Source organism: Prinia subflava, chromosome 15, assembly GCF_021018805.1.
Source record: "Prinia subflava isolate CZ2003 ecotype Zambia chromosome 15, Cam_Psub_1.2, whole genome shotgun sequence".
Classification (NCBI taxonomy): domain Eukaryota; kingdom Metazoa; phylum Chordata; class Aves; order Passeriformes; family Cisticolidae; genus Prinia; species Prinia subflava.
In genome coordinates, this window is record NC_086261.1 from 12,975,339 (window position 1) to 13,036,286 (window position 60,948).

Genomic DNA, 60,948 nt, shown 5'->3' on the forward strand with positions numbered 1-60,948 from the left:
TGATAGTTAAGTGACAAAAGCTAGGATATCAAGTAACACCGAAGTATGTTTTAACCTATTAAAAGTAGGATACACTTTTGCTGCAGAGGATTTAAAACCAAATTGGATACATTATCTTTGCTGGTCTTCCTTTAAACCAAAGGAATAGAAGTCATTTTAACTGCAACTAAAAAACAACAACAAATATGCAAATGGTAGAAACAGATTTTTGTCCTATTGTCTTTTGTTCTACTGAGTCATACAATAGAAAATGTTATGAACCACTCACAGTGTCACAGTGACAGGCAAATGGAAAACTGTGTACAACACAGAATTAATAGAAAAAAATTATACTGGTCATGAGTCATTGCTATGACTAAGAGAAGTAAACACCTATTGGTATCCTGATAATCTCAATTTCTTTACTATCAAGGCAATGTCTTAGTAAAGAGACAAATGCAGAGATGTAGTTAAGAGCCCAAGACTTAACACTGTTGTTGGCTCTACTGTTAAATACAGGCTAGATCCTGGCATTTAACACTAGATTTCAAACACCATGACAACAAGCTGCAACAACTGATACAAACATGAAGGTTTAAATTTTGTAAGCAAGAAATTCAGTCTGGTAGTCACTCCAGGCTGGCAGCTGTCACTGCATTGCAACTGGGCTGCTGTTAGCTCACTCGCAGGTTTTCACCAGCCCCTTCCTGCTCTTTTTCATTCTCCGTTCTCCAAAGTCACAGGTTCTGTTTTCCTTAGCTTTTCTCCTTTCCCCTGAAAGCCGCATATCCTTGTTTGGATACGTGTGCTTTCTGTGTTGCCTGGAGCCAAGCCACCGCCTCCAGCAGTCTCAAACCCTGCAGCTCTACTTGCTCCTGCAGGATGACAGTGAGGTGTGACCATCACCCAGGGACAGAGCAGATGCAAACCACAAATTCTCTGCTCAAGTAGCTCCTTTATAGGGCAACCTGCAGACAAAATTTAACACTGCTCTCCAAGCGTGGGCCTGTGTTCCCCAGGCACCAACACCTGCCCTGAGCCAGCTCCCTTCTTCCCTGTCTCCCAGGAAAGATGCTAAACTCTCCAACTCTCACAGGGTAGAAGATATAAAAAATGTTTTTCCTCATTTTTGTGACTTGTGTAACAGTTTACAAGCAATTTCTTTTTGAAATATCTGTCTTGATGAGCAAACCTGCATAGTAAGAAGAGCAACTGTAGTGGAGGTGGAAAGTCACACTCATTTTGTGCATATGCATTTGAATGAAATGGTAAACACTTGTCTGAATCACCACCACTCAGATGTCATCTTTTTCTCTCTATTTTCAGTTTGAGGGGGAGGAGAGCTGCCAGAACAGAAACCCGGAGGTGATGAGTTCCAGTCAACTGCTGTCACACTGTTCCCAGATTAATTATCCACCAGTGATCCCATGTTTAACACACTAATTGTGGATATTTTTGCTAACAGCTCAACGCATCGCAGTGTTAGAGAAGTAAGAACTTTCCAGGGAATTACATATTTGGGCTTTTCTTCTTTAAATACCTTGAGATTATCCTTCTCCATATGTGTATGAAGTAGTATGTGCTATATGATCTTTGCCAGTGCCTAAAACATTGCTAAGAGCAGGAGAAGCTCTGTTCTGATGTGACGTGTGACTGAGCATCACTAATGCACTCCCACCTTCCCACATCTCAATTTCACACAAGATGCTCCTTCTTATAGTGTTCCTTTCTTATTAGGAAAATTGGAATAGTAAATAATTGCTGCTATTAGTTGGTTCGAATTACTTCTGAGGTATTTTTAATGTTCGAATACTTTTGAGTACACAGATTTTCAGTGTGTTTTCCTTGGTTCCTTGATTGGCTTCCTATAAAGTTTTGTCACTGGGAATTAATTACCAATAATGCCAAACTACACTTAATAGCACACCATCCAAGAAATGTCCACATATCTTCAGGTCTGGCTGGCATAGAAAGTAATCCCACAAGAAGGTACTCCTAAAAACCAGGCTGACTGACAAGAATGTAGGGCTTTGTGCATGCTGTAAAATGATATTTATTATTCATTAGAGTATTACCTCTGCCAAAAGCAAAAGGAGATGCAAATATCCTCCTATTATACAGCTGCTGTTTTTGATAAAAAGCTAACCTCAGATAATTCCTAAAGCACTGAAGTAATTTAAAGTCATGTGCAGCATAACAGGTCTCCACCAATTCCTTATTAGTAAGCACTGAGATCTCCTATTTTGCTTTTTCAGAGACAGCCATTTTAGGCCCCTGTGTTAGTTTTGCTGTCCACAACTAATCCTTGTCAGAGCAGATTTTATTTATACCACTGGTGCAAGAGCAGGACCTCTTGGAGAATTTTTTTCCAGTTAGAATTAATCATTGCTTATACTCGGCATTTTTAAACAACGCATTTCAAAATGCCTCTTCTTGTCTCAGAGCAAGGAGGATTTGGGCATGATCTCTCTGGGAAATGATTATCACAGCCCTTGGAACAAGTGTCCTTTTGAAGTACTGATACAGAGCAGGCAAACAGAACACTCAAGGGTATTCTTGATAGGGAAAGGACCAAGTCCTTATCAGTTAATTTATAATGTAGGATAAGTTACAGTGCTGTGTTTCCCCATCCATACTAGAAACAAAAAGAGAATATTTGCAAAAAGAGAGGCCAAAAGCTCTCTAAGGTAAGTATGTTGAGAAGTACCGATTTGAAGCAATAGGTAGGTTGGCTGCCTGAGGAAGGCTGCAGGGACAGCTTCTCTTGATTCCCACGAGCTACCTCCTCCACACAGTGCTTCAAAAACCTGAGGCTACAGATGGACTCAGCCCCAGCAGCAGTCAGGTAATGCCCTGTTCTGTTCAGTCATCACAAAAATCCACTACCAACAGGTTAATAAGTGAACATAAGGATATCAACCCCCAAAGAAATAAAAATGTATTTTCAGCTTCCTATGCATCTTCTTCCTACCTTTACCATGTATGAAGGCTTTAAAAGCACACTTAGCTTATTTGGTATATATTATACACACCTTTAGAAATAGTTCCATTAAAAAGTGGCCTCTTGTATGCACAGGCAGGCTAAAATAAAGCTCACAAGCTGCTGAGGCTCATTTCAGTAACTGGGCCATTTTTTCAAGTACAATTTTAACATTTGACTCAAAGCCCCCTACACAAACAGCAGCGTATGCTTTGGATCAGTACCATACTGCTAACATTACTTGAACCAGCAGCTTGAGATCTACTGAAAATTTTATTCTAATAGGCATCATCTAATTAGGTAGTGTGGATAGGCAAAGTTCCAATGATACATAACTTATCATAATCCATATAAAAGCAGTTTATTTAAAAGGAGGCTGACAGCAGAGAAAAGATGAGCCACAGGGACAAAAATGGACCCTTTTAATGATTTCAGAAGTGAGGTATTACCAGATATAGAAAATGGGTAGGCAGGCCCAGGAAGAACAGACTCAGGAGGAGGCACGACAAAGCCATTGGAGAATAGATATGCAAATGTTCCAACACATTTCAAGTATTTACATCACTAGTAGCATATTTCCTATATATCCAAAGCACATGGCAGAAATGTTATGACCTATCACAAACTATAATCATTCAATTATGTATTCTGCATTATATCAAGGTAGTCTTTTATTTGGGATATTTAAACACTAATCTTCAAGAAATGGCTGTCTTTTTAGCACTGAGTGCTTTCTAAACCATTTTTTCAATGTCCTCAGTTCACTTCTGACATAATTAATCTGGCTTTCCTGATTTTGTATTTCACCTCTTTCTCTTTTTTTAACAAGTTGGGTAGGAAAAGCAAAAGAAACTGAAAGATTTGCAATTTCATCAGGTAATACTAATTATGCACTAGAAGGTGTTGGTTTGTTACAGTAGCGGTAACAAAGGCACTCAGATCCTGTGAAGTAATACTTAAAATCCATTTGCTGGAGTGAGCACTACAAAGAGAGGGCAGTAGAGAGAGTCTTACATCCGTTCAGATCCCTCAACTGTGCAGCACAGAATGGGCCTCCAATCTACACACACATCTTGTCCATAGGAAACAGCCTTATTTGAGCTATTATAGGATTTTCCTACCAGAAAACAACTCTCACTACTTCAAAGGTCAAGCAGAAAGGATGTTCACATGAGAACCTGTAGCTGCACTCTCAGATAAAAGGCAAGGACACACAAGTGCATCATTGCCAGCACTGAGTGGGAGCTGCCTGCAGGCTCCTCTGTTATGGCTGCCTGGCCAAGGTTTCCCTGCAGCCAGAGGACAAACACAGCACAGAGACACCATAGCCCAGGCCTGGGCACACTCAGGTTAATTGTTCACTATTTTGTGGATTCCCAGCTTAGAAAATTCTTAAGGATACAGTCAGGTGTGTGGTCCTCCCCTGAGTCTGGAATAACTTCCTGATGTTGCTCCAATTTGTAAGCCTCACTATGTGTCAAGCCACACTAACACCATCTTGTAAGAGTGCCTTACAAATATGGGAAAGCAAAACCAGGCAGGCACCAACACAGTGGATGGCAACACCAGCTATGGGATGTCACATATCACAACAGCAAGAGCTACCACCCAGGCATGAAACCAACTCTTGGACTAAGACTGACCAAGGCACCCCAGTGAGGAAGATTCACCTTCGCACTCAGCTTTACTGGGCTCAGCAATGGCAGCAAGGCTCAACTGGGCAGCTGTCATCTGTCACCACACAAAGTTCTGTATTTAGGTCAGCCCTAAAGCACATTTTCCACATAAAGAAAAAAAACTCCAGAAATAATTTTAATATAAAATGTTTTTATTGTTTTTGAAAACATTTAAAAAACAAGTTTTGAGCACTTTCAATAAAAAAAATAACTGAAATGCTACTGCAATATTCAACTACTGTAGTTTCAGCAGTACAACAGACAACAAAACACTGGGGAAGAGGGGAGAAACTGGATTTCCTGCACTAAATGAAAATGTGGAACAGGGATTTTTCTTTCCTTACGGTGCAGTAAATAAAGCACAGTATAGTACAAGACTATTATATGATCCTCAGATGCACTGCACAAGAAACGCTTTCCTTCTTTTCAGTTCAGAAGTCAGTGCTTATTGCAATTATTTGCAAATTATTTACTTCATGAATTCTTATCATGATAAAATGATGCAAAAATGTTTTTCAACACCAGAACAATAAAAAATAATCCAAGAAAGGAACATATTCAACAATAACTAAGCTGAATTAGTTAACATAAAAAAGTAAATAACTTGTGAATAACTATGCTCACCTGGTTAACACTGAACCAGCTTCAATACAGCAAAATAATAAAAAAAATAAAAGTGGTTACAGGAATATATCTAGTACTGTACAAGATTAAGTCATTAACACTCATGCACATTTTGTGATCATGTATTAACATGGTGAAGCCAACTAAACTTAATTTTTCCTGCTGCAATATTCTCATGTAAGAGAATCAAAAATAGAAATATCTCATTGAGATCAATGCACATTGCTACATAAGACAATTTCACCTGTCACTTTTAATGACATTTTGCCTTTTAATAATGAAACACATTAAAAAGGTTTTTTTTTTTCATTTTGCCTTTTCTTTAAATCTGTGGGCCGTATTTGTTGCATTTATCCTAAGGAATGTGCCTGCCACAGGTTCAACAGAATTTTAGTGCAATATATGAACCCAGAAAGTTTGCTGGACTAACCAAGCAATCAAATTTAAAGTGTTTGCTGCAATACTGTACACAGGGTACAAATTCACTAGTTTGTATACTTTAGCAAAAACTGCTATCAAAATAATTTATTTCTTATGTTAGTAGGAAGCCAATAATGTAAACAAGGGGTCAGAACTGTCTCAAATTCATAGTTTTGGAGTATCTGACAAAGACAGGCTTCCATTTGTTAGGATCACAGAATTTTCCTTTGGGTATTGCATACTTTGGTGTGCAGTAGTGCTCTGTCTCAATGTATCATAAAGAACTAACTAGCACTAAGTACAGGGACCTAACATTAATTAGAACACCAACACACAAACATCTCTAAAATGATACATACCAATGTACAAAGCTGTGCCTGTGCCTTGGATTTTACTTGAAACAATTCTTATTGAATTTAATACTTTTAAAATTAAACATATATTTGCTTTAAACCCACTGATTATAGAATATTTCTGCTAATTAATCACATGTTAGGCCCAATGTAATGCTTGCATTTAAAGATAATTTTAAATGCACTTTTAAAAACCTTTGGTGATGGCTGCATAATTTAGAATGCACCAACTTTAAACCTACTCTTGCTTTTGTGAGAAATCTTTAAAAACCTAGCAGTTAGGCTAAACCTTCTTTCCTCACACCCCCCTCAGTGTCAGTGCCCGCGGCCCGAGGTGCGGCCGGCCTGCCCTGGAACACGCTGCAGGACCGGGCAGCTCCTCCCGCAGCCGGCACTGAGTCAGTCACACAACGGCTGAGCTGGAAGGGACCCTCCCCCTTCGTCCAAGCAGGTTTCACCTATTCACAGTAGTGCTGGCACTTCACACAGGTCAGGAAACAGAAACAAAAAGGTGCTGAGTGTCTCTCAGACCCATCCTCACAACAGGCTGAGAGGATGCTCAGCACATCTCTGTCAAAAGGCCATGGGCAAGTACAGGATTCAAGCCGTGCCTTCAGCAACTTTAGTCTACAAGAAAAACGCTTCAAGTCTTACTGACAGACACCTGGCAGGACAACAAGCAGGTTACTATGCAGCTTTTAGTCTTCTCCCCATAGCCTCGAAAGAGTCACTTGGTCTTAAAGAAAACCACATTATCACAACATCCTTGTGCTTCAAGGAGGGATCAGAACTCTCCAGGTTTGTTCCTGATGAAGTGGCAAAATTTCTGATGCAAGCACAGTGAAATCAGGCCCCCATAAGGTGCTATAGCTTGGCACAACTGTTTGTCCCTGCAGAAGAGGCCATAAACTGGTAATGAACTGGGGCAAGGGCAAGAGAAGCCATGATATACCAGCACCTCCAGTGCCAATGCAGCAGCACAAGTTGAATCAGCACTGCCAAAAAAAATTGACCAGTACTGGGATCTCCAGTAATTTTCAAAAACTGAAGAAATAGAAGATCACCAAGACACTTAAAGAAAAACACTAATCACATGAAAAATCTGAGCATCTTCCCTTTAGAGAAATCTAGGAGGGGTTTACTGAACCTTCCGCTTCATAAATTCATGCCATTCATCAAAAAAAATGCAAATGAAAAAAAAATTTCCTGCTCTATTTTCTGCTTTGTGTCAGGTCACAGGAAAAGTAATCTATTTTATACTAGGCTTAAGGGATGGTATTGTAGGATACTCAGTGTACCTCTTCTTTTGTAAAAAACTGCTTCTGCAAGTCCTCTTTCTAGCATCAAGGCCATAGCTGGGTAAATACCTCTCTTTTGACCATAAGAGATTCATGTATGCTATGCTGATAAAATAAAAAGGTCTTTTTCGTTTGAGTGAACCAGTGAGACAGAAGTCTAATTCTCATTTTCCAGAGGAGCAGCATTTTTTTCCTTTAAAAAAAAATTAGATTCATCAACCCTGTCAAAATCACTTTTGAAAACAGAATTTGGGCTTCTAAAACAGTAAGTACTTTTAAAAGAAATTTTAGCAAAAGAATGATCACGTGTCTTACTGTGTATCTGTAAAGTGCCTGGCAGTATTATGGCTCAATATGAAATATTTTTAGATTAACCACATTTTCTAATATTTTAATAATCTTTTGTTTGAGAGAAAGAGACTGAGCAAGAAAGACAGAAAGGCTCAACCTACTGAAATAGAGAAAAGATAACATCTTCCTACACCCTCCACTAGGTTAGAAAAGAGCAAACTTTAAAAAAAGGAACCTTTAGAAACAGTATTTTAATGAGCTCCAGCAGCACTCTATTAAAAAAAAAAAAAAAAGGAAAAAAAGAGGGAAAATATCATGTTCCTTCTCTAGCATTGATAAACAGTACCTATCACTTTAAAATAGGGGGTTATGCCTAGATTAAATCTCAGTGCTCAAAATCTTTTTGCATTAATTTTACCTAATATAAAAACATTGACATGAGAACGAAAATATCAAGTATGTCATGAATATTAATGGTAAAATAACTACATAGATTTATTTCTCTTAAATAAAAAAAAAATTAGTGCATCGTTTTCCTTGATCATTCCTGTTAGCTTTTCCCATCCCTGTGTTTTACTGGAGATGCCAATGGCACCACAGCTACAGAGATTTCCTGAAGTTCACCATAGAGCAGTGCTCCAGACAGCTACACAATGATCAGGCATCTGCATGTCACCTGGTCCTCCTGTACCCACTCCCCACCACCTTACCTACCTGTAGGCACCCTGCATTTCAAACCTCGATGACAAAGGTCAGTAAAGATCACCTACTAAGAAGTAACAACCAATACAAAGTATGGAAAGCCTACTAACAAGCTTGAGTTAGAACCCTCCCAAAGCATCAACCATAGCTGTCATCACTGGCTGCCATTAACCACTTCTTTATTTGCTAAAACAAGAAATGTCGAATGGGAAACACTCCAAAATTCAAATTTTAATACTGGCTCTTTGATAGCCCATCACCTTCAGAGATTTGCTTGAAATTGCTAAGACTGCCTTTTCCTTACTGAAGAATGAGCAACAGGTACAGCAAACTTTTTTTAAAAATGCCACAATACATAGCAAGTGTTTCTGCTGCGGGAGGCACTTCCATTAAGACAAATACAATACGTCTGTCTTTTAGATACAGTGTGCTACATACATACTATAAAACAAGATTAACCCAACATTTCAACAGCAGGATGATCCTTACTCTCCATCCACTCAAAACCTGATGCAGTCATTGAGTTAATGGATTCATTGCAGATTTGTTGAAACAAGGGGTCATTTTTTAATTCCTCCAGTGTAGCATCATCGTCTTGTCCCTGCTGACGACCTGGATCAAACAGTAGATTTGTGTCTAAAGTGTTCAGATCGTTAATGCTGCCTGAGAGCTCGGAAGACAACCTGATGTCGCTGGGAAAGACAGATGCAACGTTATTGAGATCTGATGCCACCTGATTCACCAGCTGCTGGTTTGTTGGCAGACTGTCCTCCCCTAAAAGGTCTTTTACAGTGCTGCTAAAATCTAATTGCTGCTCTCCGATGTCTGATTGTGCTTGGTTATCTCCAGAAGAAAAACTGATCTGATCGGTGCTGCTATTTTTTGTGAGGTAATTTGGTGTTTGGAATTCATAAACTGAAGTGCTGGAATTGATCATACTTTGTGGGTTGGCACTAGGAAAAGCGGTGGATGTCTCCAAAATCTGAGTGAGATTCATCCTGGCTGTGTAATTTGAGGGCATGTTGTTCATTCCCAAACCTCTCACTGCATCATCACTATCAGAATCAAGTTTGTTTAACAACACATTGGTTATTTTTTTAGTGTTTGTTTGTTTCTGAAGAGACGGGAAGGCCGTCTGCATCATCACAGTCAACGGGACCGACTGGCTTCTCTGTGCTATGTTATTGGCACTGGTGTCTGCATGGATATTAGCAAATACATTGTGAACTTCGGGGGTCACTGGACTTCCAAAAGGTGTCGGATTAGAGCGTGGTATATTTGACACAGGGTAAACAGTGCTTCCACTGAGATTACGCTGGCGATGGACAGCAGGGCTCACACTCCGGCACCTCAGACTGTTGTTGAGAGATGAACCAGTTCCTTTGTTGTCCAAGGGAGCAGGAACAGCAAAGCCCTCCTGCTTGGTAGTGCTACTGGCTGGGGCTGCCTGGTGCTGCACAGGTGAAACAGGAGTCACGCGACCGAAGTGCGTGTCGTGGTGGCGCGGCTGAGACTGGTATGACTGGCCGGGAACTGCAAAAGCGTGAGGTTTCCTGAAGCGGTCTTCCACCAGCTCCTGGTAGCTTGTAAGGATGCCGTGGTTTGCAACTGAAGAATTACTAACCCCACTGTAGCCGTTATTCATCCACTCGAGCTTGGTTTTGTCAGGATGGGTAGCCATAGGCCGCTGCATTGGCTTTACCGGGCTACTCGATATGATGCTGGCATCGTGGTAAGCCATACTAGAGCTGATGGGAGTAAATGCAAATGGGTTTCGGCATTCCACAGGACTTGGAGGGACACTGCTGCTGCAGTTGGAATGGGGTGTGCCAATGGGCGTGTGCCGGCTGCTTCCTAGGGCACTGTCTACGGGAGTCGTCTGAGCCAGCCTTGAACAAGGGCTCTCTCGAGACATGTTCTGAGATGCAGCAATCATTTCGGAGGTGGGTGTTGGAGTCGGGGTGGGGGTGGGAGTTGGGGTGGGCGTGGGAGTAGGAGTGTGAATTGGAGTACTGTTGTTATGGATCGAATGGTAAAAGTGTGTGCTGCCTGGATGAGATGACACGGGAGCTCCTTGAGCTGCAGCCTGACTCTGAAGTGCCATTCCTAGACAACCGCCATAAGGATGGGAATTATTCATGGACATTTGCTCCTCCATGAGCACCAGCTCCTCCACAATGCTGTCCTGGGTAAGGTCGTCATCAAATGAAAAGAAGTTTTCATTTGACTGAGGGACTGTATGCTCAAACTCTTTCAGCTCAGACTGCAGAGGTAACTGATTTGAAGACTGTGCTTGTATTTGATCCAAGGAGTCCTGGATCTGGCTCTGTAACTGCTGGCTGTACACATCCTGCTGTATACCTTCGCAGTGCACCGGCTCCCACGCAGATTCCTGTAAGTCACCAGAGCCAGAGTGCCCAGCAATAGTCATAACACTGATATCTTGCTGCTGATCACAATTCACAGATGCAAAGTCAGAGGTTTTGGTGATATGGTGCCATGTATTTGGGTTAAAGCTGCCATCAGATTTTGAATCATTTTCTATGATAAACAAGTTGCCTTCCAATTTTACTTTTATATCTGGAGATGATGCTGATGCAAGCTGCTGTTCTAAAGCAGGATCACAGGTATTTAAATTGGTGCTCAAAGAAAGGTCTGTTGCTAAGTTTGCAGCAGCTGTAGAAGGTACAGGTACCGTCACGGGTACCTTGCTGGGAAGTTGAGCAAGTGTTGCTGTATTGTCACTGTTAGCTAATGATCCAACCTTCAGAGCCTTCTTAACATTGTTAGCTTTTTGACCCTCTACAGCATTACCAGCTGCAAACTGCTCCACTAGTGGTTTCTTTACAGGTGGTAACTGGGAATCCTGAAGTGTGGAAGGCTGTCGCTTTCTTGGACTTTTAGTGCATGTTTTGTCTTTAATCATAGACTCACCAGTAGGAGGTGAATTGATGCTGGTGCTGGACAAGTTTTGACTGGCAACTGCGAGCTTAAGAGTGCTTTGATTATTGCCTGCTGAAGAAACTGGTGTGATTTCATCAGACTGTGTCTTATATTTGGTCCCTGCTTCTTCAGCTTCCTGATCACAGCCCTTACCCGGTTTTAGCTCCATGACATCATCTGCTGAAGCCTTCAAGGCTGCAACCTCAAAATTAATTAGCTGTGCAGGAGGCAGGTCAGGGGTTGCCTTTATAGATTTAGACACGTCAGAGCTCTCTTGGCCCTGTGCAGAGTTCTCATCCAGCAATGCTTCTGGTTCCGTTTTGATCTTGACTGCAGGCGTAGCTGCAACAGTGCTAGGCTTGGATCCTGGAGACTGAAGTGAAACGACAGATCCATTTTTGATCTGTGGACCAGTCCTCCCTTCTTCCGCTGCTCCTGCAGTCGTGCTCACTGAAGGCGTCTGTTTGACGGGCACACTACTGCTGCTCGGGGCAAGAGATATTGCTGTCATTTTTACCACATTTAAGGAATTCACATGTGGAGCTGGCACAACAGTCTTGATTGGGCTACTGGTGAATAGCACCGTCGTGGGAGAGCGGATGGTGAGAGCACTGGTGTTTGCTGGCTTGGGTAAGATCTGCGGGTAGCGATGCCGGGCAGAGCGGTCACCAACGGGGCTAGCGGGAACGTTCTGGGGAGTCTTTGGTGGCTGCTTGACTGATTGCATGTGCTGAGTGACCACCTGAACGTTGAGTGGCAGGACCTTGCTATCAGATGATCCCATGGGACTTGGAGATGTCACCAACTGCCTGGTTCTTGGCACCTGTAAAGAGAGAAAAATAAAAGGTGTGGCAACAAAGCAAGAAGTCTCCAAAGCCCACGCATGACATCAGCCCCAAGCATTTCAAAGGTGAAAGACAACATAGCTCAGTACACCAAGGCTAGGGAACGTCAGTTTAAAACAAAATAAACTCTTCTACTTGTCCAAGACAATTTCTATTTCTCTGCCTAAGGATTGGTAGGCAGATATATGTCTTCTGTTTTTAAGGCATGAGGCACTGGTGTACATACTAGTCTGCTCTGCTGCTAATGAAATGGTCATTCTCATACAATCCTTCACCATCTGGGACAAAAAGACAGATGTACAAAGGCTAAAGAGGAGAGGATGTCTCCAAAATACTGCTCATTGTTAGGGTTTCAAAAGTGAGTTAAATACAAACTTACTATCAGGCAGAAAAACTGGCTTACCTATCAAAATGAACAGCCCAGTGAACATCTTAAAACCAAATAACCTTCCTGTACTTCCTAGCCCAATTTTATATGGTTGAAAGACAAAAATGTTCTGTACTACAGACATTCATTCAAAATAAAATTGTACCTGTCACTAAATGCACTAGGCCAATGAAAGGCAATTTAGATTCCATATTAGGGCCTCAGTGACCCACACAACTGGTGTCAGCTCTCTCATCTGGTTAAACTTTACGTCTGGCTCACTTTAATGACTTCACAGATGAACGTGGCCTACATTACATGATCAGAATTCTGCTGCCTCTGTATCAACCCTGTAACTAATGTGGTGTAACACAGCCCAGACAGAAGGCATCAAGGTACCAAGCCTTTGAATGGAAATGGTTCTAATCCACTGACACCACTGCTTAGTTACTGGCAATGTACAACCTTTCCATAGGGTGGATTCTCTAGAGAATTGCTGGAGAGCATTACCGGTATGGGGCTGGGGACAGCAGCCACAACAATGCCAATAGGTGGAGGGGACAGAATTGCAGGACTTCCATTAGATATACTGGTCACACCGTTGGTTGCAGCGCCTTCTGTTTTCTTTACTGGAGACTCTCCTGGCAGAGGAGACTGCAGCTTCTGTTCTTGCTGCTTCTTCTGGATCTTACGCTGCAGCTGCTGCTTAGCATCAACAGGAGATGGCAGAGTTTTCACTTGTGGTTGAAAAGAATTACTTTCAGCAGTAGGTATAAAAGCTGAGGGCTGGGGGATCCCTTTTATTCCTGAAAACAAAAGAAGGAGAATGAATTACAAACATACCCTGTCTAGTATGGTGCTACTTCTTTATCTAACAGAGAATACATGGCAGGCATCTCCAAAACCATTCTGGGAACACCTCCTCCATGAGGTTCTCCCATCCACTTCATACTTAAATCTACTCAGCTTCAGTTTGTTTCCACATTTGTGACAAATCTCGGTCTTAGACAAGCTGGACATTGGCCGCTAAAATGCTCTGTATGAGCCTCTTGTTTCCAGTGACGCCAAATGGCAACTTGCGTGTCAGCACAATCTCAGCCCAGTGCACTTCACTGAACTGGCAGCAGAGGGCGGCGGGCACGTTTCAGAGGAGCCTTTAAAAGCCAGCACCTGCCGTGGTTTTGTTTTGTTACCTGTTCTAGGGAGCTTTAAATGAAAAGTGTTTCCAGAAAGCTGTGGGCCTGTGTCACAGAGGAGCAGCTCTGAGCAGATGACGTTATCTAATGGCCATGGCATTAAATATAGCGCATCTAATATCAGAATGGATCAAAACCCCTGTGTGATCAGGGATAATGGGGGGAAAATGGCAAAAAGAAAAGTGTTCAGGAAAAAAAAGAAAAAAAGAAGAAAAAGTTGATAAAAGAATGGAAATTTGAATGGTAGAACTTCCTTTTCTGGAGAAATTACTTTGCTGATCACAAAGCACGCAAGTGCTGTTTTCAGGCAGAAAACAGAGTTAGCGTCCTCTGTGCAGCTAGTACTAATTTCCCTTATAAAATCACATCACATTTATGATCTTTTGTTTATTAACAGTCAAGAGGATTAGCATGCTCTTTAGAGACCAAATAACCTTGCTGAACTACCCCTTTAGAAATGCTTTAACATTGTTTCATTTACACTTTGAGGTTACAGAATTTTAAAATAACTGCTAATTATAAATTAATCAACATCATTTTACTACTTTACTAGTTTTACTGATAATAGTTTCACAACACTAAACCTCAAGTATTTGGTTTAGATGGCCAGCACATGGTTAGGAATTGGGAGCCCACTCTCTGAGCAGCAGTCTGCATGTATCATGAGAGGCTGAATTTCACATGTCTCCACTTTCACAATTTCTTCTTCACAGAGCAGTGAAATGCCCAAATATATTGCAACTACTGGCACACAATTCGTCTGTATGGGCAAGTAATATTGATAAGAAAAAAACCCTCAGACTTTTCTTTGAGGATGAAATTTGTTTTTTTCAGTTAATGCACAGAGACACAGTAGTTCCCTGCAAGAGGCATAGAAATACTTTTGTTTGTCATGCTAGGAAGAATTTCTACAGTGACTATCCAAGCCATAGAGGCATTCACTGGCAGTAGATGTCCATACACTCAATGTCCCTTCTAGCAGCACGGCAAGCAGAACCAATGTAGCCAAGCATTAGGTCACAATGGAGCATACAAGATGCAAAACCCACCGCTGCCACCTGTCAGGTCCAAGTTGGACTAAAGGAAAGAGTGCTGAAAGGAGAAAGAACATGATCCAGAAGGGGATCACCTGAACACCACTTTCCATTTAAAACTGTCTCAAGAGTTTGGCCTTGATCTGAAGACATTTTGCTTGACAGGTCTAGTCAGAACTTCTCAGAGCCAAGTCTGGGGGCATGTTGTGCACCTGTGTTTCCCTTCTCATCCTTCATTTTTGTAATTTACTTTACCCATGGTCACCAAAACACACTTTAAATGATTAAGTGACTGGTTTTGAGTATGCAGAAGGAAACAAACCACACAAAAAATCTGCTCTTGACAGAAATTTGTTTCCAAATTAGGGCAAGTTAGCAGATAGAAACACAGCTACCCAGCAGTCTATCTACAAACCAGCATTGTAGCAGCACCAAACTCCTGTTCTAGCCAAGTATGTAAGTTCAGCACAAGTACTCACACATCCTGAAGCTCACATGCCCTAAAGTGCTTTAGAAGACCAGAGTCCTCACCAGAGCAATGAGAGGATCACCATCTAAACCTGAGACCAGTGCTGATTTTCAGGTCTTTATCCAGACTAGCATCAAGAACAGTAATTTGCAGCAACGTGACTCAAATCACAGAAACAGATGCTCAATGCTCAGAGACAGTGTTAAAGTCTGCCCTGAAGAGAAGTGCTTCCTCAAACCAAGCTGTTACTACTCTCAGTAGGAAGATTCCCCATTTCAACATTCAGCATTATCTCATTACCTGCTGGTGCCCCTGCCATTACTGTTAAAGCTGCCATTGACTTGGTACCAATATAGTGACTTTTGACAAGGAAACGAGCCAATTCCAAGACCGTATCAAAAGGCTGGCTCAGTACTTTCTGGGCCCATTCACAAACAAGCCGGCAGGCTGCAGAGACGACTTCCTCATCAGCACTTTGCAGCTGCCCGGATGGCTCTGCTCCATCCAACTAAACCAAACAAACAAAGGAGGAAAGGTTACTTTAATTAATACGGGTCATTAAGGCATGAAAACAAAAATAGAAAGCAAATTATTATCAGAATCACACTGAAAGTTGGAGTAGTATGTTCACAGTTTTACATGAGGTTATGAGAATGAGATCACAACATCAGTATCTTTCAAAACTAAATGTCTTAACGATAATCAATGGGTTGTTTCCAAAGGCATTATATAGAATTGACATTTCTGGAAGAAAACCACAAGCAGAATCCTAACATTTGGAGCACCAACAATTGGTTTCCCCTGTATCCAGAGTCTGGTCAACTCAGCAGTCACTATTACCCAGGAACTGCTTCTTTCACTGAGGTATCACTTCCCTAGCACTGACTTAAAAAAATACAGTAAAAGCAAAACAGAATCAGAGTTAAAAACATGCATACGGTGGATAGGAATACTGTAGAAGTCTACTTCACCTCCTAAATTAGTTTAAGAGTATTGCAATTCGTCGTGAACTTTACAGAAAAAAAAATTAAACAATGATTCAGAATAAAAGAATCAAATAAAAATCTTAAAAGCTGCACAGATCCTCATTTTGAAAAATTCTGACAGGAAAAACAGCATAATAAATATTAACTTGCAGAAAAATATATATATATATAAAAAAGCAAATATATATCATACCCCATCTCCAGTTTTATGAAAGTCAAGGTTGGGTAGTGTTGGCATATGCACAAAAGCCTTCTTCCTCAGTCCACTGTAGCAATATGTGAACAACAATTAAGGTCTATATTGTTTGCTTGTTAGCTGGGGGATAGGAGAGAAGAGCAGTAATTCCTCTGATAACCCTCATGTGCCTCAACAGCAAACTCAACACAGAACTAAGAATTCCTGTCATTAGCATGAACTCAGAGCCAGCCAGAATCCAAAGTCTGTCAATGGCTGCATTCCTGGCCAGGCCACTGGGTTTCTCAATCTATGCAGAGATGCTGGCTATGATGAATTTCATTTGACGACTTAGAACAAGCACTAAACCATGCCAGGCAGCCTCAATTAGCTACTCAATATTCAAATCATTAACATAAATTTTGACTAAACTCTCTTTCTAAAACAAGATGGGAGAAAAAATTTTAAAAATAAAAAACATTAATCACTATTAAAAATGCATTCTCAAATTTAGGTTCTACTTTGTTTCCTTCTCCTGAAGGACTTCCTCAAACACAAGTTTCTCAGGACAAGATAAAGTGCCCGATGAGCGAGTGCATTTCTTCCTAAGATTTCACACCATTTTTGATGCACTCTCTCCTCATCCATGATAATTCTTCTGTAAAAATATAAAGACCCAGACTTTTTCTCACACTCATCTCATCAAATCAGTACACAAAAATATGCTCCCTTTATTACTTGTACTCACTTGTATATAGGTCTAAAAATCAAATCAGCCTTTTTTTCCCTCTCCATAGCATTAGTCTGTGAGTTCACACACAGTGTCTTTCCTCTATGACACACAAATCCTTTCCAGGATCACTAATTTTTCACATTCTGTGTGAAATTCTAGTTTTTCACATTCTGTAAATATGTCTGTATTCTTTCCTAGGCCATGGAGTTTGCAATTGTTTGCATTAACCTGGATGGAGCATAATTACAGTAAACAAAATCTAAGGAGCCTGGGAATTATGGTAGGTGTGAGACAAGGTCACATTTTGATCATTCTGAATTAGAAACACTGGAAATAGAACTTAAAGAGATCCCCTGGGTCAAGTTACAATTACATAGTTTGATTTCTTCCTTAACACTTCTCTAGCTCTATCCAAATGTGAGTACTGAGCTTCAGATTTCACTGCTAGATAATCCAACGCTGTATTTCATGAAACAGTTTAACTGACACATAACTTGTCCATTTACTACAACATGGAAGGGTTTTTTCCTCAGTGGAAGACAAGCAATTCTGGGCTGCCTGCTAGCATTTAATTCTCTATGTGCATGCTTCAAGTGATACCTGGCAAAGGCCAGTACCACAGCACACCCATATCACTACAGTTACTTCTTTTGAGTGGTTTTTAATTAGAGCCTTTTAGCCTTTTCATGCTCTCCCTTCCCTGCCTACTGCAGGGGCTTTGCCTACCCAGCACCTTGGGATGCAGCAAGAGCCAGCCCTGGGGAATGCAGCAGGCAGGACATTACTTCACCATGGTTTCTAAGGTTCTCATGGGGAGGTATAATTCTCAGCTCGGGAAAGAAAAAATTCTGACTGATGAAAAAACTGGTTTGAAAATCACTAACAGTTTTGGTTCCTTTATTTCAGTATCTCTCTTTGCACTAAATTTTAAGATTTTTTGATGCCTTGCTGCTTTGACAACTAAGTGTCAGAACCTAAATTTAAGTACTTGTTTCCAAAGTTATATCTTGCAACCTAACACTACTGCAACTAATAATTTTTAAAGAATGTTGGAAAAGTGTTGGCCTTTTTTATTCAACATTACTTCTACATTTAGCTGGTAGTTAAGCCACAACAACAGATGTTCTCCAGGCAAGCACAGAACAAGTTACTGAGAAGCGTTCTAGCAAAGGATATTTTGATTTGCCTCTTGTGCCTAGACGACGAGCCTTCATATTTGGAAAGACATTTTTCATGATCTTTCCAAAGTCAGCAGCACTTAATGGGTGGTAGCCAAGATTGTCACAATAGCTCCTGCAACAAAGAGAAAGAAAGCGTGAATGGAATCGTAGTTAATACCAGAGGCCAGCCTACATGCTAGACTCCAAAGGTTTTCAAAAGAAAACACTTATCCCCATCCATATTTAGAACCACATTTAACATTAATGAAGCTATCCACAACGAATTGAATGCATTAAAAATGTATAAACAGAGCTATTAATATCACAGTTTTTGCCTTGTTCTCTACTGAGTTCAAAGACAAGTCATGTGGAGACATAACAAGCAGTGGCACTATCTAGAGCACAGTTAAGATTTACTCCACAATTCAGTTTGAAGCATATGTTTCAATTCACTTATTTCAGGACATAATAAAGCAGAGACTCTGTTCCAGCCAGAACCACAGCTTTAGTGTGGTAAGGCCTGAAGTCCTGCAGGAATATTTGAAAAGCAGTAGGTAAGCAATGTGTCAGAGTCCAGAGAAAGATTTTGCATATACAACTTCTATTTAATAGACCTTACCAGAACTAAACTTAAAAGATGCCTTCCCAGGGAACAGCTTTACAGATGTAACATAAGCACATACTGAGGACCCAGGCCTCCTACCACTGTGGCTCTGCTGAACTATGAGAGCTGCTTGATTGTAAACAACCCTATTTAACAGTCCTCAATTAACAGAGATTCCAACGGCTGCTGCAAATTAAGATCATCATACTACTCAGTATATAACCTGATGATACAGGGGAACAAAGAAACAAGACATAATTGTTTTGCCATCTTTACTTGTTCTAGTAAAATGGGCACTGTTATCTGTCTTCAGTTCTCAAAAACAGCAAAAGGAATTCTGTTTCAGAACCTGAGACTTTTAAAAAATATGCTCTTGAGGCAGAGAACAAGAATTGTTGATTTTGCTGCAAAAGGTGAATGTTCTGGAAAATCAGAAACATAAGAAAAGGAGAAAACCAGGACCTGCTCTGGAAGTGTTTAAGGCTGCACGAAGACAGCAACTCCCTGTGCTGTTGCACAGACACTGATGTGCTGTGGCCTAAAATGCACCAGTATGAAACCTTCTCAGTGAGATTCCCAGAGCCACAGCATCAGCAAGAGATAGCAACGACCTCCTTTCCTGTGAGAAGTCCTATCAGCAATACACAAAAACAACCTGCCTCTGAAAAGGTGACTGTACATGATCGGTGTGGTTATCAGCAAGAGAGCAGAAAAACAATGACTTCACACCCCATAGTTGCCTGCTACTCTAATCAGGTACATACACACAAATAAACCTCTGGAAACTCAGGGAGATGTAAAGAAAAAGCAGCAGTCTGAAACAGATGCTTCACCCCCAGCATCACCTAGTGCCAATCTACATCCAAGGGGCCACTCAAAACATCTTCTCTTCAAATTGTAGCTCTGTAGAAAGCTGTATGTATTTCTTGAGATACTTCCACTGCTTTTACTTTCTCAGTAAAAATATTAGTTACTGCAGAGCAAGTATCTGCTGCTTTTACCCTGGCTGTATGTTGGTATGCTCCCCTTGGAAAGCACCACCACAGATGTAATGATTTGGATGATGACAAACAGCAGCATTTATGCTCTTTGGTTCTGACACCCCCCTGCAGAGCCTCCCCCCACGTCCAGGGCCACTCTGTCCAAACCAGGAGACGTTGCCTACAACTGGCACACAGCCAGGCATCAGTCTAGTTTCTGTGTGGAACATCAAGAAGCCTTATATCCAATTTATATACCAACACATTTCATTTCAACATACGTCATCACGGAAGCTGGTTTCTAGATATGTCTCTTTGAAGTTATTACAAAGGAATTCTTTCCTGCTTCACTGTACCCTCATTGGAATCAGACAGTGCTCTATATGTAATAAATAGATCTGTGTGGTTTTGTCCCTTGTATCTTGCCAGGCCTCCATGGATTCAAACTTTAGTCTGAAAATTCCTGAATGGAAGGTCTTTGTTGTTTACTGATGCTGATTACAAGACTTTAAGTCTCAAATACCATTCAAAGGAGGACTCTCTGAATTTCTCTGCCATAGTCAGCAGTATCTTTGATTGGAACCCAACAATGTCAGCAAATAAAGTAAAAAAAAACCCAAAAAACCAAGCTAGCTAAACACCAGGATTAGGGACCTACCAATCTATTAACTTCAAAGTTAAAATGATTTCTCCCTTAGGAGAAAATAAACAAATAAAAAGGGAACAAAATTATCCATTCCTCAAGTCTAGCACATTTGGTTTCAGACACTCACTTGCTAGCAGCAAAAACATACAGTCTAAATGGTCCCCTCCTATCCATAGCGGCAGCTCCTGCAAGCCTGTGATTTCTGAGCTATCAGTGTTATCACGGAATTTCAGTTTTCAGACAGATCATGCTACACGGCCCCTCCCCCTCGTGGCTTGGCCGAGAACCCTCCATGTCCATCTGTGGTCTCTCATTGACTTGACAGGACATTCCAGGAGTCTCTCCCCTGAAGCTCTTCTCTCTGCTACTCGCACTCTTGGCACATCGCTGAGCCCAGGAGCTGTTCTGCTCTGTGAGGGGTGGGAAGCAGATGGGGGAGGGAAGGTCTAAGCAGAGACGGGAATGACAACGGACACGCGGTCGCTTTGTTCTTTTGTACAGAGCTCCCCTACACGATAAGCAGAAGAGGCTTTTTTTTTTTTTTTAATCTTTGAATTGAATGTACTCCAGACATAAAATACACTGGCAGTGCACCTGAATTAAAACACACACACAAAACCAAAAAACCAACCAAAAAACCACACCCAAAAAAACCCCACCACCAAAAAGCTGATGAAGACAGGCTATGCAGCCCAGCTTACACAGTTTCCTGGGCAGAAAAAAACAGCATGAAGAGCAAATAATAAAGAATCTGTTGAATGAAACAAAACAGAGATCTTGGTTTACCCAATCCCTAAAACAACTGGTCTCCAAAAATGGGTTAGAGTCAAGAACCTCAGAAAGACATAGGCACTCATTAAGCTGACAAACAATGCTGGCACATAAATCAGTCCTTATAATCAGGTAGGATGGAAACCAGATGTCTGAAAACCACCAGAGAAATGAAATTGCAGGTCAGACTCCCAAGATCAGCAGCAGAGGTGAAAAAAACCAACTGCTTTAGATGGAGTTTGATTGGCTTTCAAAGGAATTATATAGGTAGTTGTTTATGACATGGGACTAGACTTTGCAGCACAATAGGTCCCATCCTACACCTATCAGAATTTTATATAAAAACCCTGGATAAGCACTACCCAACAAGATTAGTATGTACCTTGAGCCCTTTAAGTATTCAACAGACATGGTATACCTATATCTACTGCCCTCTTCTGTGTTGGCTTCTGAATATTCTTCTAACTTGTTGGTTAATATTCTTAACACTTAGTGCATATAATCTATGCATCAGGTGGCACCAAGTGGCCTAGCAGCCAGTAAAGCAAGGATTAATGATTTACAGACTAAAGGAAAGAGATACAGGATGACTCAAAGACCTCCTAATCCATATTAAGCGTATCAAGTGAATCTTCAGGACACCAAACTTAAATATGAATGACTTTTGTGCCTTGCGTAATGGCAGCAGAAGTAAGATAAGAGGACTCAAGTGTTTACTGAAGGTTCAACAAATCATTTTGTGGGCAAATAAGGATTTTGCCTGCATATGTACTGCAGGACTGCATTTAGATTTGAAATCCTAATTCTCTAAACTCAGTTAAATCTACACATGGCTGTGTGCATAAGGATGTTTTCTCACAGAGACAAGATATCCAAGTAAAATTGACTGAAAGAAAACATTGAGAGGATGTAATGGGAAGCAGCATCCATTCACCACAGGCTGGACAGCATGCTGGGCACTGCCCCTTGAGCTCCCATACTGTCTAGCCTGTATTCCCATAACTCCTAGAGGCAGCTGGCAGAACTGTGAGCACCCAACAGAAACCCAGCTTCCTACAGCCCAATGTATTCTGTCAGTACCAGCAGCATCACAGCACCAACAAGAGGTGAACCAGCTCTCATCTACCTCCTTTCTAAAATTCAGCTGCAAGCTCTCAGCCTTCCCAAGTGCTACTGCCTTATATTGTGATGCATTTTAAATTTATTTTATCCCTTTCATAAGAAAGATGAATCCATTCACTTATCCATTTAGAAACATGAATTCACACTTAAATTGAAGAGTAACAAAACAGAAAGAAGAATCACTGTATTGAATAAGCCCAGGGAGAAAGGGCTACTCAAATGTAGAGGAGCTGAAAACACTATCAGCACTTGCCAATGGTGAACTTGTATGGAGTGCAAGCCTCTGTCTTCCCCTCTTCATAGGAAAAAAAAAAAAAAAAAGGCAAGGTGATGCAGAAGGCCGGTACTTTTGCAAGATTCATTTTGACCATAATTTACATTTACAGCAGGAATGAAGATGCTGGTATGATGCAGCACTCTTCGGAAGCCTTGCTCTTTAGACATACACATGCAGAGTGCATAAGCTTGCTTACATGAGCAAGGTACATCTCTGCACATAGAAGAGAGAAATGGTAACTGGTTAATATAACAGAAATGAGTTGGAGAGGTCGTAGCACCCTTAGGTAAAGAAAAAGGACTTATCAAAACTAACATATTTATATGCCTGTTCCCCATGTCACACTCCAAGACTACTCCTTTGGTGTGCAAGAATAGCTCACGAAAATATTCAAAGAAACTGAATGTTTTAAAAAAGAACAGAAGCTTTCAAAGGAGAACAGATTCCAAACATTTGATATTTTCCTGAATATTTGCTTACCACCCTTATTTTGTTAGGGAAAAAAAATACAATACACAAATACTTGATGCAGCTACATACAAAGCCATCCAAATTTCACACTCCACAATCTGTAGATGATGATATTTCCGGGCATCTGCAGCTTGGCACAGCATGGAAGCCAAGCAGATTTGTTGCTGAAGCAGGCCATAAATTATTTAATAAGAAATATATTTAAGAATAACGCTCCCGTCTCTCTCCCGCACAGCAGCTGCCGCTGTTGCCGTGCCTGCGCGAGCGGCTGCTGCGCGGGGATTGGCCACCCCGGCACGCCCGTGCCATTGGCTGCGCTGCCAGGCTGCGTCAGCGCTCCCGGCCGGGCACCAGCTCACAAATAGGTGTGTGCATGTTGATCAACCCCAGGCAAGCCAGTGCATCGTGCCTCAGCTCAATCAGAGGAAAACACTTCAGCACAGAGAGTTAATTAAACGGAGGTATTTGCAGAAAGCAACCCTGCAATAGCAATTACTATGGGGTGAATCCTGTAGGCACTTAAGAGGTGAAGGGATTCAGCTCCCTGCAAATTACTGTAATCGTTCAGATTATGGAAATACTCATACTAGATCATAAATCTGTTATTCATCTTCAGGCAACTGGGCTGAGGATGATTATTTCTTTCCCCCTCCCCCATGGGGTATGTTCTGTAAATGAATTCAAATCCAACTTTCATCAGACAGCTCCCTCTCCCTTGCTTCTAATCGCTTTCTCATTACACAGTAGCTTTGAGACTTGACAACACAGACTCACAGTGGCCTTGGTTACTGGTCTCATACATATTCAGATATATTGTGCCTCTGTAGAAATCAGGTTTGCTGCAGGAAGGTCCAATAATTATGCACTATTCTGGAAAGAAAGGTGCGATTGGCAAGACTGTATGTGCAAAATAGCTGCATCTGTGGGGAACGATTCAACCCCTCACTCTTGTTAAGGCAGTCATACACGTATGTAAACAAGCAGACCAACACATATTGGAAGACAGTAACTGATGCTTTTTACCTGTGCCACGCTGCACAAAACAAACCCAATATTCATTCATTCACCCAATACTGATATTTACTTGTTAAGAAATACTTGTACCTTTCCTTCAGCAATTGTACATGTAATGCACAATTTCAACATCACAGTCTTGCCTCTGGAGGCAGTAGTAATGAATTTAGTTTGCCACAGAGGAGCTACTGCATTCTCAGGTACAGCAGCATGGTCCATCACATCCACACACCCCACTGGGGAGCCTGCAGAGTCAGTGTCACAGAACACTGCACTGGCCAAAGCCGTGCATGGCACTCACTTGTATTCATCATACACCTCCTGCTTGGGAAGGGATGTCTCGGGGTGCTCTTCCAGGGTGTTGCGAATCCACGAGAAGGCGTGCATCTGCTGGGCACGGCTGGATGACATGGAGAGCTGATCGCTGTGGAGAGAACGGGCAGTGCTGATGAAGACATGGCTCTACAGCTCCTCCTCACTTACAAGACTCAATCATTGTCTGCCTATACAGGTGGAAAGACACCAGAGACAAAGAGGGCCTGCACCGCATGGATTTACCTATTCCTTGAGCCATGGACAGCAATTTCTCCTTCTTCATCCACAATTTAACAAAGAGACTCCACAGTCCAGCTCTTTACTGATACACAGCTGCAAGTACACAGTGACTCTTAAATTTATTATTCCTTATTGGCCACCTCTAAGCTTTTGCTCACTTAGTTTGCCAGCTGTCCTTTGGGAACACCCAGTTTTCAGAGGAGATACTCAGTGTGCTTCCTATAGGCACCTGCCTGCCTATAACCATCCTACTGGGAACAGCTTTATTTTGTGACACTGATCTGCAGGTTGGTTTTCTAGAACTTCCTTTAGCCAAACAAGTGTTACCAGAAATACTATCCATTTTTTCTTTCACCCACCATCACATTGGTGTTGCTATTTTATGACTTCATACATAAACAGTGAAGAAACAATTACACGGACTGTGAAACACTTTCTCTGATGACTCTTTCATTTTAGGATATTTATAATCACAAGCTTTTCATGCAATAAAGGATTCTAAAGTTTAAAAAAAACCCCAACATCCGATCTTCAGGAAAACAAGAGTACTTAATGTTTCATAAAGATTGCTTCTGCTACCAACATCATGTGAATGATTCCTTGGCAGTTAAGTGCCACAGGAAGCAAAGCAAGTTTTCAGTACTAGCTGCTCACCTTTACACTCACACACATACCTTTTGTCTCCATTGTTGGGACCCGAAGGCAGCTGAAGGTAGAGGTAGAGTTTCTCTAGGTCTGTAAACTTCTCAACTTCTTGCTAGATAAGGTATTTTGGTTTGGAAAAGAAAGGTGGAGAGAGGCAAGGGGGGAAAAAGCAAATAAGAATGGTTGAGCTTGACAGCTAGAAACTGTCATTTGACAATATATTCCTAAATAATATGATTTCAAACAAGAATATATTTACTTATGTGAAAGAACATGTCTGTGAGTACCATGTGACTAGAAATGCGATCTATTTTATTTGCACATCGTCACCCACCAGAAAGCACTCGTTACAATTACAAGATTCACATGCAATAAAAGCATCTGGAATCTGGAAAAACGTTAACAACGGATCACTTCTGTAACCTGATATGTAACATGAAAACTTGGTCTTGTCAGAGTACACATGAAGCACCTCTGAGAATCCAGCATCACAATCAGCTATGCTGTAACTGCATGGAATGCCAGACCTGACCCCGCAATCCACTATATTTACTAATAGTTAAGTGTAATAGACTACAATGAAGTAATTTTAAAACCTATCTATGTACATATGTATTTTTTTGTTTCCTTTGGAAATCAGTTGTTGAAACTGTTTCTGCACACAAGCTCTTCAGTTAACAGCCAACTCAGTTATGCCAGACTCCTCCTCCAGAGGATACCAGCTGAGGGTCAGACACCAGGGAGAGTTTTACCTGGTGTATGCAGCCAGAGATTGCTACACAGAGATCAGCTTTTGATCATCTGAAACCAGCTACACACACTTAGAAATAGAAGGAAAATCAATTGTGGTAACATGCTCAGGTTCTGCTCAGCACCAATGCAAGGAAAACCATGCAGTACAGGGGGTTGCCTTCAGGAAGATGCTACAGAAGCACTGAGGTGTTGCATCATCCCTACAGAGCTGGAGGCTCACTTGATCCTTTTAAAGTCAGAATACAGCTTCTGGATAATTGCTAATTCTCTGTCTTTACTGGTGTTTTACTGCCAATGTAACATTTTCCAGAAGGAAGAGAAAAGAGGAGGGACCAGCATGCAGTGAGACCTGGCTCACTTCAGCAGTGAGCAGAATGGAGAGCGGGGAAACCAAAAACCTAAACTGCACCTCAGACTGGGGTTCCCTACCAGACCCAGTCATGTCCACACCACCCTTGTCAGCACAAAACTAACAGCAGCACCCGAAAGAGGAGGTTCTATATCCTTCCCCCTGACCCAGGCCCTGCACAAGGACTGGTGGGACATGGTACTCAGGGGAGGGTGCTGGGGGAGCGCCTCAGTAATCCCAGCAGCAAACCCCAGCCCAGAACTGCTGCACAGAACAGGGCCACCAGCGATGTGACAGACCTGCCCTGAGCCAAGAGAAGCACTTCCAGCAGCACACAGGTAACAGACACTGGGTGTGTTGCTTTTATAAACTGCAGCAAACCACATTTATTTGGGGTTTTTTTCCTCTGACAACCTCCTGAAACTTGCTGACACTGATTTCTGTGTGGCTCTACAGCAGCTTACACAGCAGTGGTGTTCAGACCACCAAGTATCCAGACAGGTATTTCTTAATAATGGGTGTGTTTTGTCAAATTCTCTGTTCTTCCTTTCCTGTATGAGTCACAGCATTTAAATTGGTGGGTTTTCCTTCAGCAAGCTCATTATTGCAAAGTCAATGTTCTCCAAAGAAAGAATTTACAGAAAATTAATCATTTTTGAGAAGACAGAAATTTAACAAGAAAATTTGTACTTCATTATTAGACATCCTCTTGTCCAAGAAAGTTAGCTCTTTTTGTTTTAAATGGCAGAAGCCCAAGCAGCACACCAAAGGGCACTGTCTTGGTGGGATTATCTTGCATGGTAAGCACTAATCCATGAGACAAAAGCATCCCAGGCAAAATTAATCCCCCTCTCCTCTTCCCATGAGTCTGACAATGAATTGGAAGACAAATTCACCCTTCCAAATCTAATGTGCCCAAGTGCAACACAGAAGGTGAGGTTTTAGAATATTAAACCTTTTATCAAAGTACACTGTAGTTGTGTCAGTGCCCACTCCTGCTGAAGCCATTTCTGTTACCATGGTAGGAGGAAGGGGCTGTGTGGAAGGGCCTTGTCTGAGCCACTCTGCTACATGGTCCCAACCTGTCCACCCCCCCTAATTAACGAAAAACAAAACAAAAAAACCCAACAACAAAGGAAAAAAATGTGCCTGGAATTGTGGTAGCAGAACCTTTTCCAAAGGAGTGAGTGAGCTGGCGATTCTCCCATGAGCAAAACTGCATCCCTACATGTGAGGATTATGGCTTGCTCACATCCTTGGCAGAGGCAGCTGCAGAGTGATGTTATCTCACTGTCTGCACTCAAGCCCCACTCCTCTCCCTGCCTGGTCCTAGGCAGCACTTTCTGCACAACTCCTTCAGCCTCCAGCAACAGTGGCAGGGAAGCCCTGGCCAGGCAGGGCCTCCTCAGAATGGGAGAGTTAAAGGAAGTCACAGGCAGTTCACAGAGGTAATCCTACCTGGGTGATAATTAGATAAACCTAAGCTTATTAGATGAGACTGAATCTATTTAGAGAAAATCATCTTAAAACTGAAGAAGTGGCAGCAAGGAGATGGAGTGTGACAGTCAGTGCAAGTAGATTCGGGAAAGACTGCATTTTGTGTAGTTAAAATTTATTCAACATTTTGTTTAGGCTGTTTTCTCTACACATTTCTAAAACCCTCAGAATTTGATTACAGCATGGGTAAGTACAGTCTCTTCCTCAATCTCTCAAGCTGACATCCACCTGTACTTAATGCTAAAGGTCTGGTGAATCCAGTAAAAACTGCTGTTACTGCAATGGTTCAAAGCTTTACAATTTTTTAATGCAATGAGAATCACAGAATTTGAGAAATTGGAGGAGTATTTCACCTGGTCTACTAACTGACCAAGAAGACAAAGGTTCACTCATTCTGAGTTTTTCTTTGTGCTTGGATGCATATGGAAATAAATAAAAAAGAAACAAGAACGTAAAATATTCTATAAATTCCCGCCCCAATCCCCCAACAGGTCAATAGTGTGGAAAAAGTAGGTCATTAGAGTGGAAGGGAGTCATGGCATCAAAAGGCAGAATGTGATGCTGGCACCACCTTGGACTCCCTTTTGTGCAGCCTGTTAAAGCTTATGCTACTGTTCTAAAATCCACAGAGCCTCTGCAACGTCTGGGGAATCCTTGTCTGCTGCTTAAAAGGATCTAAGCAGAAATCTTGCTTGAAGTATCCTGACCTTGATTGACTGGTTCTATCACATCAGATGAAGATGGTATAATTCTCCAAAGGCTATTTGGAGATATAAATCATATTTCTTGAACTCGCATTAGAAAAATGCACAAGCATGCTAAGCTGCTTGCAGGACTGAGGTGTAAAGCCAGCACAAAGCATCGCCTCTGATACTCTTGCTCTTCACACATTACCTTTATCTCCTGCGACTTGAACCATATAAAACAAAAGAAGATTCAAGGAAGATGGGGAGCAGGCAGTGTTCATACTAATTTTTACAACTTGGCTTCAATTTAGCCAAAAATCTATTAAACACTTAAAATACCTCCGTGATCTTTTATTCTAAGACAGAAAAACTCAGGACAAAAAATCAAAAACCTCAAGTCACAGCTAAGCACAGACTTTCAGTTACACATAAAGGAAAATGAATCTCTGCTATTTCTGTTTTGACAGTTGCCAAATACAGATAGGTAACTACAGAAATGCACAAAATAAGTAGCAAACAAACTAAACCAGAGATCAGTGGCCACACAGATCTGCTCCAAATGACTCTGTCCTTTTGCTGTTTAAGATACACACAGAACAAGATTTTCATTGAAACAGATGCAACTTTCTTTTTCATTCTAACAGGCATTTTGATTGAACAAAATAAACACCTGTGAAATAAACCAGGATGACCAAAATGATGTGGGGTAGGGTTTTTTTTAATGAAAATAGCAGGTTTTGATATCTGTTTCCATTCTGAGAGACATTAACTTGTCACTGCAAGTTTCTGCAGCACAAAGAGACAAATATCTATTCAGCATAGAATGAGGTTAAGGACTTAATCTGTGCTGTAGGAAATGAGTTTATTTATGTTTCTGCTTGAACCAGAGAACCTAGAGATTGGAACATGAGTCCCCAAAATCAAAGAATATCTTTCAGGTTTCCTGACCTTGGTGGATTGGTTCTCTCCTTCTGGTTTTCTCTGACTGCTGATCTACTGTCAGGTCACAAACAGTAGACAAGTTTCATTTCAAAGTTGTCAAAAGGGATTACCATTGGAAAACTCCAAGCAAAAAAAAGAGAAAAAGCTTTTTCTGCGTTGTTTATCTAGTCAGGCCAAACTTTAAATAAGATAGAAAAATATACTAAGGAACAATCAGAAGAGCTGCTACTTTTGTAATGTACACAGTGCAAATGTCATTCAAATTCAAGCTATTTCAAATTTCCATAATGGAAGCAGAATTACAGGTTATTTCTGTCCTTGGATTTGGATAAGGGGAGCTGAAGGCCAGAGGCACTCTGCAAGCTTTATGCAAGACTACTGTTTCACAGAGCATGGACTGCTTTTAATATTTCTTTCCACATTTTGGGTATTTATAGAAAACTATATTCTAATCAAAGTGAAAAAGGCTATGCCAATGGCAATGTAACCTGCACCTACTGGCAGAAAGGCCTTAAAATTTTTCATACTTCAGCAGAACAAATATCTATTATTTAACAACGAGAACTAAAAATAGCAAAGTAGTCAAGCAATCATCTCCCCACTCTATGAATAGAGAAACAAAAAGCAAAGGTTAAATAAGTTACTCTAGGTCAGACGGTTTGTTGGAAATACCACCAAGACAGAAAATAACTAATACTAAAAACACCCTTTTATTCTAGAAAGCAGCTAATAAATACATTTGATGTGCTTTGTCTGAGCAGAAGCAGGAACATATTTCAGATGCTAAATATTTCAAATAAGCCCTAAAAACACATGGCAGCGTTGTTCTGACAGTGCCCAAGCACAGCTGCCAAGGCTTCGTGGAGAGTCTGCCTGTCTCCTGTAGGGCCCACAGACGAGTGGCACCTTGGCTGCTGCAGGACAGACGGACGCTGCCTGAGCACACCCCACACCACCAGCACCTCTGGTTCCCGTGGCCATCCATCCAGCACTCCCTCACCAGCACTGACCTCTCTTCAGAGGACTAAGGAAAGAAACCTTGGCCCTCTTGCTGAGTGATTATATGCAAACCATTTTAAAAATTGGGTTCAAAAGTTCACTTCGTATGTGGCTACAAATATAACAAGTGAAGTCATAAGAGAATCTACTGCTAGACATGTTTACTACAGTTAAAAAGATGTTATAATGAATTTTTAATGACTGTTTACACCACAATTCTTGCTAATTATCTTTTTTGGATTGCACAGTATACAATGATTTTCTTATGATCTCTCAGAAACTGACAGTATGTAGGAATGTGAGTGGTGCAGTGTAACAAGTTGAAGGCAGGTAACTCTGGACTCCTGTATGAGCAGTTGCAGTCTCAGTGCCCTTTCACTGGTGCTTTCCACAGCCCTCTGCTACGAGAGACCTCCACAACAGACTATTGCCATCACCTCTGCTTCTTCCTAGCTCTCTCCTTGCTGAGCTGTGTTGAACTTGGCAGCCTACGAACATCTGTGTGGCTCTGCACACAGGGGCTGTGACTGGTGCTACCAAAGGAGGGATCCAGAGCTACACAGCCACAGCCTTTCAGCTCAACGGGCTTTTAGATTCTGCCTTGCAGCTCACAGCTTTCCAAAGCACCTAAAACCACAGAAACCCTTTTTCTGGAATTCAGCTAAATTTTGATTTCCTCAAACTATTCTGATCTTGGATTTTTCTTTTATAAACTACCTGAACAGCATTAGATCTACCTTTGCTAATCTAGAGTGGCTTTTTCACTGTTGACACGACTCCTCTGAACTCATCAGCAGGACAGACAAGGAGGCATCTGGAACAGAAAATTAGACCATCAGGACACTGCTGCTCCGTTCCAAGTCAAGCCATGGAGACTGCTTTGTGTCCGAGATTTCTCTGTCAATCCAATGGATGAGACCTACCCAATACCCTCATACAAACTGATAATCCCTACCTCAGTACACAAAGTCCATAAATCTGCAGAATTTAACGCAAAAATAGTCCTGGTGTAATGCCATTTTCTTAAAACAGATTGCCAAAAGCGATGACTGCTTAACATCCTACTGATTTACTCCCTCTCCAATGCTTAGAAACACTTACCCCAACTCCCATTTTTTTCTATAGAAATACGTGGTGTTAAGAGAGTTTTACAAAGGCAGTTTTGGAATCTGTCCCTTTACCACTGAAGACTCACATAGAAAACATTTAAGATCTTAAGGCACCTGCTTGGTGTTCACAAATGTCAATAAGGAATAAAGGGGACAAAAATTGCATTCTGCATCCTTATTCCCACTGGGTGCATACAAGAACTTTTGAACAAAGGTTAAATGGGGTCCAAAGTTTGTTTACAACACAATACAGCTTTATATCTTATACAACAATAAATTCAGAGATTTTAAGGCAAGACAATGCAGTACAATGAATTAGACTTTGATAATATGACTTTGAGGAGTATTCTTTGTTAGCTCAGCCATACTATTTGACAGTATCCAGATGGCTGCCTATGACACTTTTTTATCTTATCCACTGGTACGTCTAGATGAAGTGCTGAAGGTAAAAAGTCAGGATAAGCAATCCCTTCCAGTCCTAAGATTTATGAACTCAAGACTCTGATTTAAAAAAAACCTCACAACCCGCTCACTACTAAAAACAAATAGAACCTCCTTCTGAACTAGTGCTTCCCAAAATAATCTCCTTCCTCTGCCTAGGTCCTGTTATTTTAATGCACAAATGAAGATGATGTTTTTGTAATTCAAGGGCCTTTCCTGCTTCAAAAAATTATCTCTCTGCCCTAAGCAGCACAGCAGAGCTAACAGGACCTGTAGTGTTGCACATTTCTGGGAAGATACCTGAGATGGTAACTAATTTTGATCACATTTAGTGGTAGTACCTTGAAATACTGCTAAGGAAAGGCTTCATAATAGCTGTCAGTCTCCAGAGCCATCTATTTTGGTCTTGCAGCTCATTAAATATTGAAAAGCATTCTGGAGTTGTACTTACCAAAATGCAGTCCACTTTAGATTGTACAGTTTTGCTAGATGTGAGGGGGAAAAAGAGAGAAGAGAAACACTGAATTAGTCTAAAATCAATGACAAAAACATTACATATTAGAATTTCTATCACTGAACTATCAGCTTTATATCTTGCTCTGCAATATCCTGCTAGTCTACGGAATAATACTCAGTCAGCTATTTTTCTGTAGAAAGTCACCCCACCTTAACTGCTTGTTAGAATACTTTCTGCTCTGTTCTTTTACATGAGAACTGTATTTTTTAAATGAAATACCATTGCAACTATTATCCCAAGCCGCAATGCAGCCAGGATGGATGTCACTACTTTTACTGTAGCTCTTACACAATTCAAATGCGTATGATTTGTTTATCTGTACACACAATTAACATCCCCCTCTCCCCATGTTTCAGTAAATCCCACCACTTCAAGGCATTTCTTTCTAGCTTTCCAAAGAGCTGCTATGAGGCACACAGCTGTTATTCCACTGGCAACCCTGGCATTTTCCAAGTTAGTCTCTCTACCTCCCAGCTGGCTTATTAAGACGACACTGGGTGGGGACTCAGTTGAAATATGCCAGGAATGACCTCAGTGCATGTGCCAAGGCAGGCAAACAGTATGGAACTTATTATACTTCCTAGAAACACACCCATGAGCAGCTCTTGTGTTTCTTAAGGGTGCTGTACTTCACATTCTTCATCTGACAGCATTAGCTGAAGGCATTTTATCACTGCTCTGCAGAGGAGCAGGAGGTTTCCCATACAGAACACCCCAGTCTGAACACCTACTGAACAAGCATGAAATGATCATTTGAGTAAGAGAGCAATTATTTTCCTAGTAAAATAAAACATAATTCAATCTCCTCACACAACAAAACATCTCATGGAAGTTATTTTACTTTTGTATGGATGCTATCACATACAAAGCTGGACCAAGTCTGGCAGCTGATGGATCTACTAAAACTATAAATAAGAATCAAGCAAAACAAACAGCTCTGCTGTCTGGTGGTGATGGGAACCAGCATCTACTGTTCCATCAGATGCGCAGAGGCAGGAGTTTGGTTGCCCTGCTTGTTACACCACTTTCACTTTAAAACAAGTCTAAAAATCTGTTTTGTAGAGGTTGCTAACACTGATGCCCCTTCCCATACAAGAACTGCTCAGGTTGTAGTGACAGAATGCAATACAAGATTTCAACAGGTAAGAATATTTGACAAGTTCATTGAAGGAGATCCATCAGCAGACATTCCCTTCAGCTGACTTTGTGTAGCAGAAGCCATCAGGTGGGTGGACAGGAACACCAAGGGGAGCTGCTGGGGATTTTTAAGAACAGGGAGTGCTGAGGACGGTGAAATGGAAGCTTTGCCTTGCCTTGGGAAAGATGCTCACATATACTGCATCAGCTGAAGAAGGGAACTAAATGTCATCTTACTTATCAAAAAACACCATCTTAACAGAAAAGTCAAAGGACACCAAGCATGGAAAGCTGCTGCTGCTGCTGCTGCACGTTGCCAGCGCATCTGACCCACAGCTGAGCAGATTGACGGGGACACAGCTGCTCCAGCAGCATCTCCCCACCCTGGACTCCACCTATCCACTGCCTCCAACCCCGAGCAAGGCCTCACAGTCCCCGTGCTGCTACAGACCAACAAAGCAGCGGGCAACAGGAATCAGGCATATGTACCCATTCCTGTACCCAAACCTCTCGTACAGCTTCACATGACAGCTTATGCAGAAAGGGTGCATAAAGGGCAAGGGGATGCAGGGTACAGTCATAGCAAACTCAGCCCAAATACAGCCCCTACAGACAACACCACACACTGGGCTTTTCAGGAGAGCACTTTCCAGCCAGCACTGCTTCCCTTCTGCCAACCTGAGCATCAGCATGCCCATCTACATTAACATCTTCTTCTTGCAAAGAGAAAGAGGCAAGTTGCCAGGAGGCAGCTGGGCAGGAGATCCCTAGAGCCATCCTTTTATCTCCATATATCAGCCTGAGTCAGGAAATTTAAACTCTTAAATTTAGGCTCTTCCAGTTCTGATCTCTGCTCCTACAGCACCGATCAACAGTATTGAGAGCCTGTAGCAGAGGAGCAATAACAGGGCCAGTAAATACAGCTTCACTATGTTTCCTTTTCCTCAACTGGTGGCACAAAAAGGACAGTCAAGTTCATGTCCTCCTATCTGCAAGCAGATGTTGTGACATTTTAAAAGGCAAAGGTCCCACTGCTTCAGCAGGGATGTGTGATCTCTATTTAAAAAACAATTTTTTCCATCTCCTGCTCCACATTCTTGAGCATACTGGGAGGACATCATTAAAATTTGTTAGTGGTAAACTGAGATTTCTTTCTTCATAACCAGAGCACAGGTTAATGTTGCTTAATTTTACAAAGCTTGTGCCTAACAACAAAAATGCTTATTTCCCTTCCAGTGGAGGTGATCCACATCAAAGTCAAGCAGTGGCAACCCTGAGCAATGAGCCCTTTGACTGGGACAGTACTGGCAGCGACCTTCTCGTGGTCCTGAGCACTGCACAGAAACTCCATTTGGTGACACTGCAGGACACATCCCCATCACATCAGGGGATAAAAGGTAGCAAAGGGACACGACATCCCATTTACATCTGCCACCTTTATTTTGCCCCACTTCTTCTCTAGCAAGACATACATGCTTTAAAAGCTGAAGTTTCATTTACAAGTAAGTCTGCTTCTGTCTCTGTCAAATGCATCCCTTACCTAATTACTACTGCAATTACAGTGCCTGCAACCAGCAACCCCAACAACCAGGCTGGATCAGGCCCCACACAGAGCCATTTCTAACATCTGGAGGCCATCACCCACACGTTTTGCTGCAAGCCTAGGAGTAGTTGCAGGAGAGCAGCAGGAATTATGTTCTTTCTAATGAAAATAACCATTTGAATCTATTTGGAATCTAAGCCCATTGCAAACTGCACCTAAAGCCCACAGCCGGTGTTGCTCCTCCTGGGGGCTCACTGTGCTCCACCCCACTCTAGAAGCACAGCTGGTGTTACTCTCTCTCACAGCTCTTCATCATGACAGTCCCCCTCAAGTTAAACTAGCTCACTTACTTGATCCAAAAATTAATTCCTGCTACTTCATGCAGTTTTATCCAGGACAAGATTTGTGGTTCTGGGGGTAGTTGTCTCTTGTGAGCGACAACAAATGTGGCTGATTTTACAGCTGCCTTGGATTTACCAACCTGTGCCCAATGATCCAACACAAGAACTGTAGAGCATAAAATTTTATATCAAAACTTTGTATGTGCTCCTCTCCAGTCAAAAATTAGAGACACTATCACAACAAACAAGACATTTATTCAGTGGGTACCATCCTACTGACTGTTTCAAAGTTGAGGCACACAGAGGAACTCAAGAAGGACCCTGTCGTACGGCCTACAGCAATGCTGCTCAAAAATGTCAACTTTGCCCTCAGCACCACCAATGCAGATCAGTCTGGTCATCTCTGGTCACCTACCCATCAGCCACTCAAAAACACGCACCCAGCTTCTACTAATTAGTAAAACAGCAAAGAAAAGGAGGTTTCTTAGGCTGTGCTTGGAGAAGCAGGACAGAGCAGCTCCCTGCAAAAGCTGCTGTGTTTCACAGAGAATCCCAGACCCTACAACTTTCCAGAGAACATGTGCTGGCTGCTTTTGGTATGCAGCAAAAAGCCTTACAGGAAAGCCTCCGCCTACTTAACAGCCTCAGCTTTTGACTTTTAGGGCCAAGACCTTTGAAGGATTCTTGAAGGTAACTTTCAGGGGCTGTAGTGATTGAAGCTTCTAAAGGCTGAAGACAAATTCCTGAAATTATCATTGGAAGAATAAGATGAGGAGAAATCAGATGAAAGTATTTCCTCAAATTGCTCTGCTATCTTCTGCCAAAGTAAGCATTTCTGTTTTCCCTGACCCATTTATGTATTTCTGTTCAGAACAGCCCTGACTTGGCATGGGCAGAATGAGGAGTGTGTTCTCTTCCCAGGTAAGCAGCTCAGTTTACTTTGCACTGAGGAAGAGAGAGAGGGGAAAAACACAGAAGAATAAGGCAAGGAGATGCATTTTTTTTTTCTAAGTGGCATAAAACCAGATGCTGCCAACCTTCCTCTAATTAAGCAATACTTTACTTTCAGGAAGAGGCAGCTGAATTGCACTGAGCAATATGGGACTATTGTATTACCAGAAGTGGCAGAATTCAGTTGCTCTGAGCATGGGTACCTCTTTAATGTTGCAAATAGGAGAAGCCATATAACCACAAGGGATAAGAGAAGCCTTATGTCTGTAAGACCAGAAAAAGGGAGGTGGTTGGGAGAAATAAAAGAAAGCCCTTGAATTTATCAGCTACTGCCTGGTTAACCCTGAGCCTTCCCAAAGCCTGCACAGCATTGAAACTAACCCTTAGCAGCTTTGCAGCTGAGAGCATTCAGCCCTTATGAAAGGCAGGAGTGTGACCAACACTGTGGGAGCAGTGAACACCCCTGTGAACAGTGACCCTGCAGCACAGCCCCTCTGCTGGGACACACGTCCAGAGCTGCCAAAGGGGCTCCCAGCTGAGTCCCTGGCACAAGCAGGACAGCAGCACTTCCAGGCCATCACTGCTCTGCTCAGCCAGGACCTCCCAGGCCCCAAAAGTCACACAGGACACGGCTCTCACCATTCAGGCACTGGCAGCAGACTCAGCCCTCAAGGACGTCAGGAGGAGGAGGGAGGAGGACGTCAACAACAGACCCAGCTCAACCAAACTCAGCACACAAGTTGCAGCTACAATTTGTTGTGAAAAATTTAGTAATGGTTTGAGTAGGTGGTCACATGTGGGAAGCCCAGAGTGATTTTTTCATCAAAAGTTTAGTGCATTCAGTGAAATTGTCACAGATACTCTGTATCCCATTCAGCCCAAGACTGCAAATATTTGCACTAACAGAAACACCCTCCTGAAAACAGACTCTGTGTTTCATGTGTTTGGCACTTACTGGACAGCCTAGAGAAAACATTATTTCTGCCAAACCATAAAGCAATTGATAAAAAGAAACTACTTTCCATCACTGCTCATAGCTGAGCCATACATCAGGAAGGCAGGACTTAACTCCTGATCAGACAGCAAGGGTTTCCCTCTTCAGGTTCCCAGTTTCCAGTACTGGTGTATTAAGTTACATTATTACCCAACCTGCAGGACTTAGAGCAAAAAGTTGCAACTAAAATGAAAAATCTCAGTGTGCAGTTACTTACCATGGGCACAGTTACCTAGTTATTCACCTCAGACTGTAACCCACCCTCTCAATCAACCACCTGAGAAAATGTTTACAAAGTTATAAAATAAACTTTCTTTGGAAAAAAGAAAAAAACAGCCCAAAACCTACCAGGGACTGTTTAGGCCACAGGAAAGTTCTGAGTGGCTCACGTGCAGGGCACACAACCCTGAGAGTCCATGGTGACACTGCTGCCCTGGTGTTTTACTCACACCTGAGAACAAGCCTTCCACATGAGGATACCCAAGGCAGCAGTAGGAGCTGTCTGCCAAAGAAGGAGTGTCTTGGCCACATGGCCTTTCAAAAATCATCTGCAATCCGAAAAGCCTTCGTTTCCCACTGCATCCGTTGTGCTCCCACCCCATGCCCACAGGTTGTTTGTCAAACTGCTTAGCAACAGGGCCCAGGGGCAGCCTGGAAGGGCTGCTCCTGTCAGGGGCAGTAGCCCATGAGCAGCACTCCCAGGCGCGTGTCTCTTAGGCACTGGAGATATTTGGGTGTTGACAGCACCAGGACCTCTTTCTCCTGAGCAGTGCCCTGCTGCCCCTTTGCCTCCTTCAAAAACCCACTCCAGCTCCCAAGGAAAACAGGTCAGACTCCACTGCAAAGTACCAACAGCAACAGTTTTGGCAAAGTCATCTTTCTGAACGCTGTGTTAAAATAGGGTCATTATTAAACACACCACATACCCTTTCAGAAAGATTCAATCTGAATTCAACAACTCTGACGACATCAGGTGACATTTAAAAAAAAAAAATCTCTATTTACTCTGCATGCTGTGAGGAACCACTCAATAAAAGGATTACCAACCCCATTACAGTAAGTGGTACTATCAGAAAGGTACTATTATCACATCCTTGCCACGACAAGCACTGTGTCCCAGCAGTGCCTGCAGCAATCAGCCCTTAATTCTTAATCTTACTGAATTAATGCTTCTCTTTCTTAGACTAACAGCTCTAAATATATCTTTATATAACCTTCCACTCAGAAGCACAAAGAAATGTTAAACTGGAGCCAAGGATCATCTAAGGAGAAAATTATGAAACAGCCGCCTATGTGTGCTGCTACTCAATTAACATCTTAACATATGCCATGTTACATTGTCTGGCTTGGCTCACAGTGATAAAGAAGTAAAATGGCTGTAAAAGCATTTCAATTAAATATTTAGAAAGCAGAGCTGCACCAGGTTGAAACTTGTTTGAATTAGCAAAATGACGACTATCCATACTGCTCAGCTAATGGTGTAAGAGTTCCAGCACAGGGCACTGCTAGAGGAAAGGAAAGCACACCCCAGGCAGGCATGGCCCTGACCCCAGGGCCAGGAGCTCCCTCCCATCCTCACCTCTCACCCTCGGGCGTGCAGCAGCCAAAAATCAGGTGGCTTCTGATGCCACCTAGGGGCTCTGTCCCTGCCTGCACTGCTCCCTCCCCCGGGAGAATCCAGTGTCATGCCCCAGACACCAGACACTTAAGCCTAGCACAAACACAGGCAAACAGCGGCAAAACATTTAACACAAGACGAATCAGGTCTTTCAGGATTCAAATGGAGATATATTTTTAACTCCATATAAAAGCCACAGGGACCACAATTGCATCCTAAAAGCACACGAAATACCGCTGTTTCCCTAAAGTATAAAAATAGAGCAATGTCCACTGGAAATGTAGAAAAGTGTCCAACTCTCAGGCCTCAAAAAGTAAACAAAGTGAGTATTTACCAACTGGTAAATATTGTCTCTTTCAGTCTGAAGGCAGACTCCTCCTCAATCCCAGGTAAACCACCCCTCTCAGCAAAATCTGGAATCAAACGCTCAGCAAGCCAATAAAAGAGAGCAGCAAGAAGGGTGAGCTGCAACCACTTCATCCTCCCTGTAACCCAATCTGCTTCCTTCCACTCGCCAAACAGAATAAGCCAAACCAGTTTTCCATCAGACATAAGGAGCAGTGCTCCATCACAGTGCTGGAAAACATAGTGGTTCAGCACGCCTTGAAGTTAATGCAGGTTAAAATGTGTCAAACACGTGACTTCAACACTTGTTACTAAAATAAATGCAATTAAAATAGTTCATAGAGGATAAAAACTTAATCCCTTCACCATTTCTGACACTATGATCATTTTATGGGTATAAATAATGCCAACTATACAAACAGCTGAACAAAGAAGGAAGATAAGGCTGCTAATGAAATGCCCCAGTCTCAAATGTAGCCCATTGTAATGAACTGCCAAGAAATAATTAGCCGGCAGACATCAGAATACCTACGTCTGAAATGTAGGTCTATAAACATCTCCTTCAGCTCTCTGAAGGAATCTAGTTGTATTCAATGCTAAAGGCTTGTTCCACTATTCTTAAAATAACTGGGAAGAGCTTGCAACAACCACACACTGCCAGGTGCTCTAGTCCAACAAGACAGTCATTTAAGTCCCTGAGGTTGGGGCTTTTTTTACATTTAAATTCAGTATATTGCCACAAGTTCCTGTAATGAACTCTGAGAATAGACAAAGAAAATGCTTTTACACAGCTCTATCCTGGTTCTTTCAGCACTGCTCTGAATTAAAATCAGTGCATATTGTTAAATTCAGGCAGGAGATTCTGTTCCAAGGATGCAGTGCCCTCTGTACAGGATGTGGGAAGACCTCAGAGGAGCCACATCCTGTATTTATTACTAACAATCTACAATCTCAAAAAAGCATCATGAAAAAAGACTGTTTCAGTAGAAATTTCATCTCAGGAATGTCCCATAGAAAGCAGAAAGATGGAAACAGTCACCAGACATGCAGGTTTGTGGCTAAGCAGCAAATCATCTATTGCAACAACTCACGCATTCCACAATGAAAACTGCTGGGTTTAAAACTAATTATGGAAAAATAAATCAACCCTTGGTTTCTTCAGAATCCAGTCTATAGATAGCCAAGAGATCTGCTGTGCTATTTTCAGCAGAGGTCATCAGAAGCCCCATCACAACATCAGTACTGAAGGATCTGAACTGGAGGCGCTGCAAAATCAACTGTGAGACACCAGGATTTTTCTCCAGCCTTTGTTCCACGTGGCTCCAAGAAAGGATGCTTAGTGAAACTAAGAGGTAACACTCCTCAGCAGCACTTAAAAACTAAACAGGAAATTAAGTGCATCTATAAAACATGTGCAAAAAATTGTTTCTCTACCTTCCTGCAGAGCCAACAAGCTGAGGAGGAGGAGGAAGGCAGCACCTTGCTGTGCATCACAGCCTGCCACAAGTCACAGACCTGGTGCTCTGCTGCCTTTCCCTTGGGAAAAGGCTACAGACAGCTGATGGCAAAGCAAAACAATATTCACATGAGAAAATAGGAAGAGTTCTACACTCTGCTTATATGTAACACACACCCAGAAATGCACAGATCTGCATAGGGCTGTGTTTACTGCACACAGCTCAGAGCTCAGCTGAGCCCGAGAGAACAGCTCCCAGTGTCAGCAGCTCTGCACCAAGGCTTTCCTACCACACGTGGTTCCCAATGCTGGCACAGGTGCTCAGATGGCAGATTTAAACCTGCTGATAAAAACTGTGTTTCTTCTTCTTTATTTCACATTATTTCCTTCAACATTTTCAACAACCACAGCTATTCTATTTATGTTCTATTAACAGCCAGATTTGTTGCTACTGGTTGTACCTCTTTATTTCCCTATTCATTTGATACCCACAGGCTGTCATCTGGTTTGCAGTGCCACAACCCAGTCCCGTCCAAGCTCCTCTGTGCCTTTATCCTGAGGGAGGAGATGGGGCCCTGCAGAGCCCCATGTGCCACTCAAGGCACATCGAGCCAGCACCCAGACACTGCACACAGCCCAAAGCCTGCAGGGTCCCCAGCTGCAGGTGTCCCACTGCCAGCCTGGGCATGAGCCCCAGCCCTCCCAGCAGGCTGCCCCCGCCACGCTCCCTGGGCCTGGCACACACCGGGAAGCAGAGAGGCACCCCAGGGGCTGCCCTGGGCCGTTCACAGACACCGCACCGAGGAGGCCCAGCTCAACCTGCAGGGTTCCCCTGGCACACTTTGTCCCTCCTCCATCCATGCCACATACCCTTCTCTCCCCTCCACATCCAACAGCTCCCCCATAAGCACCTGCCTGTCTTTTTGCAAACGAACTCAGCTTTTCTCTAGCCCTCTCCTCCCAATGCTGCTTACAACATCCTATTACCCCTGCTTCTGCCCTGACTGCTGGACACATGCATCCCTCCTTCTCCTTGCTCCCTTTTCTCTCATGGCTGCCCACCACACAGCTCCTCTGTGTACCCTTTTTTCCACTTGAGGAACCTGTACCCGACTGCTGACTCCCACGGAATGCAATTCTTGCAACCTCTTAGGTTTCCCTGTGCTGAGTAATGCCCTGAATATCTACATGCACTCTCCAAGCATCTGCCTACTAAAAGGGTCACTCACTTCTCTCCTGCTAGGTGGGCATGGCTTCACTGCCATAGGAAAGGCAACTTCCCTCCAACTTGTGCCATGCTGCTCACTGGCACAGCCCAGAACCCTCTCCTGTCCTTTACCATCAGGTGAAAATTTAAAGCTGAACATGTGCAGGATGAACACAGGTCTGCTGCCTGATGGTGACCATACAACCTCCCATCTCAGAGGACTCCCCCTTGTTCAGCTCCCACGGCTTCTTTCAGGCATCCATCCTTCAGCCTTGCACCTGCACTGAAGCACTTCTCACTCTCCTCTGCTTATCAGCTTCAGCCTGCTCTAGGCACAGAAGCTGTCTGGTCTCTGCAAATAAAGAGCTGCAAGTAGCCAGAAGACTCTTGCCTATCTCAAAGGTCAGTTCACCAAATCCTAAAGCAGTGTAACCCATCAGCTTTCCATCCTCTGCTGCTGGGGTAGAAAAAATAATTTCTAGCAGCTTTTAAAATGGTTTTAAACCCTAAATTAGGGTTTAAACATGTTAAAAGAGTTACAAACATGTACTACTCCAATTCTTAAGGATTTATTTTGAATCATTTGAGTTTCCCTAGCCTACAAACCAGGTAAACTTCAGTTTACATGCAGACTCAAAAGCTTGTCTACAACTGCAAGCTGCACTTGCTTAAAATTAAAGCTGAACAAAATTGAACCCAAAATTGAACCCAAAGCTGTGTAAGTTCATACATGTACCTACAAAGCAGAGTTTAAACACAACTGCACTCACTCCTATTGGCAAATTAACTCTGTCCAACAGGTCCTCACACGGCCCTGCACGGCAGGACTGGCTGCTCCCACTGGATCGTGTTTGCAGCTCTGGGGCTGCCACCATCAGGCCAGCCCAGCTGCACAGCAGCAGCAGAGCTCCAGGGCAGCACTGCAGGAGCTGCACTGCACCTCCTTCCCTGCCAGGCTGCCTCTGCAGCTGTGCTGACTGGACAGGTGAGTCCATCAGAATACTTCATCTAAAACCTGCTCATGAATGGAACCATGAACAGCAAGCATCTGACCAACTGGATTTTCACTCCTGTGAATCACATCATGTGTAAACATTCCAGTGGGAGAGCAGATGTCTGCATTATGAGAATGTCCTTTCCTGATTATTAACACAGTTTGGTTTCAATTTGCACAGTGAACTATATGCTCCTTTGCCACTCCTTTGCTCAGGAGTTGAACTAATCAAGCCAAAACTACAACTCACCTTTCTGAGTTTGAGAAATTCCAGCGGAATACAACACACTCGAGCTATCTCCTGATCCTACACACTGGGCCTCATTTACCACAAAGCCACTGCTATTTAAAGTTCTCAGCAGTAACTAACAACTTTACGTAAGTGACAAGAATCACTGTGAAGTGACAAATAATTATTAGTTCTGCACTGCAAACACTTTTACCCCCTGAACAGCTGGAGCTGCTCACCATCAGCATCCCAGTGCATACACGGGTGATTGAGTGTTCACAGAGAGGCTTCCACACACGGAACCATGGTACACATGGGCTAAACTGTGTTTTCCAATTAAGTTACAAGTTTCACCAACTTGATTGTACAAACCACAGTGATATATGAACACACATCCCTACTCCCCTCCAAGAGAAGTAAGCTGCTAGCAAGAAAGATGCAGTCCATGCAGATATGTTCCATGAAAGCTAAGTGGGGATTGACTAAACTCACTGGTACCAAACAAAACAAAGTATTTTGTTTCATGTTTATTCTTAGGGCTCAAGACTATTACCATTTTTTTAGCTGCCATTGCCTGAAAACTGACTACTCAAAGTATATTAGGCATGGATCTACAGGGTAATCAGATATCTGGCTTCTACTCAGAGGTAATCAATAAGAGACAGGTGTCTGAATATCCTCATGGATCACAGACTTATACAGGTTACCTAACCTTAAGGGTCAGCATTTTAGTGTATTTTTGCATGACAAAATGATGCTCAAGACTAATTTTTAACCGAAGATTCACTATAAACTGCATTTAGACAAACCTTTGTCCAGTGTAATTAAACACACATAAACCACGAGCATTTCCAAATATTTTATTTGATTCAGCAAGCTATCTCCCAACAACTAAGAGATTACGTTCAAAATATCCTTTTCCTGGGATATTTCTTGCAATTTAAAATCATATCTGATTGCTGCCAGTGAGTAACTTGACTGCCTTTTGAATATCAACTAATTCATTTAGTTTATATGGCCACTAACAGCAATTGTAGGCCCTCATCATTGATCATGCCAAAAGGCTTAATACACAAAGAAAATCAAATCATAAAGAAAATTGACCAACCTTTTATTCACCCTTAATGAAAAGAATTTTGTCACACTTTGTCACAGCTTGGATAAAAAGTTTCTGTGGCAGAGTTTGACTCCTGCAAAAATAGTTCAAGATTATTTTTAGCCTTTTCTTCAGACAGTCCCATCACAGCAGAAGGAGATGCAGCTCTCACCAGGGGCTGGCTGACCTCACAGATGCCTCACCCACAGCTACCCATTTCCACAGAAGCAGTGCACAGCCCACAGAGCAATCAGGACCTTGCACACGGCATCTGCAGCCAGCACGGTGCGGGAGACGGGAGCTCCGGGTGGATGATGCCGAGCACCAGCGAGCACCAGTGAGCACAGCTCTCCCTGGCAGGGCATCCTGCCTGCTCCTCCCAAGGAACTGCTGCCCTCACCCTCAGCACACACAACAACCTGGTCCTGCCACAGCATGGCCAGCCCTGAAGAGAAGCCTCGAGTCTCAATTTCAGATTGCCTCCAGACACCGCATTCACACAGATCCAGAACCCCTCTGCAGAATTCTCCCCTGGTTTCATAAGCACCCGAGCCTCTTGAGTACTTTCCTCCACTGAACTAGCAATAAAACTAACGTGTGGTTCTGGAAGAAGGAGCTCTCACATTTCTTCAGAGCAGATTAAAAAACAAGACTAAAATTCCTTCCACAAAAAATATTAAATAAATGTTAAACCTTTTCAATTTAGAGGCCTTCAAAGAGTTAGCACTTGTGGTACTGAGTGACTGCCTTTCCAGTCTGTATTTTAATGTAGCAGTGGTTCTGAAGAGGAAGGGAAAGGCTCACAGGAATATTTCCACTGAAGTCACAAAGACTACTCCAGGTATTTTCAAGCCATTTCTAAACAAGGGCAAGAAGGTGGTAAGGCAAACACAGGAGAACAAACTGCCTATCCTATTATCCAGCACACTTTTCTCACACACTAATTTTTGTTTGTCCAAAGGATGCTTGTGGTAGACACTTACAAGGTAACCTCATTGGTTCCGAGAAAAATTTCCAACAGTTTGTATTGCTGACCACTTTAAAAACAGTATAATCCCCTGCTTTATATGCAAAGTCATGAACTGTAATTCCTACTGTCCAGTGCCATCTGACTTTTTCACCCACAGGTGTCCCAACAACCTTATAATGGCACTTAGGAATTTCTGACTAAGAAATACAGATTGCCTGCCTCCCTGTGAGGCCATCCATCAGAAAGGACAGCCATGGACCCTGACATTTAACCACAAACTTCTTCTCAGGGGGGAGATATAAATATGCCCCATTTAATAAACAAGTTCTCCCCAGGAACAAGATTTTCTTCCCAAGCTTGAAGTAGCTGACAAAGGGCAAGGGACAGCACTCCCGGGCAGCTCCGGGGAAAAGCTGAGCAGGACTCATCACAGTGGAGGAGCACAGGTACAGCCCCAGACAGGCAGGGACACACGTCCTGCCCTGGGGGAGCCAGGGCTGCCCTGGCAGGGTTACAGGGTTACAGTCCATGGGTTACAGCTGCGGAGGGACAGCAGCTCAGTGAACACCAGCAGTGGACACAGCGAGCAGTGGACACCCTGAGTAGTGAACACAGTGAGCAGTGAACACAGTGAGCAATGAACACCCCTAGCGGCAAACACCCCGAGCAGTGAACACCCCGAGCCGCAGACACAACTCTGCTCACCCGTGCGGGTCCCACCAGCCTGAGCCGCCCCCATCCCCAGTCCTCACCAACACCCGGCCCCCCCACACTCTGACAGGTACAATTCACCACAAGCAGTTAAAAAGAAGCAACAAGGAAAATATTTGCGAAGTCTTGAATGGGTTTTTTTTTTTCCACCGTCTTAATGATTAAACATTCAACAACACAAAACACTGGGCAGCTTACTGAAAACCTGTTGATGGCACAGCAGCCGATAACAAGCATCCTACTTGATGAGAGATAATCCTTTTTCCATTAAATCAAGAGAGCTTTAAAATTGAGATACCAGCTAACTCCATTTAGAACAAAACAAAACAAACCCTCGAAATTCCCAAAGATCTAATGGAACACCACAAAACATCCCACCACTTCCAGAATTTTTAGATTTAGGGGACTCTTCTCACTGGCTTGAAAGCACCAATTTGTGCTGGCCTTTTGCTCAGGCTCTTTCTGGGTGACAGTGCACTGATTGCTTTTTCACCTATTCAATTTACCTTTTGAATCACCTGCTGATAGCTTTGTAACACACAGTCCAGCAGTCTACCTGGACTGCCCCAGAGGGAAGTAAGGAAGCCACCTCCCTGTCCTCATCGCCACACTTTAAAAAAATCAAGAGCTCCTTATTTATATAGGAGGTTTTCTAATATTAGATATTAGAAAGGCTTGAACCAAAAATCCAAATTTGGATCCTGATCTGAATTTTGCAGTTCTGGCCCTTCTCCAAATACTTCTGTTTGGCAAGCAGCTGAGAAGAGTAACAAGAGACGGCAACATACATAAGTTATGGGATCTGTATAAAAACATTAAGCTCAACCCCTGCTCCCAAAACTACACATACACAGAGAAAAAGACTAACAAAACCATCCCAAGCTCCAATTAATTAAAAGATTAATCAGTGCTTCAGTATAAGTCTGATCACCCCAACCTGAGCAGTACTGTCATCTCACCCAAGTATGCCATTTTTTTCTGATTAATTTACAGTATACAGAAACTTTTAGGGGGGGTTCCAGGTAGAGATCTGGATTCCTACTTGCCAGCAGCATACAGACACATGCAAATAACGCAGAACACTCCCAAATGGGAAGCAACCCAGCTACAGAGGCCTGGGATGACAATCCTGCAGTTCTGTGCTTCTTAAGGAGTCATTAGAACTGCCGCTCTGAACCACAACGTCACACCACCTGACTTGCTTCAGTGAAGAAACTCCTGCAGTGGAAAGTAAAATGTTTATCAAACAAGGAATTGCGTATGTTTGATGCTGTGAAGTCAACAATTGCATGCACTCCAATGCATTCCAAATGAACAACAGGAAAACTCACCCAAATCTTTTACTACTTGAATAGTGCTTTCCCCACATAGTTTTTAGATTCTATTGTTTCAAGAAAAAAAAAACAACACACAAAACCCACAAATGAGAGTGAAAAATCCACTCCTCCTAAAAGCAGGTTTATAAAGACCTTTTTTCTGCAAAGCTATTCCCTCCAACTCAGAGCCAGGATATTCAATAAAACCTCAGCTCCATTCTCCAAAGGTTACATAAAGGTCACCATTCATTTTACTCAGGTTTATTTTCTAACCTTGTACAAACGCCTGCAGACCAGACTGGCCTCCACACCTGCTGACCCAGAAACTCCCCCACGGTGGTGGCCGTGCCCGGTTTTGGAAAGTCTCCTCTCCTGCCGAGCCCTCCCAGCAGCGCAGGGATGCACCGAGCGCCTCTGAACCTGCTCGGCCACACGGAATCCTCCTGGGGCCTTCCCCACACAGGGAGTGTCCTGTACACAGGAATGTGCAGAAACAGATGGAGGCTGGACCTGGCCCTTGCTCAGAGGAGTGGAAGGTCCCTGAACAACCCACGGAGGCCATCTCCTGGAGGAGTCAAGTTCAGAAAGGGACAAACGGGGTAGGATTCATGAGTTCTGCACCTCAGGTAGTTCCACCCTGGCTTAACATTTGTTTGCAGTCAGAGAATTAGGCACATGAAGTGACCAGATGGATTGTTTTATGGAAACATCTTTCCTAGGAGCTGGCCCTCACCTCAGAAACGCATTTTTTTCCTCCACAACAACTACCTGGGAACTCGTACAGAACCAGGTGGAGTGAAATGAAACAAATTCCACTTTCTGCTCCTATCCATTTGGGGAAGCAGAGTGTGAAGGAGAATGACAAGCTGCTAAACGCTCTGCCCAAGGAGGGGTGACCTTCCCTGAAATTACCATGACCTACTCTAATTTTTTTTAATTCCATTTTTTCCTATGTATTTGACTGCTTATACACCATATCAGGAAACACATTCAGGACAGGCAAACCTTACCAGCACCTGGAAACAGTGGAACCAAGAAGCCAGGGAAAACTGAGTCAGTGACAAGAAATCTTTACAGTTTTACACATCATCTCTCAGCTTCAGAGCTCAAGGTACTTTTTCAAAGGAGGTAAACATACTTCTGATGTTGCACAGATTAAGTGAAATGACTGCAGCCTGTACACATGTCAATGATAATCATTTGATTTTCGTCTCAGAAATCATAATCTGTAATTGAAGAATAATAACCTGTTTCCCACCTCCAACAATGAATTAACCAGGATGAAGGAGGGAATGACGGCCACTGCATTTTGGGCTGGGGGCACAAAATAACCACAAGTACTCCGTAATCAGAGGAAATTTTGAGTTCTTTCAATTTCGACAGGCTACTTCACAAAATACTGAAGGTTATGTTAGGGTTTTTTCTCTTATTTCCCATCTCCCTCTCCCAAGCTACAAGAAAGAGAGAAAATGCAGATGGTTTACAAGTTAATCCAACCTGACTCAAGAAATAGTTTTATATATAATTGACAAATACATACAGAAATTTCAACTGCAGAAGGAAACTACCAAAAAGGTATATCCATCTGCATTTGCTAAAAGCCTGGAACACATACCCCTCAAGCTTCCCTCTTCATTGCCATGCATTTTATTAAAAATATCAAGGCTGTCAATCATTTTTTCTGCCGACCTAACTATACAAATAAGCAGCAATTCCTATTATGAAAAACCTCAATGGCACTTCCCGAGTTGCAGAACATTTGCTCTGCCAACAGCTAAGTGACGATCCACGCTTGCTGACAATGCCTAATGAGGAGTGATGGATGCCACTGTAGGAGGGAGCAGGGATGTTTTAAGTGATAAAAAAGAATGGAGCCTTCCAAAGATTAGAACACTCTGGTGCTACAATCAGCTAATCTGGTTTTCTAGCACAATACCAAGAGCCCAAAAGTAACAAGGGCACAATTCACCTCCTACTCCTTCAACATGAGACAAACTGGGCATTAGGACACTTAATTTTGGCACTACCCAGACTCGCTCATGTGGTTTTGCAATACAACTTGTAGCTAGAAGAGTGATTTGAGGACAAAAATTCTGGGTCTGAAATCCAAAGCCACGTCCAGCTGAAATGGCTGCAAACGCAGTGCTTTGTGTTTGCCACTCCGCACAGCCTGGTCCTCAGCTTGGTTTACACACTAGACACTGGGCGGAGAAGAGGAGAAATTAATCTCTCAAGTAGAATTGCTATATTCAAATCCTAACAGATGCCTTTGGGACAAAAAGAGCTGAGATGCAGGCAAGGTGAAAGACGCTGGGGCCAACCTATGCACAGATGCAAGCACCAGATTACTGTTTACAACAGTAAACAAGTGCTCATTGCAGAACCATCACCGGTTATTCGCAACAGTGAACAAGAAAACAAACCTGTCTGCTCCATCAATGTTCGCAGCTACTGGATTTTGGATTAATACAGTGGCAGAGGGATTAAATTCCCTAAAACTGTCGGCCTTATTCTTTTATGCCAGCAACGACAGACCCTCAGCTGACACCATCCTTCCTTGGCCATCTCTGCATCTCAGTCCTCATGCCACGCCGCTGTTACATTTGTACTTTGCTGTCTTCAGCTGTAAGATATTCCTTGGCAAGTCAATGTGATACTGAGTAGACTCCGTCTTCACCACCATATGTTTGGGCACAGAAACATCATATACAAATAACACACATTTGGTAATACAGTACCCTCACCCAAAGAAATAAGTGAAACCCCATTAGTCTATATGCTCAGACAGCTGACTAGGGAGGTTTTCCTGCCTCGGGCTCCAACGTCTGGACAAAAATCTATTAATAAATATGAAAGCTTTAATATGAATCTAAAGAGAAATAGAAACAGGCAGATTAAGGCCCAGTGTCCAGCGAAGACCAGGGCAATTTACAAACCCGCCCATGCTGACACTAATCAGCCAGGCTGGGCTCGCAAAGACGTGTTCTCTCTGTCTAGACTTCTAATCCGTCAATGGGAAAAGACATCCAGAATTATTTCTGCCCGCTTCACCCACACCGTAAGAACACATCCAACCGCCTCAGCAACTCACACAGCAGCACGAAACAAAACCAGACACCACTTTGCTGCATGTGCTCAAGTGGGGCAGGCAGGACACAAACACAGATAGACAGTGATGAGCTTCAATTGCTCTAACCAAATAGCAGTTAAATACCTGCATGTGGTGTTGTAATGCAAATAAAATACTTCCTGATTTGTTTTTAAGCACAGTTAAGTCACTCTTTTATCTTCCCCTCCTCAGTTCAAATTAGTGGTCACCCTATATGCCAAAAAATACCCCAACAAAAATGAAAAAAACAAACCAAACACACTGGACACCTAAAAAGCATATTTTTAAGTTTTCATTACCTATACTGAACATGCCTGCAAATGTAACCAGCAGGGCTTAAACTATTGTTTCAATATAAGGGACTCCACATGTACACAATCACTTAATATGTTTTTGTCAAACTACATTTTAATTTAATAAACAGAATAAAACAAGTACGAGTTGAGATAATGAATAGCTCATTGTCCCACTCGTTGCCTGCATCACTCTCTATATTTGTATTTGTCTGTAAAGTGGAGGGACAAGCACAGACTTGTTTGTCATCCTCAAGTCCAGTATTTACGTAGCTGCTATATTTTGCTATATTATTATTTTCATTGACAATACAACCCGAAGACTGAAACCTTTTTAAAAACCAACCAAGCAAAAAAAACCCCCACAACTTATAACAAGCACAACCAACTAAAACCTCCATCCACTATGCACAAACAGGTGTAGGAATAAAGGAGGTAGAGGGAGAACAACAGAGAAGAGCACTGAGCTGGATGTGCTAAACCTGCTGGGAAGCAAAGGGGGAATGAGTGCACCAACCTGCCAGCACATGCAACTGGCACGGCAGGGGAAGAGGGGAGGAAGAGGAGGGAAGGAGAAAAGAGGAGGGAAGGAGAAAAGAGGAGGAAGCTCTGCTGTGCACATTACACCTTGTTCTGCTAACAGCAGTGCTCTGCCATTTTCACAACAGGCCTTCCACAACCTCTCCTGCTGTTTATCCATCACCAGCACCACTGAACAGAGAGCAAGCCCCAGACTGCCAGCACAGGGGACTTCCACTGTTTATTGGGGCAGCGTGCACAACATCCCTGACAGAGCTCCTCATCCTTGCTGCACCAAAACAACCACTGCATCTCCAGGAAGACGCAAATTAACATTAAACTCCAAATGAGGACTGCTTGATCACAATAAGATTCGAAGACATCAAAAGAAAAGGTTTTCTTATAAAAAACACCCTTCTCTTCAAATACTGAATTTCAACAGCACAGCCTGCAGGGAACGGGTGCTGCCTGCGAGCAGCAGGGAAGTTGAGGCGCGGTGCAGGACGCAGGTAGGCAGGAGGAACACCGTGTGAAGGTGAGGAATGCCTGTGAAAGCACCGGGAGACAGGGCTGCAAGGCTGCCAACACCTCTGCTGGTCACAGGCACCTGGCACCGGGCGAGCCACTCACACCGGGCAAAACGCTTCATTCCTTTGTACAGAACACGGGCTTGGGCTATTCACAACGCTCACCTGAATCAAACAAGCAGTTTGCATTTCAGAAGCTAAAATATGTGTTCTTTTTCCTTGAAAAGAAAACCCACAATAAAAGCAGAGGTTTTACTTAGTAGCCATTTTGTCTTCAACTTGGACATGATACCTAATCTGAATGCAATGTAAACATGCTCTCCGAGGCTTTTCCAAACAGCACGTTCATGCAAAGAGAAGGAAACATGAAAAGACCATCACTAAATACCATCATAAATTAGGAGGGTGTGAAGATTTTATGATCCAAAAATACAGAAAATTCTGCAGTTCATATTCCTTCTCTAGGTCACATTGCAGAGAAGACCAAAACAAAAGATAGCAAGTGTGGATTCAGGAGAACGAACTATTATTTACTGTTTAAATAAATAAAAACAAAACAACCACCATCCCAATAATAAATGCAATTTCAATATGCTATACAATAAAAAAACTGAAGGTAAAATTATATTTAGATTCTCTTTATTTCCTAGCGACATCCATCCAAACCACACACTCTAACAGTAATATGACGTAATATGCAAGCTAGATCAGTATGTTTTTATTGGGATGAGTCTATGTATAAAATACACATGGTGTGTGTGTATATAAAGGAAAACATTATATGAGTAACCTGTATTTACAACTCCCAACTTTCAGTACTCTTTATCAGTGCCCTCAGCCAAAAGCAGCTTTTAAAAACATACATAAAATACAAATGCTGCAGGTGACAGCCTCTTGCAGATATTAAAAAAAAAACCAAAGAACAACAAAGTGCTTTATTTGCAGCAAGCTAAACTCGATTCACCTCATTCCCCAATTACACATAAAATAAAATTCTTAAATAAAATGCTGGTTTACTAGGAAATTTAATTTTTAGGGAAAAAATATCAACAAAAAAAACCTGGATTCCTATGCAGAAACTTGAAAACCATCGTGAGCTCCAGCCAAAAGTGCATTTGAACTGCCTGACTGGGAGCTCAGAAGAGCAGAGGTTTAGGGGAGGCCGGACAATCGCCCCCTCCTGCGCGGCTCCGCACGCCCCGCTGCACCAGCGCCGAGCAGCCGCGGCCGGGAGCGCAGCGGGCCGCGGAAGATGCGCCGGGCTGCGGCGCCTGCGGCAGGTGACCCGAGCCCAGCGCGGCGGGGCAGCGCCGCCGCCCGCCCGCACGCGGGGCTGGTGCTGCCCGGGCGGCGCCGCCCGCGGGCACGGCCCGGCCGCGACCCCCGCCCGCGAACACGCGTGTGCCCCGCGCCGCCCGCACAAAGGGGCCGCGCCGCGCCCCCCCCGCGCCCGCGCAGCCCCCCGGCCCTTCCCCCGCTCCCCCGGCCCGGCCCTTACCAGATGGAGCTGCGGATCTTGTGCTGCAGCGCGCTGGCCTCGCCGCCCTGCAGCCCCGGCACCAGGGCCGGCAGGGCCCCGCCGGGCGCGGGGGTGCCGGCGAGCCGCCGCGGCGGCTGCCCCCCCTCCGGCTGCTGCTCCTCGGCCATGGGACGCGAGCGGCGCTGGCCGCACTAGGCCTCTGCCGCAGCGCTCGAGTGAGTCGCCTTCCCCCGCCGCCCGGGGGACATCACGGGCGGAACCCGTCCCGCCGCTACGCCGCAGGATGGCGAGCCCGGCCCGCGGCTCGGCGCATGGCGCCCGGCCCCCGCCGCCCCCGCGCAGGGTCGCTCCGCGCTCCCCCGCCCCGCAGCAGCACCTGGCCCGGCCCGGCCCGCCCCGCGCCGCTCCTCGCCCCGCGGCCGCCGTGCCCGCCCGGCCGCCGAGTGCGCAGGCTCGGCGTGCCCGACACTCGGGCCGCCCCGCGCCGCCGCCGCCGCCGGGGAGGGGGCCGGGGCCGGGGCCGCCGCTGGGGCCGGGGGCGGCGAGCGCAGCCGGGGCGGGGGGGCGGCCCCTCCGTCGGCCCCGGGAGCCCCGCCGCGGTGGGGAGGGGGCCGCGCCGCGCCCGGAGCGGCCCCGCGGCGCGGATAACACGTGTGAGCGCGCGTGTCCGCGTGTGTCGGTGTGCCCGTGTGTCACCGTGCGGCACACGCTGCTGCCCGCGGCCCGGGCGCGCCGCAGACACGTGAAGGCGCTGCGGCGGCAGCAGCATTACATCAGCTGCGGCACCGCGGCCGGGTGCGCCCCGCAGCCCCCGCGCCCGGCCCGCCCCCGCCGCGGCGCGACACAAAATAACAAGTGCCGCCGAGCTCACATGGCCTGGGGGAGCCGGGCACCCGCACGGGCGGCGGCAGGCCGGGCCCTCGCCTGCCCTCGCCTGCCCTCGGGCTTCCCGTGTGTCCGCCAGACACACGTGGGGCCGGGCTGCCATTAGTGCCACCGGCCTTTACCTACCACCCTTCTGTGAAAACATTGTCCCAAAATTTAAATTGTGCAGCTACCGAAACTGCTTTCTCTGAACTACAGGCACAAGCCATAATTCTGCTCCTGGGGATAGTGGCTTTTAATACAAAAAGCCAGAGGAACTGCATAGCCTGCAAGAGTGGACAGGTAAATAGCTAAATTCAAGGACTATGATGTAAGGTGACCACTACTGAAGTCATTATTAGGAGCTGGACTCTATGGCCCATGTGGGTCCCTTCCAACTCTGGATGTTCCACGGTTATTGTTTCTCTTCCCTCTAGGGTTATGGTAACAAAGCCTGCTCAAGCTGCCCCCCCGTTGCCCCTCTTTTCCCAGCCACTCCAAGTCTGGGCTGTTCCCACGGGAATTCACAACTTGGACACCCAGCCCACTTGGCAGGGGTACGGACATGCAGGTACCTCTCCGACACAAGGCTCCAGTGACTCCCTAGCCTGTGCTGATCACAGAAAATGTGGGCTTAAAGGTGACTAATAATATAAATATACACATGGAGACACAGCACTGCTAAATTTAGGAGATGAGCATTTTGTCATCAACTGAAGCAAAGGCCTTTCAAAAATAAATATTTGCTTACGTCGCCACTGCTCCAAAATCAGAACATTAATGGCTATGACAATGATGGTGATCTTCCCTTTACAAAACCTCTCATCGGAACTAAAAAACCCCTAAGCTTTCTTGTTCCTGCCTCTTATTAACAATGTTTTTTAATGATAATTGAAAATTTCTGAAGGTCATTTAAAAATAAGGAAGAAGAAAAATACAAACAAAAAATTAATCAGAAGTAAACAGAAAAGTGATCAATTTTAAATCCTAACTGCTATGCTTTTTGCAAGAAAACTACGTCAGTATGCAGGTAAACTGGCACAGGAAGACAAGAGTGAATGTCCTTGGTGATATTTTCTAGTTTTGTGGCAATTTCCACTTAATAGCAACTGTATCAACACAGCCAGGGTTGCTTCTGTTGAGATCTTTTGTTGGACTGTCACATCTGCCTGGTCAGAATTTAACCCACGGGGATCCAAGCCATAAAATCATTCTGGCCAATGCCTATGCCATTGTCCCAGATTGAAACTGATGGCCCTACACCTCAGAATAAAGTTCAACAGATGTGCATCATGTTTGCAGGATCACAGACCATTACAATAAATCGTAAAAAATACACATCACTTTAATGTTGCTTTCCATCTAAACCAGCAGCTTGGAAGACAAGTTTATTATTTAGATCCTCATGAATTTAGTTCCCAGACATGTCCTTTTAATCATGTTTATTTACAGCTGTATGGGCATCATGTGACCAAAAAAAAAAAAAAAAAGACTCATCTCTCTTCTGCAAAATCTGCAGTACCATTCCAGGCTGGCACCCAAGGGTGACCAGTGCCACCCTGAAATCACAGCAGGTGTTTTAGAGCAGACAGGATTAAACTGGCACTGAGATTTAACAAGACTCCTAGGTCGCATTTCTGTGGTCAAAATGGTCCAAGGGCTTCAAAAGCTATGTTTATGCTGTCATATCTCACTATAAATCAATTGTTCTATAAACCCCCTTTTTTTCCTGTGCCTTTTGGTGCAAAGCCTTTCAAGTATAATCTGTCATTGCTGGGTTTGAGCATCAGGCCCAAAATGAGATCGAGGTCCTGTTTTGTGTAAAGAAGAGATTTCCTTCCCACGCCTAGCAGTAAATAAAGTGACCATTTTTTCCACAGTGTGATACTTAGAAGAAGTAGGGCTGTGTTGTGTGTAAGTACAGCAGAGAAGCTCTCACTCTGCTCTCCACAAGCCTTTTCCTGTCAGGAGCAATTGTCCCTCGGTGCTTTCCTGGCGTTGGCACAGGTCTGTTACGTGCCTGTTTCCACACTGAGCCGGAGTCTTGTCCTTTACATGCTCGCAGGCCCAGAAATGGGGGCCACCCTGGCTGCCTCCCACACAACCAGCTGAATCCGACTCGTGTTTTGTACAGTCTCATGCACCTGGGCAAAGATGGGCAACTCATACACAGGTTACATGGCCATGTGTAACTACAAAAGCAAAGAACAAATAGATCCAGAACTACTGTGTTGACAAAGAGCTCGTGCTGACAGAATTAACTTGATGATACTGAAGGGAATTATTTAAACACTATGAGATGAACAGCTATGGGATGGACTGACTGGACATCTCCAGGGATTATCCACCAAGGACCACTACAACCATCTGCTGGAGTTCTTTTACATAATGGTTCTGAAAACCTTCATTTGATGCAGAGATTTAGCTCCTGGTCAGCCCTGTATAAGAAATGCACCAAAAGTGATACAAAGGAGTTAATTTTAAGTCCCACTATTGTAAAGAAAGACATGTGAAAGTTCAAGCACGTCAGAAACCAGACTAGTGTTGGCAGGACCAGGATCTTTCCTGTTCTTTCCCATTTCCAAACATCTGCCCTCACTGAAGAGCACAGCAGCTGAACTGTGAGTAGGTGGGGGCTTCCTCTCTCCCTCTGAGGCAGATTTTACTTGTCTGGAAACTGATGTTGCTGCACTAGTGCTAAAATTCCTGTTTTTTCTAACTCAAAAGCGCTGCAAGTCTCCCATGCCGGACAGACATATTCATCCAAGGATGATCTTCAAAAGAGAATGAACGAGCTGTTCTGGAGAACAAGCTGGCTGTCTGCATGAGGACAATCTCTACTGTGCACTCCTGTGACAGCTGGGAGCCAACTCCATTTTGCCAGGTTCATTCCAAAAGCTCTGTTTATTTTCTCTCCAATTGTGGAGCTTTAGATCCAACGCAAGCCCTCTCTGTGGAGAAAAGTTGTGCTTAAGTACTGTCTAACCCATTTCCCAGGATTTCCTCTGCTGTACTTTAGCGTGGCTTTGTTGTTTTGTTTTTTCCACAGTGAGTTGTGTCTGACAGTTGTGCAATGGAGTGTCTCTCACTTTCAGGGAGGAATGCCCTGCTGCCCTTTCTCCAGCTCACAGCCAGCACTGAGAGGAAGGTGCTTTTCCCGCTCTCCTGCCCACAGAGAGGGATCTGCTGCCTCTTGTCTAGCACAGGGCCAGGGACCTGCAGCTCAGAGGTATGAGCCAGATAAATTAGGAAATCTCACCATCTTTATCCTCAAGACAAACACGAAGTACATTCTCTGAGGATAATTGACTTTAAAGGCTTGCTAAAAAAAGACACTTCCCAAAAGCTTTGAACATCAGTTCAGTGAACTCCATTTTGATGCCTTTTTGCAACTCTCCTTCCCTAGGGATGTCTGTCTCTGTGTATCCTGAGCTATGCCCAAGACATTTCACTCTGGTTCTGTTTATTTTCTTATCTCCATTCATGTGAGTATCTGTAAAATCAAAGTGCAGTAACTAACAATTCACCTAACAATTTTTAATGAAAACTTCACCTTTTATGGTTTCAATTATTAAAAAAAAAAAAAGGCAGTTTGCCCAGATTCAAACTCACATCATCCCAGCTGACAGAAGAAACTGCTCTGTGCTCAAACCAGGCAGTGAAAAGGAGGCTACTTAAATTACAATGAAAGCCTGCTTGACCAGAAATTTTCTAAGCTTTGCTGGGTCTTGCAGCATCTGTTTGGCGTGGGAATGAGCGTTGTGTGGTGCACAGTATGGCCACTTGGCAAATAACAGGAAATGTTAAAAACGTGCTGGGGAAGTCTGAGGTAGGCCCCATGATCTGCAGCAAAGGAAGAGCATTAACCACCCCTCTGCCTAGTGATGGAAATGGGCTCCAGACCCCTGCATGGCAGCTTTAGGGGGCTAATGAACGGACATGAGCCCCTCCTCTGTGTGGATGTGGATGATCATGAGGTGCAAGACAACAAGACCAGGCTCCCAGCCTGGCTACGGCTCACCATGGCTGTTCAGAGGAGGATGTGGCATTTTGCATCTTGGGTAAGACACAGATCACTTGCATTCCCTAAGTTATGATGACCAGATTAAACTCCCAAGGTCTATCCATGGTCTTTGGTGATACAGATATTTTGAAACTTCATTTCTGTAGACTGTACTCTGTACAGTACAATAAATGTTTGTCTCAGTGTAATGTCAAATGGGCTCAGCTGCTGAGCTGTTAAAAGTGGAGTGTGGTGTTCCTACATACTGCATTCTTGTCTTTATGCTGGAAGAAGTCAATAAGGTAGAAAAAGGCAGCAACTACTACAGCCTAAGAAAACCACACAGAAGAGGACAGTGGGTCATGAAAGTCACGATTCAGACTGTCCTGTACAAGACTGGTAAGTAGGAAGGAAGGGCTCTCACTGAAAGAAATAGCAAAATTTGGTACTTGGCTGAATGAGGTTTTAAACCATTTTCCCCTCATTTTTGGAGCTGTTGAATGTCAATGCTCTGCAGGTAGAAACTTGGGGAAAAATATTTTCTGTCAGACCCCTATGCAGCTGCCTGGTCTTGTCAGTTGTCTCTTATGCTGACCCGGAGACTCAGTTCTGGGGAGATTCTGAGTGAATAATGGCCAAGGAGAGAGAAATACATGCAAGTGACAAATAACAAAGCAATTCAGTCTTCCTGGGATTCCTTTCCTTTTGAGATCCAGTAGTAAACTGGAAAGTCACAAACATTCAAAATCCAACACTGCCTACCTGCAGATTGGCTGGAGTGCAAGGAAGGGGTCAGCTGCAGTTCACAGCAGCCTTGCCACCTGCACAAAATCATCACCCAAATTAGCCTGACACACTAATGCAGTGCCTCTAGGTATCTGATAGCAGGGAATGGGAGAGCACCAAATCCCCAAACACAGAGCCATATGGCAGGGGAACCATGAATTTTAGCTACATTGGTTGAATATCTGAAGCCCCAGATAAACTATGGATGTCTTTAATCTTACTGATGCCTGAAGGATTTCTGGAAAGTTTCCAAGTCATACAGCCTCCTGAGAAATTTGTTTGCATTTTCTCCTGTATGCAAATTGCCAAGGCAGCAATCCAGCGATATTCAAGTGTTTGCGATTATGGCATTGCCCTTTGATTCCCCATCCTGAGAGCAGGCAGCATCCTGAAAGATCAAACCCAGCCTGAGGACATATTAAGGATATTTGTTCTGAGAGAAGGTGCCCCCCCTAAAAAATGGGGGAAAGGAAAATGCTCCCTGCACACAATGACTGTAGACAGGTAAACCCGCACCACGGCTAAGCCTTCCATCTGGACCTTCTTTCAAGTCTCTTCTTGACAAGAGTGTCCTGACAAAGATCAAAGCAATCACGTCTCCTCAGTGCTGGTTTATGCTCATCTGGTTCTAACACTTCAATTCCTCTTGGTCAAAACTCCAGTTCTTTCCCTGCTCATCTTCTGTCTGGCAGCTTCACCCCTTCTGAGCACCACTTCAGGACCCTCTTTTCCACAAGGCCTATACCCCAGGGGCTGCTCTGTGGACTCTTCCCCACCTTTGTGGCAGCAGCGCCTGCTCCCAGCGCCGGTGGCTGCGAGGCCCCGGTGCTGTGCCTGGGAGCGCCGCTCTCGCTGCCTCGTCAGGACGCAGCAGGAAGCGTCTGGCCTCGGCTCCGCGACCATCTGCTGAAACCAGGCCTGCGCTGGCGGCAGGCCAGCACAAAGTAAACACAGTTTCACAGCCAGATTTCAAACAGCAAAATAACTGAGAAATATGGCTCACTGCTTCTGGTTTTCGAATTCAAAACACTGAAGTCCCTAGAAACAAAAATCCTCTATGGATCCTGAGACTTCCTGGTTGCCAAATGGATCCACTGCAACTAACACTATGGAGAAAGTGCAGTGATGTAGCAATTTTAGTTAGTTACACCTAATTAGTTCAATGTATGCATTTGGTAATTTTTAGGATGATTTCTTTTTCAAGATCAGTGATGGAGAAAAATTAATTTGTTAAACTGCAGATTTCAGCTTGCAATATTTGTTTGTATGGGTAACAGTAGAGAGAGAAGAATTCTGAATCTTGCTACTGTACAATATTTTTCATGGTATAGGAGGCAGAGAAGGACTCAATGAAGTGTGAAAGATTTCTTAAAAGAACAGATTGCCATGTCTTTTAAAATAGGTCAAGTTTTTGGCCTACTTTCCTTTAAAGTATCCCTTAAAGCAATGGGGTTGGAATATCCATGATAGTGCCATTGCTTTTTTGTTTTTAGCCATGTCTACATGTGGCTCTAGCTGTAAGGCAGAAATGTTCCAGTGTAAAACTACGATGGCAGGCAAAGACCACGTGTCTCCAGAAGCATTTGCAAACGAGTTACATTGAACAATAAAATTTCAGCAGTGGCTGCATTCCATCCTTACATGTAATGTTATTCTGAAACATGTGACTGAGAAAAAACAAGCTATTAAATAAGGTGATGGCCAGTGAAGCCAAAACCTGCAGACACAAATCCTGTCAAACCTAATGTATTAATTCTCCAAATTTCAGGAGGATTTGCACCGTTGTTTGCTTTCCATCTTTAAATTGATTCAATCAATTGATTAACTTGACTTAAGAAAGAAGAACTATA

At 43.5% G+C, this 60,948-nt stretch overlaps 1 protein-coding gene across 1 annotated transcript; it reads right to left on the reverse strand.

Moving 5' to 3' along the window:
- Positions 1-8,645: 8,645 nt before the first annotated feature.
- Positions 8,646-53,880, reverse strand: RFX7 (regulatory factor X7). Its single transcript, XM_063412378.1, has 9 exons — positions 53,464-53,880; positions 32,544-32,577; positions 25,346-25,428; positions 24,418-24,540; positions 18,244-18,364; positions 16,357-16,437; positions 15,478-15,685; positions 12,989-13,284; positions 8,646-12,089 (listed from the first exon to the last, which is right to left on the reverse strand). The coding sequence occupies exons 1-9, from the start codon at positions 53,610-53,612 to the stop codon at positions 8,778-8,780; spliced, it is 4,407 nt and encodes a 1,468-aa protein (XP_063268448.1). The 5' UTR covers positions 53,613-53,880; the 3' UTR covers positions 8,646-8,777.
- Positions 53,881-60,948: the final 7,068 nt, after the last annotated feature.

What these genes read in the sequence shown, in the direction of transcription:
- RFX7 (XM_063412378.1), bottom strand. Translation starts at nt 53,612, where the DNA reads ATGGCCGAGGAGCAGCAGCCGGAGGGGGGGCAGCCGCCGCGGCGGCTC. An exon ending in AAGATCCGCAGCTCCATCTG is followed by an intron (nt 32,578 to 53,463) that starts GTAAGGGCCGGG and finishes CCTCACATCTAG; the next exon opens with CAAAACTGTACAATCTAAAG. An exon ending in TTCATAAAACTGGAGATGGG is followed by an intron (nt 15,686 to 16,356) that starts GTATGATATATA and finishes TGTTTGGTTTAG; the next exon opens with TTGGATGGAGCAGAGCCATC.